At 38.7% G+C, this 72089-nt stretch overlaps 1 protein-coding gene across 2 annotated transcripts; it reads right to left on the reverse strand.

The window, feature by feature from the left end:
* Positions 1-16490: 16490 nt before the first annotated feature.
* Positions 16491-37306, reverse strand: LOC140738025 (uncharacterized). Of its 2 annotated transcripts, none has more exons than XM_073065001.1 (2): positions 37221-37306; positions 16491-24153 (listed from the first exon to the last, which is right to left on the reverse strand). In XM_073065001.1, exon 2 carries the CDS (start codon positions 23833-23835, stop codon positions 18367-18369), a length of 5469 nt encoding a protein of 1822 aa, XP_072921102.1. In that variant the 5' UTR covers positions 23836-24153; positions 37221-37306; the 3' UTR covers positions 16491-18366. The 2 variants fall into 2 exon arrangements, with proteins under 2 accessions (XP_072921102.1, XP_072921101.1); XM_073065000.1 differs by having other exon boundaries at positions 37182-37299.
* Positions 37307-72089: the final 34783 nt, after the last annotated feature.

Consider the following 72089-nt stretch of genomic DNA (forward strand, 5'->3'; position numbering starts at 1 on the left):
AATAGCCAGACAGGTTCAAGCTGGCAGGAAGGTGACAGTAACTCAAATAACTATGTGTTACAACAGTGGTGTGCAGAAGAGCATTTCTTAAAGTCCATGGGCTACAGCAGCAGAAGACCATGAAGATACACAGAGTGGCCACTTTATTAGGTACAGGAGGTAGCTTATTAAGAGGCCATTGAGTGTATCAACCTTCCATCACTATCCCCAAATACAAATACTGAATTCCCCACCAGGAAAACTGCAGGGGTATCTTTATATGAAAAATGACAGCCCTTTGTGACAGCAGCTCACTAACAAATCTATAAAGAAAAATTAAACATGAGCAATAAATGCTGGTTTTGTCAGCAACAAGGTGAATTAATAGCAGAAGGTAGATTGTTTTAATGTTTGTTTTTAGCTATGCCCTGAGGCGAATTCCTGTGACACCAAAGAATGAAGAGGTCAGTTAAGACATACCTTTCCTTCAAACCACAGTTGATATTTTGTCTACTCCTGTAACCAGAGAGGTTGTGGGTGATTATATGTTATTATATGTTATTATTATATATTATATGGTACAGTGATTATATGATTCTGCATCACAGAATATGAGAGAATCTTAGTCAATAATTTTTGAGGATTTATCTTAAACAAATGGACATTCCCATTTGCAGAATAAAGATCAGCAAAGCATTGTGTTTTGTTTTAAATTTTAAATGTATCAACAGATATTATCTTACAACTTATTTATGGGCCTTTGGAATATAGCATTTTGATAGAAACAGTGCATGATTCCTGCACTGATGTTTTTGTCATCATTAAATGTATCCTCCTTCTCCAGACATCCATTTACCAAAGGCAAAGGTCGCTCCACTGGTGAACACAATAGCCATGGTTTCCTCCATGAGAAATGATAGCAGTATCAATAAGCAGATTGATTCCAGAGTCTGTAATATGCTTGTTCCTGCTATGGCCCCAGCAAGTGTATGAAGTGAGCTTGAATGCACAGGGATGGGTAGAAGCATACTGCAATGTGAGGTTTCATTCACATGTGTGTGGGAGAATCCAAAATTTAAGAAATACTTCCTTAATCAGTTAAAATACTTTTTTATATTTTTTAGATGCTGAGGGAAATGCGAATTGCCTCAATGGAGGCCATCTGGTGATCTGAAAAACCTTTCACAACTCTGCAAACACATTTAAAATGTTGGAAATTAAATGTCCAAGTGGCAGCTGTCAAATGAAAACAAAATTAGCATTTCATGTCAATGACTTTTTAATCACTAGGCACCAAAGTCAGTATGGATTGGTTGGGACAAAGGGTGTATATCAGTTTAGTACTTTGTTCAATGACTCGACCAAGCCTGGGAAAAGTTATAACTGAAACAGGTTTTAAGTAGCACGGAGTGGGAGTACTGAAGGGTTTAAAAAGGAATGTTTGTGATAGGGTGGAGATCCAGAGAGATTGAATATCACAGGTAGTGGTGATGATTCCAGCTAAGTAAGGGCAGGAAAGGTGTGGGGGCAGGGGAGGTGGTGGAGGCGGGGGGATGGTACAAACAGGATAAGATAAACAATATCTAAAATAACTGGAAATGGAATAAAAATGGAAATAAGAGAAAGCAGGCTGGAAAGGTATTGAGAAATATACCTGACATAATCATTATATATACCTGAACTATAATCACTATGTATTAGCTATTTACTATACTATGTAATCACTTCTAGGTACCGAATATTAATATGTATTATTTTACTAGGCACATTTTGTTATGTGTTGTTTTCACTAGATACTTTGTACTCTCTTAGCTGCATATTATGGCACTTACAGAACACCTGTTTGTTTTGCAACACTATTAGCTGCGATGTATCCCATGTATTACACTCAGCCTTTGTTTAGTACGAGATAACGGTGGCGGACAGGATGCTGCGAGCAGGAATGTACTGTGAGGGAGGTTGTCTGAAAAACATAATCTTGGCCACGAATAAGGCCCCAATGCGAACGGGTGAAAAACAATGGTGACGTACCGCGGGCTAGGCAAAAGCGATTAATTAATTCATATATAGATGATATGCAACTAAAAATTGATTGGATATGCTAATAAAACCGAAATGTAACTGAGATAAGAAATTACTATAAAGAATGCTGTACACCGGAGCTCGGTGGGCTTTCGGTGACAAGTTCATTGATTGCCTCAGCCTTTGTTTGCAAATAAAGGTTTAATTTTCTTGAAGAATTGTCTGTGTCTCCAAGTCATTTCAAGTAACCACGACAAAGGCACGTGAACTGTAATTGTTAAATTTGGTATTAAGTCATGAGGGCTGTTGGAGCAGCCTAGGAGGTGTTGAGGGACCAGGTGAGATTGTCCATTACATGCAACTGGTGCTCCTAACTCTCTCCATGAAAAAGTTGTTGATTTGCAATGAGGAGTGGTCAACCTGCACCTTGCTAAAGTCCATAATCATCTCTTTGGTCTTGTCCACTTTGAAACTCAATAGAGACACAGAGTGCTCACACCATTCTACCAGCCACTCTACCTCCTTTCTGTATGTTGTCTCGTCATCGTTGTTGATGAGGCCAACTAGTGCAACCACTGTTGTGTCATCTGCAGGTTCTGTTGGATCTGGATCTGGCAGTGGGCTGAGCATGCAGCCCTTGATGGGGGGAGGGGGGAAGAGGTGCCAACGCTCAGTGCAATGGATCTAATGATGTTTCTGCCAATATGGACTGACTCTGGCCTTTCTGCCAAGATGTCCAAGATCCAGTTATAGGGAGAGTTGCTGAGACCCAACAAGAACAGTTTATCACCAGATTCTGAAGGATGAACACATTAACTGCTGAGCTGAAGTCGATAAACAGTATCCTAGCATATGAGGAACCATTTTCAGGTGGGATAAGACAGAGGGGAGTGCAGAGGCTATGGCATCATCAGTGGATTGAGTTGAGCGCTAAGCAAACTGGAAATGGTCCAATGTAGCAGGAAGTTGGAATTTAACACAATCCATAACCAGTTCTGAAAGCACTTCATTATTGTTAGCAAGCTCAGTACTGCTATGAATTTATGGTAAATCTAATTATGCTCAATATATCCTCTGCAACCTTAGTGGGATGGGAAATATCTGTTATATCAATTATTAACATCATGCTGTTGATTAGGAAAATGAATGCACAAAAAATTCTACTAAAATATATCTAATGCTTACGTAATTTCTCACTACATGCATTCTCAAAACATGCTTCCTTCTAAATCCTAACATATGGTATATTTATGCCTGTAAATGCCATGAAGCAGAGGAAGTTTTGAGGATGCAGTATACAAGTTACATTTATAAAACAATAGCCATTTCACTGCATACATTCACATTCTGTTCTCCCTTTTTGTAAGATGTAAAGCATCTCTTCAAATATTTTCAGAAGTTATGATATTTTTCTGCTATGATATTTCATGTTGAAAATAATTTCTATATTTAGTGGATTCCACTTAATTGGGCTATCAGATAATCAGGGCAGCTGCTTATTTGGGACAAAGCTTACAGAACAGAAACTGATCAAGAAAACTGCCTGGATTACTTTCATTTACTGGGACACTAAACTACCCAACTGGGGCAAAAGACTATTGCTGAACAGGTTCTAATTAGCATCAGTCACACACAACACCATGTTTGAGTGCAGATTTTAAATAACCTTGGTTATGTGTTTTTGTATTCAAAAAACAATGATTTTTGTCACTGATAGTTGGCAAGAAATAACCAGTAAGACAAACCTGAACTATTTTGCTCACTGTGGTTTCACAAGCATTCAGGCTTGGTGATTCCAGAACAGCCAGGAGTGAAAGGGAAACCATTTCAATATTTTAACAAATTAGGAATTACAAAGAATTTGAAGATGTCAGCTATTAACTTGGATGTTGCAATAAAAATGAAGATTTGGAGGATGCAATCATCAATAGCATTGCATGAAAGCAGTCCAGTATCTGCTCTAGATGTTTCTGTTGATTTTGTTCATTGGATACACTGGATACACTCTTGCACTGGGAAGAATCATAGTTCTATAAGGAGCTATTATACAATTTTATAGGACTGTGGTACTATTGGTAGTGTTCTAATTTGTTCTGTATTTTATTTAAAGACATCATTTGTTACTCAGTTTGTCTTTAAAAAAACTTAACTATTTCCATGTAACTTCAGCTAATTAGAACAGCCACTTAACTGGGCCAAAATGTACTACTCCTAATGTATCTCCTGATGTAACTGGAATCCTCTGTATTGTTCAAAGTATATTTCTAATTAAGTAATACATACTGTATACCGCCCTGAGATTCTTCTTCTTGCAGGCAGCCACAAAACAAATTAACACAATAGAATTTATTAGCAAACCCCACACATAAGACAGTCAAACACTTCATATGCAAAAAAACAAATAACGCACAAAACATTAACTGCAAAGTACCCGAAGTGAGTCCACAGCCAGGGAACCAGTACAGCACTCAGACAAATGAAACACGCAGGAGCCCAATGGCTGCAGCCTGCAGCCACAATGCCAATTCGCTGAGGCAAGTGCTGATGATTGCAGGCCACAGCTGCAAAGTCAACTCAGCGCTGAAGCGAGTAAACCTCGCGAAGCAGTGAGCTCATCGCCGGTTTGTCCCTCCCCCAGGGCCTTGACACTTAAATCAAATCACACATGTCGCAAAAAATAAATAAAAACACACAGAACATAAACTATTTATAACCAATCATAAGTATATTTTATGTTTTCAAATTTTATTTACTCTTGATTAATTTATTTATTTGATCTGTTTATTTTCTCTTGATTTAGAATGGCACAAGAAATCCTAGTATGTGCTACTGGTGTACAACAACTGTAAAGTTTACCACATTGAAATATGCTACCTAGAGTGTAGCAGAAAGTACACTTTAGGGAGTGGCCTCAGAGGTCATGATATAAGTTTTCTCCCATCACTGTCCTTTTGTCTTCAGTAGTATTTCTCCTCTGCTGTCAAAAAACAACAAAATTAATAAAGTTTTTTGAAGTTATGAGGGACACCTAGAAATTAAGTCCACATGGAAGTTAATTGTAAAGTACATATTTCCCTTGTGAAATGTGACAGAACGCCGGACTTTGTTCACTGTGGGAAATGAATTAAAACTCAAAGGAGATGGTCACACTTCTGTAATGTTGATGTAACCTAGATAGCCAGGCAATTCAGCATATTTAGAAAAATTATGCAACTCAAATGAAGCACATAAACAAATCTGTAAAACGTTGCCTTTACCAACATAAGTCAAGATCCCTTCAATATATTGGTCCATTTCATTTTTAGGTTCAACATTTTTATACCTCCCTCTCCTCTTCCATTCTCCATTTATGTCTGTCTCCATTTCATTCATTGCCTCTCTCTTTCCATTCTCGGATCATCTTTCCTATTTGTCTTTCTTTTCCAGTTTTTCCATTTTGTTTCTCATTGCTTCATGTGCTCAGTTTTGAATCTTGATATTTCACCCTACCCTCACTTGCCTCTCCTTTGCCTTTCTGATTTAAATTCTACATTTTCAATTCTCCAGTAATTTTCTCCAGTAGTTCTCCAGTAATTTATAATCTCACTTCCCTTCCACATCCACCCTCCTCTTTTCTTGTTCTGGAATTTATCTGCACGTGCCTATTGATTTTCTTTTTAAATAAAAATGCCTTATTTGACACATGTATGTTGCAACATCAAAGCATACAATGAAATGCATCATTTGCCCCCGAACTTTTGATTGTTGGCGCTGAAAAGTTCAAAGTAAATTTATTATCAATGTACATATATCTTATGTCACCATATACTATTCTGAGATTATCTATATATTTATTTATTGAGATACAGCGCGGAATAGGCCCTTCCGGGATTCATAGTAAATACAAGAAACACAATAGAATCAATGAAAAACTGCACAGAACCAAGATGGTCAAACAACTAACGTGCAAAAGGCAACAAACTGTAAATACAAAAAAAAAAGAAATACTAAGTATTGAGAACATGGACTGCAGCGTAATATTAACTGCTGCGCTACTATGTATTGTTTACTGTTCTGTTAGCATTCCTCACATTGCTGGCTACCATTTGTCACATTGGATATGACGGAAGATGGCATTATTTGTCATAACTTTGCCAATGAAAGGAACCTATTCTGAATCAGTCCAATGTGGTTAATTTGGGGGGTGGGGAGCGGGGGAAGGACTCTGAAAACATGGTGTTCACATGACTACAAGCATGTAGGGATTGTGGAAAAAATAGCGCGAAGCGCAGAATCAAATATCGCTGTGATGATTGTACGCTCTAGTATCAATTGTTTGGCGACAATAAAGTAATAAGTAATATGTATGCCTTAAAACAATTAGGTTATGTTCTTCTCTCAGAGTTATACATATCGTTGAAAATCAGTATTTTCCCCTAATTGTCTAAGTATCTGAAATATCATAATGCTCAGTTACAGGTAGTGCCTCGTCAAGCTAAAAATTCAATCAAGCATTTTAGGGTGCAAGTCAAACTTGCATAGTTTTTTTTAAACAATTAATTTTACTTTATATTAGCAATACAGCAGAGTAAGCCCTTCGAACCAGCTCCGCCCCACCTCCAGCAACCCCCGCCAACCCCGATTAAACCTAGCCTAATCATGGGACAATTTACAATGACCAATTAACCTACCAGGTACGTCATTGGACTGTGAGATGAAGCCGGAGGATCGAGAGAAAACCCATACATCCCACGGGGAGGAAATACAGAGATTCCTTACAGAACAGCACCGGAATTGAACTCTTTAACTCCAAAAAGCGCCGAACTTTAACAACGACACGCCAGCAGCTATTGGCAACTTTTATTGAACTTGGACCATGTAATTCCAGGAATATCCAATGTTGGGCCCTCGCCGAGCTGGCAATACTGGTATGAAACACTTGCCAAGTAGGCCAATGACAAACTTCATTCCTTAGCTGCATCCCAACATTTCACTAACTCCCTCTGCTCAATTTGTGAAAACCGCCATCTCCCTCCCAATCCAAGTGCCTATCCTGCACTACCAGCTATTTCCTCCATTCACCCCACCCCACCCTCCTCAATAACATCTAAAAATCTACGGTCTCAATTATTCCCCTCCCTAAAATCCAAAACTCTGCCAATTGCCCTTAATGATCATCGGCACTTTTGATTTCCTTTCACAGCCCTCCACTATCCTACTGCACCAACTGTTTGTGCTGGGCACATTCCTCTCGGCCATGACTCAGATGATATGGTCCAAGGGCTTCCAAACATCCAAAACCTGGCATAGGAATAGAGCATCCGGCAACACATTTTTAATCAGAGGAATTGCAGACTGCCAGTGGCAGAGAAATTCAGATAAAGGTTTGCTCAGATACAGTAAAAAAAATGTTGATATCTCATGCAAGAATGGGAGAAGCCAAGTCAAATTAATTGCCTTTAACTACAAGCATGTATATAACGTATAGAACCATATAATGTCTATAGGAACGAGACGAAGTTTCTCCGAATCAGGATGTAAAACACTGTAATACACATAACAAACGATATAGAGATAGATAGATAGATAGATAGATAGATAGATAGATAGATAGATAGATAGATAGATAGATAGATAGATAGATAGATAGATAGATAGATAGATAGATAGATAGATAGATAGATAGATAGATAGATAGATAGATAGATAGATAGATAGATAGATAGATAGATAGATAGATAGATAGATAGATAGATAGATACTTTATTCATCCCCATGGGGAAATTCAATTTTTTCCCCAATGTCCAATATACTTATAAAGGTAGGGATAAAATCTACAGATGAATCACACAGAAATAACAAACTAAAGTGTATTGATATTAAATATTGTACTGGAACATATTAACCAGTCGCACTTCGAGTATGATGCCGCTGGGAGTTCAGAAGCCTGACAGCTTGGGGGAAGAAACTGTTTCTCATCCTGACTGTTCTTGTTTTTATGCATCGTAGTCTCCTGTCTGAAGGTAAGTCAGAGAATGTCACAGTCCTTTGCAGGAACTTCTGGTCCGATGCTCGACTGCTCCCATACCAGATGGCGATGCAACTTGTTAGAACGCTCTCAATGGTACTCCTGTAAAATGTAGTTAAGATGGGGGAGGGGGAGCTCCCTTACATCAGTCTTCTTAAGAGATGGAGGCACTGCTATGCCTTCTTGTTCAGGGAGGTGATATTAAGGGACCAGGTGAGCTCATTCGTGAACTCCCAGGAACTTGGTGCACTTAACTTTCTCTACGGAAGAGCCATGGAGAATGCTTCGTCTGCACCTTCCTGAAGTCCACAACAATTTCCTTTATCTTCTCTACATTCAGGCTTTGGTTGTTCTTCTCACACAAATCCACCAGGCGCTCCACTTCCTTTCTATACTCCGTCTCGTCGTCGATTTTGATGTGACCAACCACTGTCGTGTCATCCGCAAACTTGATGACCCAGCTTGAGCTGGATCCGGCGACACAGTCACGCGTCGGCAGTGTGAACAGCAGCGACTTGAAAATACAGCCTTGAGTCACGCCAGCGTTCAGCTTAATGGGGCTAGAGACGTTGCTGCCCACGAGGGCTGGCTGTGGCCTTACTGTTAAGAAGTCTAGTATTCAGTCACAAAGGGAGGATATGAGACCCAGCGAGGTCAGTTTCCCCACCAATTTCTGGGGTATGATGAGGTCTATAAAAAGCAGTCTGGCATATGAGACCCCATTTTCGAAGTGTGACAGTCAGTGCAGAAGATTGCAGAATAGGGAGGGTTGAGGATTTGAATGCCATTGTAAGGTTTTTCAAATGCAAGTCATTCTGGGGAAGCACAAACAAATGTAATGGATGTAGGGGACTTAGTATGAGTTAGAACATGGGCACCAGAATTTCAGCAGTGGAACATGGTAGATTGAACTATGAACCTGGGCCAAGGTAAAGCAACAAGGATGAAAATATGGGCAACAGCAAATAAGCTCAGCGAGGGTAGACAATAAAGCAGCCCAAGTACAAGCTAGACGAAGTGATGATTCAGCAATAGCATTTTATAGACAATTACACAATTCATATTATATATGTACACTTTTAATTGTTGCTTTTTTATTTATCTCATTGCTTATTATTGTTCATCAAACTACAGCATTTTTGAGTGTTAAAAAGCCAAATGAACCATCAGGCACCGCCTCGAGAAGCCCGATTTGGTGACAGTAGGAGCTTTCAGAGTCAGATTAACTTTCAGCTTTACCACCCTGTCAATTCACTTCATCGACGAAGTTGTATTGCGAACAGGATTTGTCAACATCTGTATGCGAATTTCGAAAAACAAGTATAAACTTTTTAAAGCAGAATAAAAGGTGAAAATTCAGAAATAATCGTCATTGATGTCTTTAAAACTTTTAAAGGCAGAAATTTTTAAAAAGTCAAAAATACCGTATGTGGAACAAGTATCCTAAACTAGATAGCATACTACTGTTTTTACCTTCTTTAAGTATAAGCATCTTTTCATCAGATTGTACTGCTGGCGCAATGGGAAGATTTTAGTGTAAAATCCATTACCTTTTATTGAAAAGAATTCCGCTCTCCAGGATCAAATCACATTACTACTTTTTTGCTTGCTTATGGGGAATTGCGGGCCCACTAAGTGCGTTCTTATATTGTACCATTAGATCATTCCGTTGTTTCTTTCTAAGGCTTCTGTTCTGTTTCACGGTATTTTGACAGCAAGAAAAAAATACATGGTTACATTTTTGTTCTTAAATCAATTTCTTTGAGCATTTAATTGCACGGGCGCCTAGTTTCGTGCTCCATTGTATGAAGCCTGAATTCACCTTGAATCTCATCTCCCTTGATTTGCATTAATTCCCCATCCTTAACCGGCATCAAATGAGTGTGTCAGATCTGCAGATGAAATTCACTCCAATTGCTCTTAAGTAATTTTGAAGAACCAATGTCCAGCTGCCACACATTTGCCACCATACATTGAAATAAAGCTAGAGTGTTGCTAAGGCAACCGGCTATGTGCGACAATGTGCACTGTATCTGTGAGGACTTAAGATTAATAAAAGGCTCCTGAAATCGAGATGCCAATGCAGCTGCTCCGCGTCAGTAATAATGCTCTGTTCGTTTGATGTCCAAATAGAAAGCAGCACGAACGGTGAACAATGTCGCCTCATGGAACTATTTTAACTACAAATAGTTCAATTATTGGAGGTCTTAATGGATATTAGATGCGCCAGTAAACAAAACAATTATTTTGTGCTTAACCTAGATAGGATAATGTTTCTATTGTCAGCGCAACTGATGACCTGGATACAAATTATACCCAAGGTATGCCCGATTTGTTAAGTTTTTTTTATAAGCATTATCTTCCTGTGAAAATCATTAGCATGCCGGTCAATAATAAGAATCTTGTCATGAATCGATGGAAACGAGCAGAATTTTGGAATACACGCCTAGAAATTCACGGCTGGTCAGTACTGTTAAATGGAAATATGTAGCCACTTCAATCCGTTATACTCTGCCTCTATAATTGATTCAATTGACATAATTGAATGAATTTCGACAGTAAGTACATCACACTGATGCCACTGTATCGTGCACTTAGCACTAATAACCAGGTATGATCTTCCCGGCGTTTTAACGTCACGTGATAGAATATACCTTGATACACAGTATTTAAAACCCGTAGCTCGATGGCCTCTGTAAGTATATAGTTCAAATGGGTTTATTGTAAAATACAACCATATCCAGACAACCACGAGTTACCTGATTTTCCACCAACAAAGTGCTGTGTCAACCCAATTAATATTGATTGTAAATTACATTTTAGATTATATGGCTCAAACTCGCCAGAAAATACCTACGAGTACTCTTGCATCACAAAAAAAAATCTTGATTTAAGACTCTTTACCAATCGAGTTACCAGCAAACTGGGGAAAAAAAGATGAAAATCAGCACCTTCGTTATTTTGTGGATAGCTTGTATTCTAGCACAACTCTTTAAAAGCAGAACACACCCAATGTGAAATGTAGCTTGCATTTGAAAATCCAGAACTTTGTGTCGTTTTTCCAGTTTGGGGCATACGTGTTTCAAATACCCATTATCTAGGAAAGAAAGATTTAGTTGGAAAAATACCGTTAAACCCTTGTGTATTATTAAGTCTTATTAACCACCTTCCAGGACATTTTGAAACTATAACGTTCGTTATCTAACCCCTCGGGTGTTTTCTTCAGTGCCTCATAACAGAAGCTCACAAAAATATTCCGTTGCGATTAATCGATGGAAGGGATCAATCAGGAAACCAGATGGAACAATACATCAATACATCTGATATTGCGCTGAGAAACTGATTTTTATCTCTGCATATCTGTATTATGCACCTGTGTTAAAATATTTCAATGTAAAGGAATTCTAAGCTACTTTCTATTGTACTTGTTAACTTCAAAAATTCAGATGTGATGCAACAGGCAATCGTCACGTGAGAAAGTTGCAATGATACAAAAACTGTATTTAAGAGGAAATTAGTTATTTTATATAAAAACTAATAAAATTCATTTATTTCTAGTTTATTTTTTAATCTGGTGTACGTTATCCTCTTTTTCCCAGTGCACAAAATATTTCTTATTCATTAGCAACTGTCAAGAGACTACTTATTCTGTAGGGAAACTTGTGTTAATTCCTCACTGAACGTAATCGCTAAACGTATGGCTTGGAAATAAGCATGCTTCGTCTAACACTGCAAGTGTCGGGATGCGTTTACTTGCAACATCCAGCATTGACCCCACCAAGTTTAATTGGTATAAAGGAACAACTGCATTGCATCTGCGAAACGCATTGAGTTCCACATACAGGCTGGTGGCTTTGTAGATAGGCCATCAATCCTTTGAAATAGGAAAACTGCTATACGAACTCTTTTAACAACATACTATCCTCCAGCTCACCATCATAATTTCATGTACCAACAACCAGTTTGGGGTAACTGGTACCTTTGTACACATGCAATTAAAAGGAAAGAACCAAAACCAAGAACTGATGTAGCCAAATGCTGGACCAACTTCCAACCTTCTTTGCTTACAGTAATTTTATCACTGTAACATATTAGGGAACATTTTAGATTTACAGTTCATCCCATATGAATGGTTATATTCCTTTCTATTAAATACAAGATCTGAGAATGGTGCACAATGATTCATTTACTGGGCTACAAGATTAATGATGCAGAAGATAGAGCTGAAACACTCCACCACGTCAGCTGGGGAATCTAAGCAGATGTTAAGTTTAAACGTTCCTTTAAAACATTAGAACTTATTTGCTCTGTACATTCACCTTTTGAGTGAACTGCAATTTACACATTTCCTTTAACTCCCACCTGAGATTTAGAGACAAGTGCGGTTCCAAGGCATTAAGTGAATGATAACAAATACATATGTATGCAAAGATCAAGGGTATGTCTCCCCAACAGAATTTCATAGCTTGGACCATTGAATTTGCTGTATTAGTGTGATAACTTTCTGAATAATTAACTGGTATTAATTTATTCAGACATATTAAACATTTCACTCAGAAAGTGACATACAGCTTCATCATCAGAGATAACAAACATCCCAGAAATGGTAACAACCAAGAAGGAAAAGAGTGAGGGATCTTACACAAATAATGTCACTCCACAAAAACACCAGAAAACCCAAGTGAATTAAGAGTGTTCAAATCTCATGAACCTAATCCCTCATGTACTAGGGTTCTAAAACTTTTCCATATAACCATATAACAATTACAGCACGGAAACAGGCCATCTCCGCCCTTCTAGTCCGTGCCGAGCACTTACTCTCACCTAATCCCACCAACATGCACTCAGCCCATAACCCTCCATTCCTTTCCTGTCCATATACCTAACCAATTTTTTTAAATGACAATATCGAACCTGCCTCTGCCACTTCTACTGGAAGCTCGTTCCACACAGCTACCACTCTCTGAGTAAAGAAGTTCCCCCTCGTGTTACCCCTAAACTTTTGCCCCCTCTCAACTCATGTCCTCGTTTGAATCTCCCCCTCTCAATGGAAAAAGCCTATACACGTCAACACTATCTATCCCCCTCATAATTTTAAATACCTCTATCAAGACCCCCTTCAACCTTCTACACTCCAAAGAATAAAGACCTAACTTGTTCAACCTTTCTCTGTAACTTAGGTGCTGAAACCCAGGTAACATTCTAGTAAATCTTCTCTGTACTCTCTCTATTTTATTGACATCTTTCCTATAATTTGGTGACTAGAACTGTACACAATACCCCAAATTCGGCCTTACCAATGCCATGTACAATTTTAACATTACATCCCAACTCCTATACTCAATGCTCTGATTTATAAAGGCCAGCATACCAAAAGCTTTCTTAATCACCCTATCCACATGAGATTCCACCTTCAGGGAACTATGCACCATTATTCCTAGATCACTCTGTTCTACTGCATTCTTCAATGCCCTACCATTTACCATGTATATCCTATTTTGATTAGTCCTACCAAAATGTAGCACCTCACACTTATCAGCATTAAACTCCATCTGCCATCCTTCAGCCCACTCTTCTAACTGGCCTAAATCTCTCTGCAAGCTTTGAAAACCTACTTCATTATCCACAACTCCCCCTATCTTAGCAATCTTATCTTACCTGCATACTTACTAATCCAATTTACCACCCCATCATCCAGATCATTAATGTATATGACAAACAACATTGGACCCAGTACAGATCCCTGAGGCACACCACTAGTCACCGGCCTCCAACCTGACAAACAGTTATCCACCACTACTCTCTGGCATCTCCCATCCAACCACTGTTGAATTCATTTTAATACTTCAATATTAATACCTAACAATTGAATCTTCCTAACCTTCCATGTGGAACCTTGTCAAAGGCCTACTGAAGTCCATATAGACAACATCCACTGCTTTATGCTCGTCAACTTTCCTAGTAACCTCTTCAAAAAATTCAATAAGACTTGTCAAACATGACCTTCCACGCACAAATCCATGTTCACTATTCCTAATCAGACCCTGTCTATCCAGATAGTTATATATACCATCTCTAAGAATACTTCCATTAATTTACCCACCACTGATGTCAAACTTACAGGCCTGTAATTGCTAGGTTTACTCTTAGAACCCTTTTTAAACAATGGAAACACATGAGCAATATGCCAATCCTCTGGCACTATCCCCGTTTCTAATGGCATTTGAAATATTTCTGTCAGAGCCCCTGCTATTTCTACACTAACTTCCGTCAAGGTCCAAGGGAATATCCTGTCAGGACCCGGAGTCTTATCCACTTTTATATTCCTAAAAAGCACCGGTACTCCTCTTTAATCATCATAGTTTCCATAACTTCCCTACTTGTTTCCCTTACCTTACACAATTCAATATCCTTCTCCTTGGTGAATACCGAAGAAAAGAAATTGTTCAAAATCTCCCCCATCTCTTTTGGCTCCACACATAGCTGTCCACTCTGATTCTCTAAGGGATCAGTTTTATCCCTCACTATCATTTTGCTATTAATATAACTGTAGAAACACTTTGGATTTATTTTCACCTTACTTGCCAAAGCAACCTCGTATCTTCTTTTAGCTTTTCTAATTTATTGCTTAAGATTCTTTTTACATTCTTTATATTCTTCGAGCACCTCATTTACTCCATGCTGCCTATATTTATTGTAGATATCTCACTTTTTCCAAACCAAGTTTCCAATATCCCTTGAAAACCATGTTTCTCTCAAACTTTTAACCTTTCCTTTAAACCTAACAGGAGCATAAAGATTCTGTACCCTAAAATCTCACCTTTAAATGACCTCCATTTCTCTATTCCATCCTTCCCATAAAACAAATTGTCCCAATCCAGTCCTTCTAAATCCTTTCCCATCTCCTCAAAGTTAGCCTTTCTCCAATCAAAAATCTCAACCCTGAGTCCAGTCCTATCCTTCTCCATAATTATATTGAAACTAATGGCATTGTGATCACTGGACCCGAAGTGCTCCCCAGCACATACCTCCATCACCTGACCTTTAAGAGACTGCATGAAAATGCCAGGGTATCAGCAGTATCTGAGATACTCAACCTCTCCGTCTGGCACCAACAATCATTCCACAAAGTCATTTAGATCACATTTCCTCCTAATTGCGATGTTTGGTTTGAACAAGCTGTCAACTGTGAAATTGCCTATAGCAGGGGTGATTGATAAGCTTGTGGCCTAAGGTAGGAGATGAGTTATACAGCTCTCGTTACATGCACATGCAGTTCAACTCTGAATGATTATGCAGAAAGTTTGAAGTTAATAACTCAACTCCTTCTGCCTTAGGCCATGAACTTATCAATCACCCTGATGAGTTATAAACTAATGAGTTATTAACTTACAAGATCTGTATGCTTCATGACCTCTGGAATAAGTGTCGTGAGGGGACTACGTTGAAAAATAAATGTGCTAGGTTTTCTAAAATTGACTCCTTCTACCTTAGGCCACGAACTTATCAATCACCCTTCATATTGACAAACCCAAATAGAAAATGTACACCACAAATCTATAAAATTCGTTCTATAAAATTTGTTCTTAAATATAAGAACAAAGGTTAAATTTAGTGAAATGAGATTCTATCATGCAACTTTAAAGTTCTACTATTTTAAAATCAAAATATTTCTAAGAGAAATATTAATACATAATTTAAAATGAAAAATTAAATTGACATTTTATTCTGTTTCAATATTATTTAAGTTAATTTCAGACAGATAAATGCATTCACAGAGAGAAAAAAAAAAGACTTAAAATTGTTCTCATTTTTCATTCAGGTTTTCTTCAATGTAATTAGCAGCATGGTCCATAAGATTCCTTTAATATTTCTGTCTATTTTTTGGTCATTTAAAAAGCAGCTAATATTTTTTGAATGAAGTCACAGTTGTTCCCAATTTGAATCTCTGGTATTCTTCTATTGTCTGGGGCTATCTAATTCATTGAAACCAATTTTTTTTTTTAAATTGTCACTTTAAACAGCATTGAGTCACTTACTGTACATGACTTCTGTAATGCAGGCAGTTTTTCAGTTGTTACAGAGTATCTTAACTTAGACTAAACAAGCAAATGTTTAGTCTAAGCAAATGTAATGTTTCAGGAAAAGGAAAGGCATGATCAAACTAGAAATCTCAGTACCTTGTAATTTTACAATGGTTTATAAATATAGACCAAAAACAATTCCACAAATAAGATTCTAATTCAGAATTTATATTGGTAACAGATACAATTAATGGCATGAAATGTAATTTAAATGAAAAAGCAGTATTTTTCCAAAATTAAAAATGAATACAAAAATATTTCATACTGGTAGCACAGGAAATTAAAAGTTTTCAACAAATTTAAGTGTTTGAGCTCCAATCTGTCTGTTCTTTAGAAGCGTTAAAGATATTAAAGTTAAAATATGTCCAGAGTAAAAAGCAAGTGCTCAACAAAAGCAATGTTTTAAAACAAGAACATCTCCCAGTTTTGTTTATTATGCCAAATATAAATTGAACAAATGCAAAAACATCAATTTCTTGTACATATTTAACTGTGGTGTTTAATCTACTCTACAAATTATTGCATTGAAATTCATCCATTTGGGAGCACTAAATTTGCTATATAACTAATGTCAGCACATTGCACACCATCTCCAAACATTTACCGTATTCAATTGAAATCAAATATAATGTTGAAATTAGTCAATCTTACAATAGTACAAAAACTAAAACCCAATGCATGGCATACCAAATCCCTAATTCATTCCAATGGAATGAAACTTGTGAGGTATAGTACACCAGGGGTCACCAACCCTTTTTTGCTCTGTGGACCAGTTTAATATTGACAATTTTCTTGTGGACCGGTCGACGGGGGGGGGCGGAGAGGGAGGGGGGGTGATGGTGTTAATCACGACCGGAATACAGCGATACTCCAATGGGGTTCTTTATGTCCAGTCTATTCCACAATTTAGTTTTCGTGGTTATCAGCACTAGCTTCTGTCCCGCTTGCTCACGTTTTTTTCGCTCAGAGAACTCAATGGGTTTGCTTATAAGTGCAGGGTGCTTGGACTCAAGGTGCCGAAGCAGTTTTGAGGGCTTCATTGCCTCATTATACAGCTTCCGGGCCCGAACGCCAGCCTCCGCCTGCCTGCCGCCAGACACCTTGGCCAGGTGCGGCTGGTCATGGGTGGGGTGAGTGGACAAGGTAAGGGCCAGAGGTCCCCATGCCGGGGTCGCAGTGGTCGCAGTCCAGAGAGAGCGACCGAGCGAGCGAGGAGTGCAACAGGGAGCGTGCCTGCCCTCTTTGTAGGTAGGTAGGATCTATCGGCCGACAAAAATTTCGTTCGAGGGATGACTTTCAGTAGATCGCAGCACGGTAGCTGCTCTGCTACTTACGAAACCCTGGGCCCGAATTAGGTCATCTGCGAATACTTTAGCACTGGGGTCCCCACAAACATTCAGTGTGCTAAACAGGATTAGAGGTGGCACCCAACTGTCTGCGCTGCAGGCCAGTAGCATCAGCACGTCTCGCCGGCCGCGCGAGGCCATGATCCCCGGCATGAGGGTATCATTGCGTTTAGGCAACTGATGACCTCACGTGCACTCAAGTTCAACAGTGGGCGTGACAGGGAATGAGGAAAGGTGCAGCTGACTGATATCGTTTCATATCGACAAATCATATCGTTTCCTCGTGGCCCTGTAGCACATGCTTTGTGGCCCGGTGGTTGGGGACCACTGTAGTACACCACCACTAACACTTAACACTGCTGATGGAGATGAATTTCATGGCATATTTTTCAAAATGGTGCACATAAATACTTCAGACACCACCTGCCCATACATCAGAAATGAACATTCAACATTTCACCAAGTGCACTAATAAAATGCCAAAGTATTTCAAAACTGTGCAAAAAAAGCACTTGTTTCATAAGTTAGTTCACTTCAACTCTACAAAATGTGAAGTATTAAATAAGAGCAAAATGAATACAGAACTTAGAGCAAAATTAAGAATCTCTAAATACAAGTTCCTCATTGTACATTCAGTATTATTTTCTTGTGATGGGTATTACATTAGAACATTCCAATGTCTCTTCCAACTGTAATCCTTCAATGATAAATGATAGAATAGCTTTCCTTTTGAATATTCTGCACTGCACACTTTGCCAAGGGACAGTAAACTACATTACGTAACTTACATTACCAAGGTATAATTTATATCAAAGTTAAAGCAGCATTTAAAGATTTCAAGCCAGTAAGTGAGCCAAGATGTATGATTCTACATTGTGTGTATTCTAGGCTAATACCAACTAGCGTTCTTAAATTTCTGGATCTGTAATTATTGATTAGATTTCCCTTCCACATCCAGTAATTCAGCTCCATTTCCTGTTGTTTCTTGAATGGTGGTAACATCGTTCCAGTCCCGAGTGGCTTCCATTAAATGACGTTGCCCATGAGCAATCCATTCTTCTTGATCACAAAACATGCGTCCACAAAACCAACAGTGGAATTTAAATTGCAAATGCTCATTTTGAGTATTATTCACAATCTGATAATTATTTTTGTGAATCTTTTTGAGTTTCATTTTCAACATAAGCCTTTCCTTTACTGGACTGACTACCTTGCAGTTCTGCCATTTATCATGTAAAATACTTTGATTTGCAATCTCTTGTCTTTGTTGCTTTTTCTTTAAATTGAGAGAAATAACTGTTCTCTCCGATAAAACCACTTTCAGTACATGTCCTCTGTACTTGCCTATAGTTTGCATTACATTTGTTACCTCTTGAATATCTACATCTGGATGGTTTAACACAACTACAGGCTGATTGCGGCGAGGACATTTCACCAACTGACTGTCATTAAATGGCTTGAGTCTCAGCTTGCGGGCAGTCTTTAACAACTCCAACTCACAAATATCAGTAGCAATGGGAACAAGATTGGGTTTTTTCTCTATGTTTTTTAAATGCTGTACTTGATCTGTTTTCCCTTTCCTGGTACACTTCCGTTTCAATGGCAATTCTTCGCTGTCCTTCAGCTGCTGAGATTTCTGATGAGCAACTAAGTTAATTGTAGTAGTATTACATACGTTTGGTTGGTCAATCAAATCAGAAGACATATTACAGCTCCTGTTTGCCTGTTTTGCTTTGGGAGAGTAATTACTTACAGAATTAGGTTCTTTGCGCTTCTTTGTCACTAATGGTGCCTGCATGTCTGACTTTCTTGTTGTGCTTTCCGAAACCAACGAAGAGAATTCACTCAATTTTTGCAACTGGTTGACAACCTCGCATCTTGCCGCAGAGGCTTTTTGTTTGGACTCATCAGCAGCATTTAATACTCTAAGCACAATACCACTTGAAACAACCTTGTAAGTGGCTTCATGTCTTGTGCAGTCAGTGTCTTTTATTTGAGGATGAGGTGGTGGTGCACTTTCAGGATCAATTTGGGGTTCTGTGGAAGGGACTGGAAATGCAGAAGTACATAAAGGAGGAATTTCTGGCATAGATTGAAATTGAGGAATTGGACTTAGCACATTCTGCCCCATGTTTGGTTTATTGTTCCTAATTCCAGGCCCACCTTCCCAAAGACAGTTTGGTTTATTGTTCCTAATTTCATCAGTATTTTGGGAATTAACAAGATGATTAACGCATTTAGTCTGATTAGATGCATCAACTGGTACAGGGAAGCAATGACCATGGTTGATACTTGGAGATAACACAGAATGTGTTCTACTGCTGTTACCAGGTAACTTTAATTGGACTTTTTTATGGTTGCTTTGGTTGCCTGCAGGAAACAAGACTGAGAGTGAAACATTCTGTAGTTTTGTAGGTGGAAGCGTTAACTTTTCTGCAAGCTGTGGCATTTGGCCAAGGTTGTGAGGTAGCTGTTCATGGTTCTCAGCAGCATCAGCAGAGTTCACATTTTTAGAATTTGTGCTTGATGAAAACAAAGAATCTTTGTTATCACCACTAAGCTGATGGCAGAGTTTCACTGAAGGCATTGCAGCACTAGGCACATCTGTTTGTACCTCTTCTGAGAAATGACAAATATTCTGAGAAAAGGAAACACGCTCAGAACTGCTGCCATTTGGTTCACAAACCTTTACAAGTTCAACCTGATCCTGAACTTGTTCTTCAAGAACATTTGTTACCCCTGAAGGAGAAGGTGAAAGTAGGAAGTTGCTAGTAATATTATGCGAAACAGAAGGTTTCCCAAATCTGTCTGACAATGGAATGTTTGGCAGTGATTTGCTTTGGATGGATATACCATCTGGGGATAAATTCCACACATTTAGTTTCGGGGAAGAGACCGATTTAGTTTGGTGGTTCTGTGTCAGAGTTGTTGAATTTTCAGTGGAGCTAGGCGTGCTAATAAATTGGTTTATCTGTACAAAACTATTGACACAGGTGGAATGCTCCACTATTGTGTTATTACAGCTTGTAGGAGACTGTCCTAAACATACATTGGAACTAGTTTGATTTAAAGAAAATTCACCAGAATCCAACCAATCTGCATCTTGGGTCATACGGACATCATCATCAAACTGCTCAAATCTATGTGCAGAAGAACATTCTTCGATCTCAATAGGTGACACAGGCGGTAATAAGGAAAGACACAAACTTTTATCTCTGGATAATTTAAATTGGTTTCGACTTTCCACTGATCGAACCGCAGTGGTACCAAGGCATACATCTTCAGATCTGGATATATGCTCTAGATTCTTATGATGTGACTGTTCACTTTTCTGGCATTCTTTATTTTTCTTTCTTTCTTCAGACATATTTGATGGATTTGTACAATCTGCCTGAATCAGGGGACATAAATCGGGTTTTAGGATCTGTGCAGAAGCAAATAAAGGGCTGTCTTGGATATTGTCCCATTGAATACTCTCTGGTATATCTGTACTGGAGCTAAGAGAAAACACCGAGGAAATTATTGGCCATTGTGTATCAACCAAATGGTCTTCAGTGGACTTGCTGCCTTCCAAATCATGATGGCTATCAAAATCACTTAAGTCTGCATTAACTGTAATGCCTTGTAATGTATCCTGACTATAATGAGCATCTGGGTTAATAGATAAAAATCCTTTTTTACCTAGTTCATTGTCATCATGTACTTTGCTCATGACTGCCAGACTGCTAGTTGACTGAGAAGTAAACATGTTGATAGGAACTCCTGCTGAGCTAGGACAATTAATATTTTTTTGCAAATCCTTATGTGTTTTTGGTTTTGTAACCAATATTTGGTTATTGTGTCCTGACTTGTTGATATCATTGGCAATGGTTTCCCCATGTTCCAATGAATTTAACTGCATGTCTGGCATCTTCCTGTTCTTTTCATACTTTTTCAGTGTATGAAGCGAACTGTCTATGTGGCAGACTTCATTACTACCTGGTGGAAGCATGCATGATGCAGATATGTTTCTAAAATTCTGTACTACAGCACAACACATATCTTGATTTTCAAATCCACTTTTAAAAGCTTCATTAATGGGTTGTTTGTTAACAATTTCAGTTCCCTGACATATCAAATGCTCTGCATGATTTGTATCTTTGGATACAAGTCTGGGTTGCACAGGTGAAAAATTAGAAACAACTTGAAGACCATGGTTTTGGGAAGATGAAGCTGTGACATTCCTCGACGAGGCAGAAGATACCTGCATCTGTGTAGCCGTACTATTATCAGGAGATGTAGAGAATGATTTAATACAAAGCTGTGTACTGGCTTCAGTTCCATTGACTGGCAAAGATTCCACTGACCTGATTGCAGTTTTGCAACCAGAACCCATTAATTGGTTATCACACAAACATACGTCTGGTTTTGGGAGCACTTGCACGACCTTAGGCAGCTGTACAAATGGTTTTTCAGAAGCTTTGTTAATAGAGATGACTTCAAGGCATGTTCTGTTGAATCTTGATGGGAAAGGTTGCTCACAATTTGAAACAGATTCTTGTCCTTTGCCTGTGGCAACTTCATTAGTTAAATATGGGCTCTTACTTTTCTGCATTTCCTTATGTCCGGAGAAAGTTAAGGATTCATTATCAACTTGAGTAATAATCTCTTGGGTATCTAGATTCAAATTAGGTACAATGGTTTTGCCATCTAGAACACAATGCACTGCTTTTCCCAAAATATTTGGTGATAGAAAGCCATTCTGCTGTGAAGCCCAAGTTGAATCAGTTGTGACTGACTCTCCGCCTTGCAGTTGGTCTGTAATTACCTTTTGTTTCCATTTTGGATTACTTTTGTTTCTGAACTCCAATGTGGAAGAGCTTGTTGTTTTATCATCTAAAATATGAGAAGTTGAATAGATTGTCTTAGTATTCATTACCATACCATTCTGATCAGCGTCAAAATCCTCCTTCAGATGATCAAAATGGGGAAATAAATTATGATCAACAATTTTTGGAAGAAATGTAGGTGAATTATTTGACATGCTGCTCTTTTGTCGATTTGCAAGTTTTATGTTCATGTCTTCTTCCATTTCTTGTGAAGAAAAAGGCGCTATTCCTGATGCATCAGAGCCTAGGACAGGGCAAGCACTTGCTGAGGCTTGTGGTATTAGCTTGAACACCAATTGTTGCTTTCCATTAACAGATTTTATTTCTATTAATTGAGCCAAACAATTTGAAGGAATAACTACTTGTGCTGGGGTAACCAAGGTTAAGGGAGTACCAGGCTGAACAACGTGCTTAGAATTTGCAAGTACCTGCAGGCGAATCCTTCTAGCATCTGTGGAAAAACAGTTCGAACGTTTAACATATTGCACAGTTTTATCACTGCACTTATTTTCACCAGAAACTGTGATATCTGCCTGTGGAAGAACAGCAATATCCAAGTCCTGGAGTTGACAGGAAGTCTCCTGGGGATTTGGAGCCATATTCACCAAATCTGTCACTTGATCATTTAAAATCATACTGGCAGAATTTTCATTTTGTGAAGTTGTTGTTTGCTTACCTTTTAAGCCATTATTCGGTTTAGGGAAAGCTTTCTTATGACCTTTCCGCATTGGTAGAACGAGGACAGATCCACCATTTTTTACAATGTCTCTATGCACTCCCTTGGTATGTTTCACAACATAATCCTTTCGTACTGCACCATAATCACAATACCTGCATTTAAAGGGAAACGTTCCAGTATGTTGTACAGAGTGACGTTGGAATTCTCCCCTTGTGTAACAAACATGATCACATCGTCCACATTTATACTGTATTTCATCATGCCTCAGCGTGTGTTTTTGAAACTGAAGTGGATCTTTTGTTGAAAACCTGCATTTATTACAGTACAATGTATCTGGCTTTAAATGTCTGGTTTTATGTTGTTTTCCCTCTACACGTGAGGATTGACCTTCCTTGCCATTACCAGGACCTGTGCTTAAAGGACTGTCCACTTTATGTGAAATTGCATGAACATTCATTCGCTCCACATCATCCACAGTGAAACCACATTTGCTACAAACAAACATGGGTTTATCATCAGGGTGTTTCTGTTGACAATGTTCCTTGAGTTCTGCAAAGCTGAACTTCTGAACATCTTTACACTTAACACAAAACATTAACATTTCAGTAATCTGTTTTCCATATGCTTTCCGATGATCAGAACTTTCTGTTCCCCTTTCACTCATTACAGGGTTCTGTTTAGCCTTCTGCTGTGCAGGATCAAGAAGATTCTTCATTACTACAGCCTTTCTTGCAGTCTGCTTTCTTCCAGTACCACACTTCATTGAGACATCTGTATTACAAGCAACACTCTCCTTCTGTGAAAATCTTTCCATTTTTGGCAGCAGTATTCTTAACCACTTAAATTGCATTTTTTGAGTTTGTTTAAAATTTCAGTATGTTGGTAAAAGTAGATTTCAGAAAGAGCAGAGTGATGCATCAACTCTATAACTCTACGGTAGCAATTCCAAGCAAACATTTGCAGTGCTCCAATTGTGTTCCAAAACATGCAATTTTTTTCCCTTTTAAATCAGCCCAATAAAAAAGTCACTTGCCACGATACAAATGGCGCTGAAATGAAAAATGTGTTTCCTTCTTGCAGGTGTTCTTGGAACTCCTTTTTGTACCATTGCCTGAATTTCGAATCAACCAGGATAGTTAATCTTGAATGGCGTTGGAAAGGTTTCTCTCTAAAGAAAAAAATACACAAACTAAGATAAAATCTTACAAAATCACTGCTGAAGAAATCATCAAGATAAAATCACTGTTTACTGTCAACAATGAAAATAGTGACTTTTCTGAAAACACAATAAAAATGAAATGTACATAACTTTAGAAGGACTTGTATAATAAAAAAATACTAGAAATATCTCCCTCACAGAAATACATACAACAGCATCTTCATGGAGAAAACACAGTAAAGTTAGAGCTTTCAGAATTGAAATCTGAATACTCTCTTAAAAATTTCAGTTATGGTTTTTGGAATCTTTAAAATCAAGGTAATCAGAATGGAGACCCATTGATATCTTGGATATTTTAAGTACTAAAGAGAAGCAGTAGATGAGAACAATAGAAGAGGCAGTCAAGGGATTTGGCAGCAAAGATGAAAATTTGACAAATTCTTAACCTGGAGCCAATATAGATTAATGGCAGGTGATGTGATGGATGGATGGATGGAATTTAGCAGCATTTTGGCTGGCCTAGTCTACTGAAAATGGATTGCAGAGCTAGTAAAAATAGTCATATCAAGAAATAACACAGGCATGGAAGAATGTTTCAAAAGCAGGGGCATAGTAGTGAATGGTTTCACATCTAGAATTAAGGGGTGACAATCCTTTAGGTGGTCCATCCAGCACTGGGATTAAATTGATGAACAAGTTATCCCTTTATCAGTTTATCTCTGTGCTCCTTTGAAAGGAGCACTGAACACATTGGTCAAAGTGTAAATTAGGCCATTGGTAGTGAACTGATGTCATGGAGTGCACTAGATGTCAAATGCAGCATTGAATGGAAGATCAGAAGCTTGATAAATGAGATTTTGAAAAAAACAGTTTTTATGTAAACTGGAAGAAATTTTTCTTCATTACACTTGGATTTTGAGGTGCAAAATGGACAATGGAATAAGGATGAAAAGCAAAACAATGATTTTATCTGTGATTGACACAAGATAGTAACACAATTGAAACAGCAAATGTAAAAGGATTAGAGGCTTTTACTGGAGGAAAAGATTAAAGGTATGAGAAGCTGCAACCGCATAGACCACAACAAACTGAGGCGGAGTTTGAATTTACCAAGAATTAAAAAACTCTGCAGTGTAGCAGCTGAGACACTAAAAGAAAATATATTTCAGTGAGAACATTTTGAACAGCTTAAAGTTTAAACAGGATTTAAAGGCCCAAGAAAAACAGCTGGTGAGAATTAGTAGACCATGAAAACTCAAGTGTGTGAAACTCATGTACTCTTCTCAAAGGAAAAGCAAATGCACCTCAACAATTTATCAACAAGTGTAAAATCACAGACTAACCCCAGTTTCATTACAGGAAAATGGGATCCAAATTCAAAACAACAGCTCTCACAATTAATAAAAGGTCAAGGATTAACCAAGCTGTAGATAACAATTTACATGACTGCAACATAAAGCACTCAACGGCTTCCAACGGTGTCAATTTTCTTCCAAGTATGTTGATTCATAAAGAATGTTTCCAAAATAGAATAAAACTTTCCTTTAAAAGATAAAATGATAGTAATTAACCTACAAATATCTTGCAAAGATAAAGATACATTCTTTTGATATAGAACTTAAAGGTTGTTTAATTTGTCATTTTATAACAATGTGTAACTATTTACATTATTTGAATTAATTTAATAAGATATAGGGAATTTTGATTGGACAGTGTTGAATACAATTACAACATTTCATAGCTTGTTTGGCAGTGGTGAGAGGAGGAGGCTGGCATGTCAAGGAAAACATTTCTTTTAGCACAGTTGCATCAGAAATCTGCCTGAAGGCATATTGCTTTGACCCCTTGGTTTGTAAATTTACAGTTTTTCATTTTTTTGCTGAAGTTACATCTCTAATATATTCTGGAAATAATGAAAGATTTGATACAAGTGCTTTATTTCAACTACTTCAATCAAGCTATAAACAGTTCTTAATGCATTCACATCAGCATCAGTGCTTTAAAACCGACTTTTACTGATCTATTATTTAAATTAGCTGAGCTTTACTTCTATAGATTATAGCACCATACTTTCTTGAACAGCAGTAAAAACTTTCCTGTGCACCTAATCTACTTCTGTCTCATTATTATCACATGCAAATCATTTGAAATTATTTTCTTTAGTCCTTTTAATGTGATGGAGACAGATAGTCTGTTTAACCCAAATGCTAAAATGACTGTATTGCCCAAATATATGAAAACTGAAATAGATTTCAAATAGTTATGAAATTAACTTTGTCTTTCATTCTTTCTACTTTCCCTCAATCAGAATAATTGAATAGTTTCTTTCTTTTTGCAATTAAAACAGTTTATCACCCATGGCATTAAATACAAGTTATCAGAATCAGGATACTAATTCAATCATTTTGAAAATGTCTAATTTTGAATGTAAATTTTAGTTTCTTTCCACTATTAATAGGAAATAAAAGATGCAGGTGAGCACCACGACACTAGTTGCTTAATAACATAGTCACATTAATACACTAATGATGCAGAAAATACATATTCAAATTCCACCAGATTAGTCTGATTATTTAAATCATTGAAATAGAAGTGGTGAAGCTATAACAAACTCAAACGGTTTCAAGAAAACTTACCAATATTACTCAGTTTTGTCTATTTAACTACAATCTTAAACAAACATTTTTTTTTCCCCCTATGAATTATCTTTTCTTCAGAGGTAGCAAGCCAATTAGCTACATCAAAGCACTGCCAATACTTCAAGATGATACTAAAGACATCCCTAGGAATCCAAGGCATTTACCCTTTTTGATAGTGGAGGTACTGTCAAAGCAGCTTTGCCAAGTTCCCATAAGGTCTCTTGAAAGAACTATACAACATTATTACAATGCTCCAGCTAGATGGTAGGCACAAGAGATTCTGCAAATGCTGGAAATCTTGAATAATACACCCAGGCAGCATTTATGGAGAGAAATTGACAGGCTATGTTTCAAGCAAAAACCCTTCAGCGAAACTAGAAAGGGGACAGAATCTGAATAAAAAGGTCAGGAAGGGGGGAAAACAAAAGTTGGTGATAGGTGAGACAAGTTAAGGGGTAAAATGGGTGAGAGGGAGGGGAAGTGATGCAAACCAGGAGGTTATAAGTGGAAGAACTAACGTGGTAATCCAACAGGAGAGAACAATGGACCAAGGAATAAAGGAGGTGATGGGCAAATCTTGAAAACAGGGGAAGAGAATGATTCCCCATTCCAGTTATCCTCTCACCTCTTCTCTTACCCTTCTCTGTCCTCATGATCTATCAGTCTTCTGGTTCCACTCCTTTCCTTTCTTCCATGGTCCACTGTCCTTAGATCCCCTCTTCAGTCCTTTACCTCTTCCCCCATCACTTCCCAGCTTCTTACATCATCCCCCTCCCTCACCTACCCACCTTCCTTTCCCTCACCTTTTTTCAGCTGTCAGCTGGTACTCCCCTACCCCCACTTTCTCCTATCTTCTTATTCTGGCTTCTGCTCCCTTCCTTTCCAGTCCCAATGACTGTTTACTTCCCTCCATAGATGCTACCTGACCTGCTGAGTGCCTCCAACATTTTATGAGTGTTGTTGCGGTTGAATAGGCTGCATATTCTGGGTGATAGCCAGCTCATTTTCCAGGCAAATGCAGCAGACTGCTACTTCTCATTCATGATGCTCTATGTAAATGGTAGAAAGTCTTCATGAATCAGGGATGAGTCAATTGCTGTAGAACACCCAAATCTGCCTTGATTTTTGCACTCACACTATTTAGTTATGTTCCACTGAGTTTCTTGTCAGCAGTGACCATCCAGGACATTGACAGTGAGAGAAATAGACGATGGTCACAGCCATTCCCTGATTTTTTTTTGTTATTGGCACTTAACTTTGCTTCTATAGCAAGAGTATCACATTTATCATCCCACTTGTTGATCAGATATTCCAGAATAAGGGACTACTCTCTCCCCCCCCCCCCCCCCCCCCAAGAGGATGAAACTGTAATTGATGATTTCAGTCCCTTGTGCTCACTGGGTCCCTTATAAATGATGTTCAGGGAAAGTATTAGCCTCCAACGATTATCTGTTCATACATAATATTGAACCCAGCCAATAGATAATTGTCTCCTGATTCCATCAACTAGGACCTCTTACAGCCAAAGATAAGACAAGTCAAATGCTATTTTGATCTTACACAAAACTTAGAAATACAGATAGTTGGTCAATAGAAATAGAACAGTACAACACAATACTGTGATAAACCAATTAAATTAGCAATCAAATGGCCAACTAAATTAATCCCTTATGTCTACACGATGTTCCTATCCTTCCATTTCCATCATATTTCTGACCCTATCTAAACATCCCTTGTAAGTCCCTAACATATCTGCCTGTACCTCACCCCAGGTAATGCTTTGCAGACACCCACCACACTGTGTTAAAAAATTTGCACTTCACATCTCCTTTGAACTTAAATGCATACCCTTTGGCAAAAGACATTTCAACCCTGGGAAAAAGATACTGTCTATCTACTTCATCTGTACTTCTGTTAATCTTATAAACCTCTGTCAGATCTTGCCTCATTCTCTGCCAGTCTCCAGAAACAAGAACAACCCGGTTATCCACATGCCCTCTAATCTAGGTAGCATCCTGGTAAACTTCTTCTGTACCCTCTCCTAAGCCTTGACATCCTTCCAATAATTGGGGGACCAGAAATGTATGCAAAACTCCAGATTGCAACCTAATTAATTTAATAAAGGTGCAACATAACTTCTTGATTTTTGAGTGCAATACCACAAATAACAAAGGCAAGCATGCCATATGCCTTCTTAACCACTCAATCATAAGACCATAAGATACAGGACCAGAATTAGGCCTTTTTGTCTAATCTGCTCTGCCATTTCAGCAGTGGCTGATCCATTTCCCCTCTCAGCCCCAATCCCCATATACCTTCATGCCCTGACTAATCAGGGATCTATCAACCTCTACCTTAAATATTCCCAAAGATTTGGCCTCCACAGATTCACCACTCTCTGGCTAAAGAAATTCCTCCTCATTTCTGTTTTAAACAGATGCCCCTCTATTCCGAGGCTGTCTCCCCTAATCTGAGACTTTCCCACCATAGGAAACATCCTCGCCACACCCCACTCTTTCGAGGTCTTTCACCATTCAATAGGTTTCAATTAAGTCACCCCTCATTCTTCTGTATTGCAGTGTATACAGGCCCAGAGACATCAAATGCTCTTCATGACAAGCCATTCAATCCCAGAATCATTTTCATGAACCTCTTTTGAACCCTCTTCAGTATCAGAAAGTCCTTTCCATGATAAGGGGCTGAAAACTTCTCATAATACTCCAACTGAGCTTTTATAAAGCCTTAACATTATATCCTTGCTTTTATATTCTAGTCCTCTCTAAATGAATGCCAACATTGCACTTGTCTTCCTACCACCAGCTCAACCTACAAATTAACCTTTATGGAATCCTGCACAAGGACTCCAGAGTCTCTTTGCACCCAGATTTTTTAAAATTTTCTCTCCATTTAGAAAATAGTCTACCCTTTTATTTCTTATTCCAAAGTACATGACCATACACTTCCTGACACTGTATTCCATCTGCCACTTCTTTGCCCATTCTCCTAGTAAGTCTTTCTGTAGCCTCTCTACCTCCACAAAACCTGCCTCTCCACCTATCTTTGTATAGTCCACAAACTTTGCAACAAAACCATCAATTCCATCATCCAAGTCATTGACGTAAAATGTAAAAAAAAATTGCAGTCCCCACACAGACCTCTGTGGAACACCACTAGTCACCAGCACCCAACTAGAAAAGGGTTCCTCTCTCTGTCTCTTGCCAATCAGCCATTGTTTTATCCATGCTTGTATCTATCCTGTAATATGTGGGCTCTTAACTTGTTAAGCAGTCTCATGTATGACACCTTGTCAAAGACCTTCTGAAAAAAAGTGAAGTACACAACATCCACACGATTTCTCCTGTGTCTATTCTGCTTGTTACTTCTTCAAAGAATTTCAACATGTTTGTCAGGCAAGATTTTCCCTTGAGGAAACCATGCTATTTTATCAGGTGCCTGCAAGTACCCTGGAACCACATCCTAAATAATCAACTCTAACATCTTCCCAGCCAGAGGTCAGACTAAATAGTCTATAATTTCCTTTCTTCTGCCTCTCTCCCTTCTTGAACAGTGGAGTGACATTTGCAACTTTCCAGTCTTTCAGAACCATTCCAGAATCTAGTGATTCTTGAAAGATCACTACTAATGCTTCATCAATCTCTTCAGCCACCTCTCTCAAAACCCTGGGTGTACACCATCTGGTCCAGGTAACTTAGCTACTTCCAGTTTCTCAAAAACCTTCTCCCTAATTTCACACACTTGACCCCTGTATGTCTTCCACAGTAAAGACTGATGCAAAATACTTATTCAGTTCGTTCACCATTTCTTTGTCCCCCATTACTAATTCTCCAGCATTATTTTCCTGTGGTCCGCTATCCACTCCCACCTCTCTTTTACATTTTATGTAACTGAGAAAACTTTTGATATCCTCTTCAATATTATTGGCCAGCTTATTTTTTATTCCATCTTTTCCTTCTTAATAACTTTTTTTAAAGTTGGATTTTAAAAGTTTCCCAATTCTCTAATTCCCGCTCATTTTTGCTCTATTATATGTCGTCTTTGGCTTTTATGTTGGCTTCAACATAAGACATAGGAGCATAATTAGCCCATTCAGCCCATCGAGTTTGCTCTGCCATTCCTTCATGGCTGATTCTAGATCCAACTCAACCCCGTATACCTGCCTTCTCACCATGTCTTTTGATGCCCTGACCAATCAGGAAATGATCAACTTCTGCCTTAAATATACCCATGGACTTGGCCTCCACAGCAGTCTGTGGCAGAGCATTCCACAGTTTCACTACTCTCTGGCTAAACAGAAATTCCTACTTACCTCCATTCTACAAAGTCACTACTCAATTTTGAGACTGTGCCCTCTAGTTCTGTATACCACCACCACAGGAAACATCCTCTCCACATCCTTTCAATATTCGGTAGGTTTCAATGAGATCCAAATTCCAGTGAGTACAGGCCCAAAGCTGCCAAACACTCCTCATGTGTTAACCCCCTCATTCCCAAAATTATCCTCATAAACATCCTCTGGACCCTCTCCAATGACAACACGTCCTTTCTGAGATATGGGGCCAAAAACTGTTGATAATACTCCAAGTGTGGCCTGACTAGTTTCTTACAAAGGCTTAGCATTATCTCCTTGCTCTTATATTCTATTCCCCTTGAAATAAATGCCAATATTGCATTTGCTTTCTTTACCACAGACTCAACCTGCAAATTAACCTTCTGGGAGCCTTGCACGAGAACTCGCAAGTCCGTTTGCATTTCTGATGTTTGACCCTCCTCCCCATTTAGATAATAATCCGCACTATTGTTCCTTTTTACCAAAAATGTCTTATCAAACATTTCCCAACACTGTATTCCATCTACCTCTTTTGTACCCAATCTTAAAATTTGTCTAAGTCATTCTGCGATCGCATTGCTTCCTCAGCATTACTTACCCCTCCACCTATTTACGTGTCATCTGCAAACTTTGCCACAAAATTGGCAAACAATGTGAAAAGTAATGTTCCCAATACTGACCCCTGACAGACACCAGAAGACACTGGTTGCCAAACAGAAAATACCCCTTTTATTCCCACTCGCTGCCTCCTGCCTGTCAGCCATTCCTCTATCCATGTCAGTATATTTCCTGTAATACATAGGATATTACCTGGTTAAGCAGCCTCATGTGAGGCACCTTATCAAATGCCTCTGAAAATCTAAGTAAATGACATCCACTGTCTCTGGCCACCCTGCTTGTTACTTCCTCAAAGAATTCTAACAGATTTGTCAGGGAGGATTTCCCTTTACAGAAACCTTGCTGAAATTGTCTTATTGTATCATTAGTCTCCAAGCATTCCAAGTATCCCACAACCTCATCTTTAATAATGGACTCCAACACTTTCCCAGCCACTGAGGTTAGGCCACTGCGCTACAATTTCCTCTCTTTCATCTTCCTCCCTTCTTAAAGAGTGGAGTGACATTTGCAATTTTCCAGTTTTCCAGGACCATGCCAAAATCAAGGGATTCTTGAAAGCTCATGACCAGCAACCACTTCAGGAACCTCTTTCAGGACTCTGGGATGTAGTCCATCTGGTCCAGGTGACTCATCCACCTTAAGACCTTTCAGTTTGCCTAGCACTTTTTCCCTTTGTAATAGCAATGGCATTCACTCCTACTCCCTGACACTACTGACCTCTGGCACACTGCTAGTGTCTTCCACATAAAAGACTGAAACAAACTACTTAATAAGTTAATTTGCCATTTCTTTGTCCCGTATTACTACCTCACAAGCATCATTTTTCAGTGGTCCAATATCAATGCTCACCTCCTTTTTATTCTTTGTATAACTGAAAAAAACTTTTAGTATCCTGCTTTATATTATTGGCTAGTTTGTCCTCATATTTCATCTTTTTCCTTCTTATACATTTTTTAGTTGGCATTTGCTGGATTTTAGAAGCTTCCCAATCATCCAAGTTCCCACGCATTTTTGCAACCTCACATGTCTGTTCCCTGGCTTTAATGCAGTCCTTAACTTCCCTTGTCAGCCATGGGTCCTAGCCCTGCCATTTGAGAACAACTTCTTCCGTGGGACATATCTATCCCGCGCCTTTTGAATTATTCCCAGAAACTTCAGCCACCTCTTCTCGATCATCACCCCCGCCAGCAACCCCCTCCAATCCACCTGGGCAAACTCCTCTCTAATGCCTCTGTAATTCCCATTATCCCAAAGTGATAATGATACATGAGATTTATGCTTCTACCTCTCAAATTGCAGTATGAATTCAATCATATTATGGTCACTGCCTCCTAAGAGTTCCTTTACGTTAAGGTGACTAATAAGATCTGGGTTATTACACAACACCTAATCTAACATAGCCTTTCCCCTAGTAGGCTCGAGCACAAGCTGCTCTAAAAACCCAACTCATAGGCATTCAACAAATTCTCTCTCTTGCAAGCTGACTACAACCTGATTTTTCCAATCCCCTTGCATATTGAAGTCTCCCATTACAATTGTGTCATACCCTTATTACATGCCCTTTCCAGCTCCCTTTGCAATCTCAACCCCACATCTTGGCTACTATTTGGAGGCCTATATGTAATTTCCATAATGGTTTTTTTACCATTGCAGTTCCTTGGCTCTACGGACAAAGATTCAACATTCTTTGACCCTAGGTAACCTCTTTCTAAAGATGTTAATTCCAACTCTTACCAATAGAGCCACACCACCAGCTATGCCTTGCTGCCTTTCCTTTTGATACAAAGTATATCCTTTAATGTTAAACTCCCAACTACGACTTTCTTTCAACCATGACTTAGTGATTCCCACGTCATACTGACCGATCCCTAATTGCACCATAAGTTTGTCCACCTTATTCTGAATGCTACACGCATTTAAATACAGCACCTTCAGTTCTACATTCTTCACCCTTATGAATTTTGCCTCTATGGTACAACTCAACTCTTCGCTCTGTCTGCAGTTGTACCCAATCATTGGCTTGCCTTTCCTTACAAACATATTACATCATCTACTTGTAAACCTGCTGGCTCATCCTCAGCTCTATCATACTGGCTTCCATCCCCTTGCCTATTAATTTAAATCACTCCCAACTGCTCTAGCAAACCTGCCTGCAAGGATACTGGTCTTAACATTCGAAAGGTTTGAGATCAGCACTCATTCTTCTAAATTCTAGAGAGTAAAGGCCCAGAGCAATCAATCACTCCTCATACCCAGAATCATTCTCGTTAACCTCCTCTGAACCCTCTCCAATGTCAGCAGATCCTTTCTTATATAAGGGGCCCAAAACTGCTCACAATATTCCAACTGAGGCTTCAGCTGTACCTTATAAAATCTCAACATTACATCCTTGTTTTTATAATCTAGTCCTCTCAAAATGAATGCTTACACTGGAACTGCCTTAATCACAGTTGACTCCACCTGCAAATTAGCCTTTAGGGAATCCTGCATGAGGACTCCCAAGTCCCTTTGGACCTCGGATTTATAAATTCTCTCCCTGTTTAGAAAATAGTCAACCCTTTCATTTCTTCTACCAAAGTGCATGACCATACATTTCCTGACACTGTATTTCATTTACCACTTCTTTGCCCATTCTCCTAATCTGTCCAAGTCCTTCTGCAGCCTCCCTGTTTTCTTAAAACTATCTGCCTCTCTACTTATCTTCATATTATCTGCAAATTTGGCCACAAAATCATCAATTCCATCATCCAAATCATTGACTTACAATACTAAATGCGATCCCAATACCAAACTTGCAGAACACTACTGGTCACTGTCAACTAATCAGAAAAGGCTCCCTTCCCCCCCAACTCTTTGCCTCCTGCCAATCAGCTAATGCTCTTTCCATGCTTGTATCTTTCCTGCAATACCATGCGCTCTTATCTTATTAAGCAGTCTCATGTGTGGCACCTTGCCAAAGGTCTTCTGAAAATCCAAGTACACAACATCTGATGCACCTTTGTCTATCCTGCTTGTTATTTCCTCAAGGAATTCTAACAGATTTTTCAGGCAAGATTAAGTACCCCAAAGCTACATCTCCCCAACCAGTGAGGTCAGACTAAATGGCCTACAATTTTCTTTCTTCTATCTCCCTCCCTTCTTGAAGAATGTACTGTATTTGCAATTTTCTAGTCCTCTAGAACCATTCCACAATCTCATGATTGTTAAAAGATCATTACTCCACAATCTCTTTGAGAACCCTAGGATGTGGTCTATCTGGTCCAGGTGACTTATCTACCTGACCTTTCAGCTTCCCAAGCACCTTCTCCAGAATAATAGCAACTGCGCTCACTTCTGCACCCTGACACCCTCAAACCTTCAGCTTACTGGTAGTATCCTCCATGGTGAAGATTGATGCAAAATACTTATTCAGTCCGTCTGCCATTTCTTTGGCCCCCATCACTACCTCTCGAGTGTCAACTTCCAGCTGTCCAATATCTACCCTCACCTCTATATATCTGAAAAAAAAATGTTTGATATCCTCTTTGACATTCCTGACTGGATTACCTTCATATTTCACCTCCTCTCTCTCCCCCCCCCCACCGCATGGCTTTTTTAGTTATCTTCTGGTGGTTTTTAAAAGCTCCCCAATCGTCGAACTTTACAGTAATTTTTGCTTTTATGTTGGCTTCGACTTCCCTTGTAAGCCGCTGTTGTGTTTCCTGCCTTTCGAATTCTTCTTTGGAATGTACTTATCCTGCACCTTCCAAATTGCTCCCAGAAACTCCAGCCATTGCTGCTCTGCCATCATCCCTTTCAATCAACTTTGGCCAGCTCCTCTCTCACACCTCTATAAATCCCTTTTTCTCCACTGTAACATCTCGTCTGACTTTGGCTTCTCCCTTTCAAATACAGGGTGAATTCAATCATATTATGACCACTGTCTCCAAAGGGTTCCTTTACCTTAAACTCCATAATCAAATCTGGTTAATCGTACAACACCCATTCGAGAACAGCTGATTCCCTAGTGGACTCAATCACAAGCTGCTCTAAAAAGCCATCTTCTAGGCATTGTACAAATTCTCGCACATCAACCTGATTTTTCCAATCTAGCTGTATATTGAAATTCCCCCATGACTGTAACATTGTATCTGGCTCCAGATGATTCAAAATGCATTATATAATCTCTGCCATTGTTGGGGCCTGGAATGTTCAAGCAAAAGCCTTATTTATATAATCCATAAACCTCCCGCACAATTTCTTAATGATATTTCTGAAAGCCAATGTGAATTCAGATTTGAGAAAGTTAGCTCCCTACTTCAGGCTTTCTCTGGAGCTTAACCTGTATGCAATCCAGCAAAGCACTTAATTATAAGTTTTATTTTGCATTTCTCAATGAACTGGCATCAGTCCCCCTCATGCATGACAACTGTAGTGAAATACTATCCAATAACAGGGTGTACCTGTGTACAATTTGCCACCAGCCACAGTAAAGTCCGTTCTAAATCCATTACATTCGGCAGTAACGATATTTTACAATGTTGATTAAGTCCTCTTCAATTGCATCTTCCTCTCAAAGATAGCTAGATAGATAGTAGTACAAATCTTCCTGTCCACAAATGCTTCAGTGACAAATCCACCAGCAAGCACAGATATACAGTCCACCCATCCCCCCCCCCCCCCCCCCACCACCACTTCTTTAGTTCTCCCTTTGGATGAAGAGTAACATAGTCAAATTATACCCCAGTTAAAAGTGAATGAAGTCTTCGGGAAATGTGGAAATAACATCAATATTACAAATCGGAAGTGGTTCACATATTTATGTGGGTAGAAGGGGGTAAAAGAAGTGAATGAAGGGAAAGTGGCAGCTCAGATTCATGAAAAGTATGAGATCAATCATGGGGCCCAGGAAAAGAGCTGTCGTTGCTCAAAAGAAGAAGAATTGAAGATTCAGAGTTTGAGTAAGTGTACGGGGTTGGTGTTATGTGTCATGAGGATAGTTTGGGGTGGAGAGGGAGGAGGTTTGCCGTGTCTCTGGATGAACAATGGTATGTATTACTGTTTGCCGACGGGGTGGGTTGGGGTACTCTGAAGAGGCCAGACAGTAAGATGAGCTAGAATTAAATGAAAGTGCCTGGAGAAATAAAATTAGGTGTATCAAGTGTGATGGGTTGATGTGTGGGAGAGGAAAGTGAGTGGTAAATCTTCAAGGGTATGGAGAGATACCCCGTCAGGTTTGGTTGGGGTACTTAGCACAACTGTCACGGAGTAACACTGCTGGAGCTACAGGGCAAGACCCCTCGCTATGTCAAAAACTCGCTTCCCCTCACCCAACAATCCCGCGCTTTCCCCTTTCCTCTATAGAAATCACCCGAATACATTCCACGTCACCCGGCAACCCCTCCCCAAAACAAAAAAAAATCCCCGTCTACCCCATCCACAACGAGACTCACGATTGCTGGCTCGGCTCTGGCAAATAAAAACGGAAGCACCTTAACCGCGACTCCCATCACCGGCCAGCGCCACCGCCGCTGCCCCCGCCGCCGCCGATGACGGACAAATAGTTCCCGAGGACTACTTAGGAACCGCTTCGCCGCACTCAACGGCCACAGAAGCCTCTCCGCCGCCGGCGACTCGCCTTTACAAGCTGCCATTGTGCACAACCGCCACCGGCGGCTCCTATTGGCTGGGCGCGCGACTATAGAAATCTACTGACGAGCTGTGAGGCGCGAGCGTCTGCTGGAAATAAACAGCAAGCATCCCCCCCCCCCCCCCCCCCCCCCCGCGCGCGCTGCATTCCACATCCAAACTCGCTCATCTTCCAGCCAGCGACCTATTTTCCTGCCGCCACCAACGTTAAAATATGCGATAGGGGAAAAACATTCGTCCCCTTGTAGGAGAAAAAAGGGACGAGTCGTTATCTATTCTGTAAATGTCAAAGTGCCATACAAAGAAAAATAAGCAAATATCTTAAAACCCTATTTTAAGTGTGTTTTTCACCTGATCTGAATATTTCCCCACTGCGTACTTGCATTTGAACAGCATTTTTTAAAAATGCTAGCGGAATTATGAAAACTTGCAAATACTAGCGCTTAGTTTGAAAGAAATCTGGATACATGGACAACACAAAGGTAGACTGGAATTTGTCGGCAACGTTGAGCCTAACAAATAGAGGCTTTCTTTTCGCTCTGAAATCTGCAAGTTGGTTTTCCGCTAGTAACATTCTGAATTTAAATTCACATTCCTTCCATGGCTACTACGGAATTCACTCCAAACAGATTTGGTGGCAATCCACGCGAAAATTGTTCAGAAAATATATTCAACTTCATTGTAAATACCAAAGACTAGAAACAAAATTTACGTCCCTGCAACATGACTGATGATAACTTATTCACGTTTATTTCGACGTGCATGACTCAATGCCCCGATCATCTTATCCTAGAAGCAGTTGTAACTATTTTACGATTCCATATACAGAAATGATTCGCCGGTAAGTTTTCCTTCCGCCTGTACAGATGAATGTGGTTTTAAAGTCCTCTGACGAACAGACAAGGACAAACAAAAACTTCCCACGATTAAAGGCTTCCGCACATCTAAAGAAAAAAATATTCTATGTTGTAATACAAAAAGGGAATCCTGGACATTTTATACCAACCAAGTCGGTTCGGAATTCTGTGCACGCTTCTTTTTAAAAAAAATTATGCCCGTCGATCAAGTGGAATAGCTGAAAATCATTTCGTTTCAGTGTTGATTGAGTGAATAGCCAAGGAGACCAGTAGCCGGAATCTCCACTGGCCTGCGTTCAACCCCATACCTTGTTTAGATCATCTACGCGTTTGACGACCGAGAGTCGGAATCTAACTAATTCACACCATGCTTCCGCCGTCATTTTGATGGGTTAGATCTTCTAATATGCATCAAGTAATATCTTTTAGAAAAAGCAGTGGTTATCTAGCAGAGAACGGGGTTAAAGTTAAAGAGATTTGTAAAGATATTGGGAGTAATTCAATTGTGTAATTTTAAATCTTGAGATAAATTCAAGATTTAGAATAAAAGAACAAAAATTCTACTTTCGAAAAGATTGTGAGGTAGAATGTATTATGAGTGATTATGACTGTAGAAATGAACGTGTCAACATTTAAGGAAGAGTAAACGGATGGTTAATGGAAAGATGAATGAATTGAGAAAAGGGCTTGTTCTCAGATAGAGGATACTTGAGCTGAACAGCTCAATTTTAAGTCCTAATTTCAACAACTAAAATCAAATTAGGTGTTTTGGGGGTTTTTTCATCATCACAAGTATAAATGTTCAGTAAAGGTAAAATCTTACACTGAAACATAAACTTATAATGGCCTCAAACCAAACTCGAGCTTCAGGAATTCTTCAAATTTTAGCCTGTAGATGCCATGAGAATTTTGAAGTCACTACTGTTCTAAAATAGATGCAAAGTATCCTTAGCAAGACAAAAATCACATCTTTATTTAAAAGGAAAAGCACTTAAAATAGAATTAAAATATTTCTAAACCAAAACACCTAGATTAATCAATTGGACCCTTGCTTTAGATTTCACTTAAGATTTTTTAAATGAAAAGTTAATAGCATTAGGATTGCTGTTATAAACACAGTGCACAATATTGCATGCAAGCATTAATCTATGGCTTTAAAATTTTATTTTGTTGAGCATTTTTACCTTCATTTTGGTTAAAACTAAACTGGTCAGTAGGTCTTTTGAAATGTGGAGATCTCCTTATTGATCTCAAAACAAAAATTCCAACCAAATATCTATAAAGTACTTAATTGTGGATATTATAATTGTTTAATCATTCAAAATCAAAATTACAAGAAAATTGTGGTTTCAAATTTCAGAGAGAAGAAGAAAAAAAACAAATCATTGCCAAAATTCAAGTAAACAAAATTAGTGCCAAACTCTATGAACAGGAACAGCATACATTGGACTTCAGAAGAATGAGAGATGACATTATCCAAACATACTATACATTATCCTCAGAGGACTTGACAGGATATATGTTAATTTTTTCATGATGGAAAAAGTCACAAACAAAAAAAAACATAGCTGTAAAATAACAGCCTAGTCACTTAAGACTGAGATTCACTATTTCTTCTCTCAGAGGGTGATGAATCTCTGGAATTCTCTGACCTCATAGGTGGTGACAACATTGTTGGATATATTCAAGACAGAGAGATATAAATACTTGAAACATCAAGAAACTGAGGATTGTAAACAAACGGTATAGAACAGTTAAGGTCAGTATAGATCAGCTATGACCATACAGAATAGAGGGGAAGCATGAGAGGTATGATGCCCACTCCTGCTTCTATTGCATTCTCGTATTATTGTGTTCCAGTTGTTCTATAGTTATCCCTACTAATGTGAAATGAAATAAAATTAATATATTTCGTTCAGTCCAAACATAACAAAAAACATCATTTACAACGATGATTTCATAGGACAAAATTACAACAAAAACATAGATATTCTTTAAAATAAACTGAAAGGGTGCAGGCTGAAGCTACAGCTTATTACACCTACCCTTCCTACTTATACAACAACATATTTGGCGTCAATCATCACATCAAAAACAAAAAATTTCATAATCTTTTAACACAAAATCCAATTCCAAATATAATTTATTTACATTACTCCCATTCATTTTAAATCATGTATTTTATTTTTGTTCATTAAATAATTTTTAAATAATTTGTAAACTTGCTAAGTGTAGTGTATGTTTTTAAATTCTTACTACAACTGTTCTATAGATTCACCCCTCTGACTGAAATGCAATGACTTTTTACATTTGTTCTTATCCTTTGTTTTTGAAATATACATGTTCCTCTTAAATCATTGTTGACTAATGTAAAGGGACAATTTAAATAAAACAAGGAATAATGCGCTTAAAATATTTCTATTTAGTTTAACCTGCTTGATTATAACAAAAATGGCACGGAACAGTTGTTATTGCAAAGACTTTGATTTGTTTGTGCACAGAACACATTTCTACAGTACAAATCAACACTGTATTGACTTAGTAAGTCTTCGGTTTATTCCCTCTATTCCCAATTGTATAATGAATACATCTCCAATGTTTCTTAAAACGCATCAAAATTGAAATATGGAAATTTTATATTACTTCATACTGTTCAGCAGGAAATTCAAAATCATTATGCAAAACATGCAGAGAATAAACTGAATAAAATTACACAAATGGATTTTAATTTTGGGTTTCTTAAATCCATGATTATAGCATACAGTTTTGTATCCAAATTTATTTCTTTAACATCTCTGAAAAAGTTTTACTTTAGAATAATAAGACCATAAGATATAGAAACATAGAAAACCGACAGCACAATACAGGCCCTTCGGCCCACAACGTTGTGCTGAACATGTCCCTACCCTAGAAATTACTAGGCTTACCTATTGCCCTCTATTTTTCTAAGCTCCATGTACCTATCCAAAAGTCTCTTAAAAGACCCTATCGTATCCGCCTCCACCACTGTCGCCAGCAGCCCATTCTCTCCACTCTCATCACTCTCTGCATAAAAAAAACGTACCCCTGACATCACCTCTTTACCAACTTTCAAGCACCTTAAAACTGTGCCCTCTCGTGCTATCCACATGATCAATGCCTCTCATCATCTTGTACACCTCTATTAGGTCACCTCTCATCCTCCATCACTCCAAGGAGAAAAGGCCAAGTTCACTCAACCTATTCTCAAAGGCATGTTCCCCAATCCAGTCAATATCCTTGTAAATCTCCTCTGCACCCTTTCTATGGTTTCTACATCCTTCCTGTAGTGAAGCGATCAGAACTGAGAACGGTACTCCAAGTGGGGTCTGACCAGGTCCTATATAGCTGCAACATTACCTCTCGACTCTTAAACTCAATCCCACAATTGATGAAGGCCAAAGCACCATATACCTTCTTAACCACAGAGTCAACCTGCGCAGCAGTTTTGAGTGTCCTATGGACTCGGACCCCAAGATCCCTCTGATCCTCCACACAGCCAAGAGACTTACCAGTAATGCTATATTCTGCCATCATATTTGACCTACCAAAATGAACCATCTCACACTTACCTGGGTTGAAATCCATCTGCCACTTTTCAGCCCAGTTTTGCATCCTATTGATGTCCTGCTGTAACCTCTGACAGCCCTCCACACTATCCACAACACCCCCAACCTTTGTGTTATTAGCAAACTTACTAACCCATCCCTTCACTTCCTCATCCTAGTCATTTATAAAAATCACAAAGAGTAGGGGTCCCAGAACAGATCCCTGAGGCACTCCACCGGTCACTGACCTCCATGCGGAATATGACCTGTCTACAACCACTCTTTGCCTTCTATGGGCAAGCCAGTTCTGGATCCACAAAGCAATGTCCCCTTGGGTCCCATGCCTCCTTACTTTCCCAATAAGCCTTGCATGGGGTACCTTATCAAGTGCCTTGCTAAAATCCATATACACTACATCTACTGCTCTTCCTTCATCAATGTGTTTAGTCATATCCTCAAAAAATTCAATCAGGCTCGTAAGGCACGACCTGCCTTTGACAAAACTATGTTGACGATTCCTAATCATACTATGCCTCTCCAAATGTTCATAAATCCTGCCTCTCAGGATCTTCTCCATCAACTTACCAACCACTGAACTAAGACTTACTGGTCTATAATTTCCTGAGCTATCTCTACTCCCTTTCTTGAATAAGGGAACAACATCTGCAATCCTCCAATCCTCCAGAACCTCTCCTGTCCTCATTGATGATGCAAATATCATTGCCAGAGGCTCAGCAATCTCCTCCTTCACCTCTCACAGTAGCCTGGGGTATAGCTCATCTGGTCCCAGCAACTTATCCAACTTGATGCTTTCCAAAAGCTCCAGCACATCCTCTTCCTTAATATCTACATGCTCCAGCTTTTCAGTCCACTGTAAGTCATCCCTACAATTGCCAAGATCCTTTTCCTTAGCGAAAACTGAATGAAGTACTCATTAAGTACCTCTGGTATCTCCTCTGATTCCATACACACTTTTCCACTGTCACAATTGATTGGTCCTATTCTCTCACATCTTATCCTCTTGCTCTTCACATACTTGTAGAATGCCGTGGGGTTTTCCTTATTCCTGCTCACCAAGGCCTTCTCATGCCCCATTCTGGCTCTCCTAATTTCATTCTTAAGCTTCTTCCTGCTAGCCTTATAATCTTCTAGATCTCAGATTCAGATTCAGATTATTGTCATTTAGAAACCACAAATGCAATGCAGTTAAAAAATGAGTCAACGTTCCCCCAGAATGATATCACAAAAGCATATGACAAAACAGACTACACCAGAAAATCCACATAACATATGGCAATCCCCAATCCAGAGTCCGGAGAGGCTGCTGCGTATTAATATCGCGCTACCGTCTAGCGCGTTCCCCGGAAAGGAGCTCCAAATCCACCAGACAAAAACAAGACCAAAAACTAAAGCTGTAAGACCTGCACAAAACCACATAATTACAACAGTGCAACTAATAGCATAATTGATAAAAAAAAAAACAGACTATGGGCACAGTAAAAATAGTCCAAGTTGTTAAAGGACTGTAAGGTCAAAAGAAATCACCAGTTTCCACAAGTCCCCAGGGTCCCGACAGACTCACCATCCCACGCCGGCAGCAGAAGGGAGTATCCCTGCTATGGACTTCCAAGGTGCCGCCCGACTCAGCCTCGCAGACGCAGCACACAATGGAAGCTCCGTCGAAACCAGCCTTGCAGACGCAGCACACACCGAAAGCGACCTGAGTCCGTCGAAAGGACTGCAAGTCCGTCGAACCTCCAAGCCAACGACCATCCCCTCCGGCACAGCTTCTCCGAGCACCATCCTCTGCCGAGCATATTAAGATGGCCCGCCAACAGCCATCGGCAACGCAACCCCAAGGACTGGGGGCCTGTTCTTCCCAGCAGAGTCCCGGACCTCACAGCAGCAGCAACAACGAAGAAGGTCTTCCTGGAATTTCCCGATGTTTCTCTATCATTACCTAATTTTTTGAACCTTTCATAAGCTCTTCTTTTCTTCTTGACTAGATTTACAACAGCCTTTGTACACTACGGTTCCTGTACCTTACCATCCTTTCCCTGTCTCATTGGAACGTACCTATGCGAAACGCCACACAAATATCCCCTTAACATTTGCCACATTTCTTCCATATGTTTCCCTGAGAACATCTGTTTCCAATTTATGCTTCCAAGTTCCTGCCTGATAGCCTTATATTTCCCCTTACTTCAATTAAACGCTTTCCTAACTTGTCTGCTCCTATCCCTCTCCAATGCTATGGTAAAGGAGATAGAATTGTGATCACTCTCTCCAAAATGGTCTCCCACTGAGAGACCTGATACCTGACCAGGTTCACTTCCCAACACCAGATCAAGTACAGCCTCTCCTCTTGTAGGCTTATCTACATACTGTGTCAAGAAACCTTTCTGTCTTCCTGAACACACCTAACAAGCTCCATCCCATCTAAATCCCTTGATCTAGGGAGGTGCCAGTCGATATTTGGAAAATTAAAACCTCCCACCACAACAACCTTAGTATTATTATTATACCTTTCTAGAATCTGTCACTCTATTTGCTCCTCGATGTCCCTGTTACTAGACAGAGGGGCAGAATTAGGCCATTTCATCCATCAAGTCTGCCCTGCCATTTCTTCATGGCTGATCCATTTCACTCTCGGCCCCAATCTCCTGCCTTCTCCCCATAACCCTTCATGCCCTGACTAATCAAGAACCTATCAATCTCTGCCTTAAAAAAAAATCCAATGGCTTGTCCTCCACAGCTACCTGTGGCAACGAATTCCACAGACACACCGCTCTCTAGCTAAAGAAACTTCTCCTTATCTCCATTCTAAATAGACGTCCCTCAATTCTGAAGCTGTGCCCTCTGGTCCTAGACTTTCCCACCATAGGAAACATCCTCTCCAGCAAGGCCTTTCAATATTCGATAGATTTCAATGGGATCTCCCGTCATTCTTCTGAATTTCAGTGCTTACAGGCCCAGAGCTATCAAACACTCCTCACATAGTAAGTCTTTCAATCCCAGAATGATTTTCATGAACCTCTTTTGAACTGTCTCCAATGTCAGTGCATTGTTTCTTCGATACGGTGCTCAAACCTGCTCACAGTCTTCCAAGTCAGGCCTCAGCAGTGCCTTATAAAGCTTCAACGTTACATTCTTGCTTTTATATTCTAGTCCAGTTGAAATGAATGCTAACACTGTATTTGCGTATGTCACTACTGACTCAACCTGCAAATTAATCTTTCGGAAATCCTACACAACAACTCACAAGTCCCTTTGCTCTTCAGATTTTTGTATTTCCTCTGTTTAGGAAACAGTCTATGCTTTTATTTCTTCTACCAAAGTGCATGACCATACACTTCCTGCCACTGTATTCTATCTGCCACTTTTTTGCCCATACTCGTAATCTATACATCCTATTGCCGCCTCTCTGCTTCCTCAACACTACTTGCCCTTTCACCCATCTTCATGTCATCCACAAATTTGAGCACAAAGCCATCAATTCCACCATCCAAATCATTGATATATAACATGAAACAAAGTGGCCCTAACACAGACCCCTATGAACACCACTAGTCATCAGTAACCAATCAGAAAAGGCTCCCTTTATTCGTACTTTTTGCATATTAATGTCACACATGCACACTGGCTTCTCTAAAGTTGATAGATTTCAGCCCCAAGTTCATTGAGCATGCATTTTTATTTTTTACATTACAAAAAGAGGATAAAATTTAACTTGTTCATCAAAAATGTTTATGTTTTAAAAACTAGTTGAAATCTACAGAAGCAAACTTTAACAACTTCTCAACATAAAATTTGGTTGAATGTATACATCTGTTTATTTCCTTTTTTCAAATTATTGTTTTTCTTGCACACTGCTTTTATGACTCAAAAGATACAGATCTGTCTACTTACTACCTCTGCTTCAAGTAATTTTTTTCCTCATCTGCTTCAATGCTGTAAATCTCCATTTTGGTCAACTAGCTGTGCCTATTTGTCTTTGGCTGTTACAAACTGCATGTGTTTCCTTCTTTGCTATCTGTTTTTCCGCATTCAAAAGACTCCATTTTCTTGACTACTCATATCTATATTGTTACTTAAGTAAGTTTTTTTGGCATTCTGTTTTTTTTTAAACAGTTGCAGCACTACAGGCATGGCTTTGAACAAAATACTCTAAAATGTCTGGATATTTCTCTCAAAAACCTTGAAATACTTAAGCTTAAGCAGAAGCTCTTACTCCTTAATTAATGTCAAGCCAATTTCAATGGCTTGTATCAAAACAATCTTTCTTATCCTTGGTGCCATAATCATTAAAGCTAGCATAATGTTATCATGATATAAATTACAGTTTGTGGATAATTCATAAATTATTTTCTTTACTTGAGAGCTTAGCTCACTGGCCATTTCAACACAGTATTAAAATTTTCCACAGGAGTGAAATGAAGAAGTTTGCCTTGAGATAGATTAGTATTCTAAAGCTCTATATTACATTGAAGAGATTTAAAATGTTTAGGGAAATAAAAGTCAGTGGTAACTATAAGAAAGAAGATTTTGCCTCTGAGTGAAAAGTCAATACCTGTATAACCACTTATAATCTTTGTAGTAGCCACACTGTAAAAAAAATCAAATGTAATTTCTTGTTGTTTGTTTACCTTTCTCACCCTCACTTCCTCTTCATCCAATTCCTCAGCAGTAGCATCATTGGTCTACTTTAATCAAGCTTAAAGGTCACAAAAATTACTTGTTGGGAAAACAGTCTAGAAACTGATGTGCAGGATATATTAGCCATATTAAGTACTGTAATGGCTGGAAGTTTTGTTCTGTGATATAGTGGATAAAGCACTTTGCCACTGGATCACAAAGCCAAGTAAGAAAATCACTCAGCCCAGCTCTCCACATCCAAATGAGACAAGATGTTTCTACTTTCTTCTCCTATCTCTCCTGCTATGAGAGAATATCTAAAAATTGATTACAAAAAAATCATAAATCCAAGAATACCTTTACTCTATATGGAAATTGACCTTTTTTGAATCTATTGTTACTATACTGTATCAATGATTGTTAGACTTTGATACTTTAATTATATCTACTCTGTACTATAGAGTCTAATATGATTCTTTTTTAAGGCACCACAAAATAATGAGATATTTTCTTCATTCTTCTTTTCAAAAGTTACTGACAGATCTGCTGGACTGAGCTCATCTGTTGTGACAGTTTGAAAATACATCAAAGTAGGAATCTACATCCTGCTGAACGCACCTTCAGAAATAGACTACTCGACATGGTCTCATCTAATTGCAGCTCCAATTCTGTTACAGATATTAGTGGTGCAGAATGATGCTCATTGTCTCATGGCATATGCATGTAATGTTAAGCCATGTTGTTATGGGCTTGGCTTCAGAATAGATTTCATGCCCGTCAGTGATTTAAGTGTAATATACATGATTTATAGAACCTTGCAAATTCTGTCAATATGACAACGTGGTATAGCACAGCATACTATTTTTCCTAGCGTGTCATTTTTTCTGATATGCCCACCTCACTGGAGGATAATATCTCCAATTACTCCAATTAATGTAAATCAATACCTCTGATTTACATTAAATGGCAAAGTAAACTTGCAGATCAGTGGACTTAAATTTGATGTTGCCCCCAAGAGATCCATAGTAAACTATACATTCTTAGGAAACATTGATGTTTTTATTACTATTGAGGAACAGTTAATATTGATGTTAGCAGTTTGTTATTATCTTATTAATTTTATTTATTGTAATTTTATTTAGATATACACCACAGTAATAGGTCCTTCCGGCCAATGAGCCCATGCTGCCAAATTACATCCATGTGACCAATTAACCTACTAACCCATACCATCTAGGGAATTTGGGAGGAAACCGTAGCACCCAGAGAAAACCCACATGGATCACAGAGAGAAGGTACAAACTCTTTACAGACAGAAAAAATATGAAAATAGATCTATGATGCCAAGCTGTCATTATTATCAGCATGCTGTAGCCTAATATAAGGAAACCATACAATGTAACCATCAGAACAAAAGATTTCCAAGTAGCAAAGGAATATTGTCAAATATTCTTTTAAAGTGTTTTGCATAAAACATTTCAAATTATCAAAACAAGTTCAGCAACTTCTGTACACAATTAATCCTTAATATATTCTCAAGACACTCAGAAGGAGCAAATACCCACTCAACAGTTCCATTATATGCAACATGCTTCAGTAAAGTGAGTTGTTATCCAAGACATCGTCTAACCATTTTTTGTTAATAAAGGTTCAATTGTATAATTTGGCAAAACAACAAATACAAACCAAAATTCTGTGGATGTTGGAAATCAGAAATAATCAAATGGAATGCTGGAAACCTTTTACCATTTAGGCCAAATTCCAGAACAAGAGAAACAAAATGGGTCTTACTTTACAGATGTTGCTTGATCTTCTGTGTATATCCCAGTATATTTTGTTCATGTTTTCTTGCACAGAGAAGACAAGGAGAATTCTTGGGCTTAAGTCTTTATGTAACTTGTTTCAGTATTACATAATTTTAATACTCAGACATAGTCAAAAACTCTTATAAAGCGGCACATTACAAACTTGTGTTCAGTGGCATATGAATATCAGCTAGAAAAATTAAATTTTCTACCACAACTGTTTTTAGCAATAAAGCCAGTCATGAGTATGAGAATCCCATTAGTACACAACTTGTAACTATGTACTGGCTATACTATGGAACCAGTAAACAGAGGTCTGGTCTGCTATTCTGAAAATACAAGTATGTATCCCATTATAGAAGATAGGAAATGTACTGTATGTCTAAAATCAAAACACTATTGTGAAAACTCACCACAAACCATGTAAATCCAGATATTTTGAGAAAACAAACTTTTAAACATCCTGTGAAATGGCCCAGTAAATCATTATGTCAGGGGTACTTATGAAATACATAAATATCAGTCTTACCAGTGATCATTTGAATAAAAGTAAGATACTCTAAAAATTGTTAGTTTTGCACTACTTCTAATGGTGAATCAATGGGGGTATTTTAGCATGAATGGCATCACATCAAAAAATTATATAGATTCTGTCCATTTAAAATCTTAAAAGCTACTCTGTACTTAAAATTCAACTACTTTTAAACATAACTGAATGCTTTTATTAGTCTTCTTGCAGATTGCCGTCTTAAATTCAAGTGTTTTATTCAAGATCTGTTAAGCTACTTCAGATCCTTTTTGTTTGGCTGTGTTAATGATTGTGAAGCTGCCCTTCAATTTCATTCAAACCTAACAATAAAATATCCATAATTAAAGCTTTACTTAACATATGCAATGTCAACGGCTGATGAAATCTCAATGGCTCTTCACACAGCTTTAGATCATCTGGACAACACAAACACCTATGTCAGGATGATGTTCGTCGACTATAGCTCAGCATTTATTACCATCATTCCCATGATCCTGATTGAGAAGTTACAGAACCTGGGCCTCTATACCTCCCTCTGCAACTGGATCCTCGACTTCCTAACCAGAAGACCACAATGTGTGCAGATTGGTGATAACATCTCCTCCTCGCTGACGATCAACACCAGTGCACCTCAGGGGTGTGTGCTTAGCCAACTGCTCTACTCTCTCTATACCCATGATTGTGTGGTTAGTCATAGCTCAAATACCATCTATACATCTGCTGATGATACAGCCATTGTTAGTAGAATCTCAGATGGTGATGAGAGTGCATACAGGAGCGAGATACACCAACTAGTGGAATGGTGTTGCAACAAGAACCTGGCACTCAATGTCAGTAAGACAAAAGAGCTGATTGTGGATTTCAGGATGGGTAAGACAAAGGAACACATACCAATTCTCACAGAAAGATCAGAAGTGGAGAGAGTGAGCAGTTTCAAGTTCCTGGGTGTCAAGTTCTCTGTGTACCTAACCTGGTTCCAATATATCGATGCAGTTATAAAGAAGGCAAGGCAGCCACTATACTTCATTAGGAGTTTGAAGAGATTTGGTATGTCAACAAATACACTTTAAAACTTCTATAGATATACAGTGGAGAGTGCTCTGACAGGCTGCATCACTGTCTGGTTTGGGGTGGGGGACTACTGCACAGGACTCAAAAGAAGCTGCAGAGGGTTGTAAATTTAGTCGGCTCCATCTTGGGTACTAGCCTACAAGGTATCCAGGACATCTTCAGGAATGGTGTTTCAGAAAGGCAGCACCCAGGACATGCCCTTTTCTCACTGTTGCCATCAGGTAGGAGGTACAGAAGACTGAAAGCAATTCAGGAACAGCTTCTTCCCCTCTGCCATCTGATTCCTAGATGGACATTAAACCCTTGACCACAACCTCACTTTTTAATATTATTTTTGTTTTCTTGCACAATTTTTTATCTATTCAATATACATATACTGTAATTGATTTTCTTATTTACTATTATTTTTTTCTTCTATATTATGTATTGCATTGAACTGCTGCTGCTAAGTTAACAAATTTCACGACACATGTCATTGATAATAAACCTGTTTCTGATTCTGTATTCAATGTAAATGATAAATTCCATATATAACAACTAAAGGGTAGAAAGGGATATGTAAAACATCAGTTGCCATCAAGTGAAGCAAGATGATCATCAGAAGTAACTAAGTTATGTAAGTTTTAGTCCACTGTACAGTTTCTGTTGTCTTCCCAGTGTATGAAATCAGAAAGCATAGAACCAGGACCTTTGGCGCATTAGCTTACTTTTTAAATGCATAATATTCCAAAGCCACCCCTGTTTAATATTTGCATATCTATAATGTACTGAGTGCCAATATAACAAAGTGTGTCCGATGTTAAGTTTTATCCACTCCATGTAATATCTCTGCACCTCCCCAAAGGCTTTTAAGGTACTTCAAATTGTAATCTAATTTAAAAATGCAAGCAATGTGTTAGAGAGTAAACAGCAATAAAGGAAGGAGCCTAAAATTTATGAATGAAGAAACCCAAAAAAGCTGTTAGGTTGCATAGATATTAATTATTTTTCTGTTATTATTTCTAATTATTTCAGATTATGTGCATTAAAGTTCTGAAATAATTAGAAATAATACAGAAATCAAATTGATTTTGAACATTTCACTGGAAATCAAAGCGGAAATGCACCAAATTTTCATAATCTACATCTTTCATTGTTGAAAGAAATCAGAAAGCAGGTAACTATTGGACTCTGGCTAGATTTCTCTTAATTCATTGTCTTTAATTGTCAACAGTCACAAAGGGAACTGGAGAGAAGTTGGGTCAACAGACTGAGTAATAGACAAATACCCAGTTCATATAATGTGCTATTTCCCAGCTTCCTAACTAACAACAATGGCCACAATGCACACTTCAGTAACTCAACAATTTTGCTGAACTTCCCAACTTCCAAGAGAGCTCTGCAGTCTCTCCCATGCCACTAAACACTTTGACATGTACCAGTGGTCATAAAACCAACACTCAGAGCCATTGATGTTGCCACTATTAACTGCATATCTCCATCAATTTGGTTCTCCAGCTCAACAAGCACAATTCATTAAAGTTTGCTGTTTGTGAAGAATGCAGATAGAAAACTTTCCTCACTGGGATTTCTACCACTGTGTGGTTTTTGGCTCAGAGCTACAAGTGTGTTCTGCAAGCTAAACCATAAACCATAATCCATAGAATAATATGTTGCAGTATTGAACTCAGTGACTTATATTGGTCATATCCTGGTGTGTCATGTGTCATCGGATACCTGAAGACTGCAGACTGTTTTGTTATAGTCGTTGCTGTTTTGTTAATGGCATTCATCTATTTACTGTGTCATGGGAGTTGACAATCCTGCTTTACATCTAGACTGTGTCAAATATAAATGTGCATAGTGTTAATTGATCTGGAATTTAAAATCCATGCAGGGGACTAATGAATCAGATAATTCTCCAAACAAGTACATCTCTTCAACCAATGAAAACATGTTTTATATTTTTAATTAAGGCTTACCTCTACTTTCTGTGATGGATGAGAGATACTAATGTCTAGATTAAGGTTTAGCATTCAACCTGCTATCATTTTATTTAGAGATCACTCCCTGCTAAGTGAACATCAGTATCTAGACCAAAAATATGTCCCTACAGCACCTTTAAGGATGAATATGTAAGTAGATTTTGCTGTTAACTGTAGCTGTTTCTCTTCTACATCTTTGCTTTTCACTACTCACACTTAGGATGAGCTAGAGACCCCATACATTTCTATTGTTTAATTCAACAGAAAACAAAATTGGCTGAGCCACCAAATTTCACCCACCAATGAGAATGCAGGGACATATCATGCTCCCTGTGGCGGAATGAGCCACTCGCAAGTCAGAAGCTTGCCCAAATAAAATAGTGACTCTGTCCATCTGGCCTCCCGCTCTGAAGATATGCTGTAGCAATAATTGCCATTCAGTGATTGAGCATTTTCATAAAATATGACTTTATACAAAATAACTGTGACAGCTGAATAGGAATTTGATTTATTGATGCAAGGTAGAATGATCAGGCCAATGGAAAAGGATTTTTTTATTCTTAAATTCATTTTTGTTTTCACATAACCATATCCATACTGCAGGGAATTTCAAAGAGCATTAGTAACATCACAGAAAAAATTGTGTTCACAAAATACAATGTATAATAAACACAGTGGCCACTGTACACCTTTCCACTAAGCAATAATCTAATCAGCCAATCATGTGGCAGCAACTCAGTACAAAAATCATGAGGTTTAGTTGTTGTTCAGACCAAACATCAGAATGGGGGAAGAAGTGTAATCTAAGGGACCTTGACCATGGTGCCAGAGCGGTGGTTTGAGTAGCTCAGAAACTGCTGATCGCCTGGGATTTTCATGCATAACAGTCTCTAAAGGTTAAAGAGAATGGTACAAGAAACAAAAAAAATCAGTCTGTGTGTGAAAACATTTTGTTAATGAGATAGATCAGCGAAGAATGGGCAGACTGGTCCAAGCGGACAGGAAGGAGAAAGTAACTCAAATAACTATGCATTGTAAAGGTAGTGTACAGCAGAGTATCTCTGAACACACAACACCTTGTACCCTTAAGTGGATGGACTACAACTACAGAAGAATACAAACATACACACAGTGCATTACAGGAGGTAGCTATTTAAAACAGTGAAATACACTATAAAGAAATTCAGAAGGACATTGGCAGATCAAGGCAAAACAGATGTGAGATACAATTTACATAGAATTTGCAAAACAATGTGCTTCAGAGAAAAACAGGGAATAGGTGCAAAAATGAACTCTGTTCAAATGATTAACATCAAGAAAATTGTAAATGAAGATGGGGTAAAGTATTAATAAAGCCAATTTAGTTCATTTCAGAAGGGTGATAAGTGAATGTACAGTGTTAACTGATACGGGAATCTAAGGTTCAAACACATAAACGTAGTGACAAACAAAACACGCTTCAAAAAAGCCAATGTTATTGGGGTTTTACAAAGGCATTTTCTTCGGGGATTCAGAGTGAATAGCGAGATTGCATGACTGATTTAAAATTGCTGCAGTCAAGTGAAACTAAGTAGATTTGGAAATTTGTCTGTTGATTGACTCGCCCTTTCCTGTATCTTATTAAAATAGCTAATTAGAAATGATTTATTAAACCTACAACACTAATATGAGAACAAGGTCAACAGAGAAGATAAATGGATTATAGAAGGCAAAGCAGGAAAGTAAATAATTCTCAAAGCAGCAACATCCTTCAGTGCCAAATGAACGGTAAAATTGCAGGTTGTTAAACAAACAAAAATATTTCTAAAATTTTATAACGCTTAAGTTGATCACTCTTACTCGTTTACGCTGTCAAACAAATACACCTTTCAGTAGAATTGGCAACATTCAGGACAAGTTTGCAGTGGTACCAATGAAAATAAACTGAATTAAGTCGGGCAAATTGGGAACTGAAAGGGTTTATGCATGGAAGAAGTTGATTTAAATGGTTACTTGTATTCGTTCACAAGGTTTAAACATAAGCAACAATTCCAGATAAAAATCACAACGGACGTTCAATCATTGAAAATAAATAGATAACAATTAATAAAAAAAAGTTAATCCTCCAATGTTAAAAATTAATCGTTCATTAAATGAAGTGGTTATCTCTTAAATGATACCAGCCATTAAAATTGATGCTAGTAGCACAATTTGCCCCACATAAAATTAATTGCATTCAATGTGGCCACTATTAATAGACTTTAGAGAACGCGCACGTTTGATGCTATTACAGCTTAATATTTTCCCGGTTTTATGTTTGAATTTTCTATGATCAGAAATAATTAATTTCCAACTTGTTTTAAAAAATTCAACGCCAGAGAGAGAACCACAATCAGAAGAACCCGTTCCCAACCATTATATGCGCCAGTCTTCCTGATATTTCAGATTTTCTCAAACAAAATAAAAATCAAGATTTCAAGAGGAGAAAAAAGACAGAGAAAGTCTTAAGATGTCAGGGGGATAGCCACAACAGAAGATAAGTTGGAACGGAAGCGCGTCTGCACGGAAGCATCCGACGGTATTAAAAAGAGAAATTATTTGCAAAACATCGGGAATACGTTTTACTTCACGGCTTTCAGCCTCACTGAGCGGCACGCGATGTGCGCTCTCCATTTGCGAGCGACGCGTGGGGTGCGGGCTTGTCTGCGGAACGGGGATCCCATTGGCTGCCTCGTGACCGGCGGCCACAACAGTAGATTTCTACTGAGCGGGAGACAGCTGTTAGCAGCAAGTCAACCTCGCTCAGCGTACGTGCCCATACTCACAAATTAAAGGGCGTTTTGAAGTGCAGCCTCTCTGTCAAGCAACCCGAATGAATAAACAAGAGCACGTCTAGGCTCCCGACCAATTACCGTCAAGTTTCTGCAGTTCATCATCCTTCAGTACTCTAACACACGAGCGATTTAGTCAGCGCTCTTTCACTGCTCTTCCCCCCTCACAAACAAAAAAACTCTAGCTGTCCATTTAATGGCGCAAGTCGCGCCATTTCAACTCGCCTGCTTCGCTGGAGGACCTTTGTCTGTCTGTATCTTTCGCTCTCTCTCTCTCTCTCTCGCGTGCTACTCTGGGAATCTAACTGGCAGCGGCAGCGTAGCGTTACTCCATTCCAGATCCAGCATCAAAGCAGTGCGTTGACTTCCCCGCAGTCAGGAAACCGGTTGTATCGGCGTACATGAGGGCCTCGCTGCACTCCCGAACAGGATTTAACCACCACCAAAAGCTCCACCGTCAGCGGGGTTTGCCCTTGAAGGAAATCCACCAACCAGATGCACTATTTGATTAGCGCAAGCTTACCATTCTGCAATCTGAGGCACATTCCTCTACATAATTTCCCAAAGGTGGATGTGTCCGGCTGCGTACGCTGCTCATTTACAAAGTTGCAGGGCGGGTTCTGTTAGTAAACAAGTGCACAAAACGGGGTTAAGAGCAAAATAAATCAGCACCCTGTGTCACAAACAAGTGAAAGGACTCATTATTTCTTCTTCCAAGTAGAGGTTCCACTTCAGTCTGGAAAGTAGCAGTGGGCGGCGTGAAGCGGACGGGGGAATAAATGTTTGGCATTAGCGTTGCAGTTGGAGGCACCATTGGATGCTTGTATGTCCAGCTTATTCAGCCGCGTTTTGGATGACTAACATCCATGTGAAGCTCTATGTAGATTTAAGGAAAATAAAGTGTCAACAAGTAATCGGTTTGAATTCTAACAGTATTAACGTACGCAATGTGCAATGTTAATTGTATTGACGTTGATAGAGGAAAGGAATTGCTTTACACGATTCCCTATCTTTCGAGCTATTTCGATTTGCCCATTACTTTCCATGAACAAAGTACAGTATTGTTTTAAGTAACTGTAAAAACTCAATTTGCAGAAATGCTTCTTTTTGATGACGTGATGTAGTTAGAAAACTTCAGCACGTGGGAAAAGAACGTCAAGTTAATTCCAATCAATTCATCTTCACACCATGATTCAAACTATATTAGATAGCCAATTCTGCTTACCATAATCAAGATGGACACTCAAGAGAATTCAGACACTGGAATCTGGAGCAAAAGAAAACTTCCAGAAAAACTCAGCAGGTCAAGCAGCATCTGTCATGGGAAAAGAATGTTGCGTGGAATTACATTATGAAAGACTTTCAAATCTCTTACTATCTTTCCTTTCGGTTAGTCCTAACGAAGGGTCTCAGCCCGAAACATCGACAGCGCTTCTCCCTATAGATGCTGCCTGGCCTGCTGTGTTCCACCAGCATTTTGTGTGTGTTGCTATTCTAAAGTGAAGGGACTGTTTTAGTTTCACACAGTTATCAGGATTAGTCTAGGCAGTACCCTCTTTCTAAGTATGAGGACTTGATTTTCCTATTCCTGTAAAAATCGATTACATAATTGGAAGAGGTGCAACACTTTCTGAAAATGAAGCTGTAGCATCAATTTACAATCAACACTTTGTTCTAAATGCAAATTATTAGTTAATAATACCAGCTTTTTGCATCCATCCAAATGTCTTGGGAGACTTGTAATGTTTGTTTTATTTCCCTGGCTGTTGAATGTTGAACCAAGATGATATCAACTGTATGAAGCTATTTTAAGAGTGGTTCCCTACCCCCCACCTCAACAATATCCAGGCAGTTCCTGGTGTAACTTTGGGCTTGGACTAAACATGATTTTAAACAAATGTAATAAAGTTGAAATGGTTGCGGAATGTTGTGCAAGGCTAAGGCAAAAAAAACTGTCCTACTGATTTAGTAGGCCTGGCATTAAACAAAAAAGGAAATGGATCACAGATTGACATAATATTTTATATGCCCAGGCATGCTTAATTATTATATAACCATATAACAATTAAAGCACAGAAACAGGCCATCTCGGCCCTTCTAGTCCATGCCGAACACTTACTCTTACCTAGTCCCGCCGACCTGCAATCAACCCATAACCCTCCATTCCTTTCCTGTCCATATACCTATCCAATTATACTTTAAATGACAGTATTGAACCTGCCTCTACCACTTCTACTGGAAGCTCGTTCCAATAGCTACCACTCTCTGAGTAAAGAAGTCCCCCTCGTGTTACCCCTAAACTTTTGCCCCCTCTCAACTCATGTCCTCTTGTGTGAATATCCCCTACTTTCAATGGAAAAAGCCTATCCACATCAATTCCATCTATCCCCCTCAGAATTTTAAATACCTCTATCAAGTCCCCCCTCAACTTTCTATGCTCCAAAGAATAAAGACCTAACTTGTTCAACCTTTCTTTGTAACTTAGGTGCTGAAACCCAGGTAACATTCTAGTAAATCTTCTCTGTACTCTCTCTATTTTATTGACATCTTTCCTATAATTTGGTGACTAGAACTGTACACAATACTCCAAATTCGGCCTTACCAATGCCTTGTACAATTTTAACATTACATCCCAACTCCTATACTCAATGCTCTGATTTATAAAGGCCAGCATACCAAAAGCTTTCTTCACCACCCTATCCACATGAGATTCCACCTTCAGGGAACTATGCACCATTATTCCTAGATCACTCTGTTCTACTGCATTCTTCAATGCCCTACCATTTACTGTGTATATCCTATTTTGATTAGTCCTACCAAAATGTAGCACCTCACACTTATCAGCATTAAACTCCATCTGCCATCTTTCAGCTCACTCTTCTAACTGGCCTAAATCTCTCTGCAAGCTTTGAAAACCTACTTCATTATCCACAACGCCACCTATCTTAGTATCATCTGCATACTTACTATTCCAATTTACCACCCCATCATCCAGATCATTAATGTATATGACAAACAACATTGGACCCAGTACAGATCCCTGAGGCACACCACTAGTCACCGGCCTCCTACCCGACAAACAGTTATCCACCACTACTCTCTGGCATCTCCCATCCAGCCACTGTTGAATCCATTTTACTACTTCAATATTAATACCTAACCATTGAACCTTCCTAACTAACCTTCCATGTGGAACCTTGTCAAAGGCCTTACTGAAGTCCATGTAGACAACATCCACTGCCTTACCGTCATCAACTTTCCTAGTAACCTCTTCAAAAAATTCAATAAGATTTGTCAAACATAACCTTCCACGCACAAATCCATGTTCACTATTCCTAATCAGACCCTGTCTATCCAGATAGTTATATTTACCATCTCTAAGAATACTTCCATTAATTTACCCACCACTGATGTCAAACTTATAGGCCTATAATTGCTAGGTTTACTCTTAGAACCCTTTTTAAAAAATGGAAACACCAATGCTCTGGCACTATCCCCGTTTCTAATGGCATTTGAAATATTTCTGTCAGAGCCCCTGCTATTTCTACACTAACTTCCGTCAAGGTCCTAGGGAATATCCTGTCAGGACCCGGAGTCTTATCCACTTTTATATTCCTAAAAAGCACCAGTACTTCCTCCTCTTTAATCATCATAGCTTCCATAACTTCCCTACTTGTTTCCCTTACCTTACACAATTCAATATCCTCCTTAGTGAATACCGATGAAAAGAAATTGTTCAAAATCTCCCCCATCTCTTTTGGCTCCATACATAGCTGTCCACTCTGATTCTCTAAGGAATCAATTTTATCCCTCACTATCCTTTTGCTATTAATATAACTGTAGAAACCCTTTGGATTTATTTTCACCTTACTTGCCAAAGCAACCTCGTATCTTCTTTTAGCTTTTCTAATTTCTTTAAGATTCTTTTTACATTCTTTATATTCCTCGAGCACCTCATTTACTCCATGCTGCCTATATTTATTGTAGATATCTCACTTTTTCCAAACCAAGTTTCCAGTATCCCTTGAAAACCATGGCTCTCTCAAACTTTTAACCTTTCCTTTCAACCTAACAGGAACATAAGGATTCTGTAGCCTCAAAATTTCACCTTTAAATGACTCAATTTCTCTATTCCATCCTTCCCATAGAACAAATTGTCCCAATCCAGTCTTTCTAAATCCTTTCACATCTCCTCAGAGTTAGCCTATCTCCAATCAAAAATCTCAACCCTGGGTCCAGTCCTATCCTTCTCCATAATTATATTGAAACTAATGGCATTGTGATCACTGGACCCAAAGTGCTCCCCAACACATACCTCCCTCACCTGACCTATCTCATTCCCTAACAGGAGATCCAATACTGCCCCCTCTCTAGTTGGTACCTCTATGTATTGCTGCAAAAAACTATCCTGCACACATTTTACAAACTCCAAACCATCCAGCCCTTGTACAGTATGGGCTTCCCAGTCTATGTGTGGAAAATTAAAATCTCCCACAATCACAACCCTGTGCTTACTACAAATATCTGCTATCTCTTTACAAATTTACTCCTCCAGTTCTTGCTCCCCATTTGGTGGTCTATAATACACCCCTATAAGTGTTACTACACCTTTCCCATTCCTCAATTTCACCCAAATACCCTCTCTAGGCAAGCCCTCTAATCTATCCTGCCAGAGCACCGCTGTAATATTTTCTCTGACAAGCAATGCAACACCTCCCCCTCTTGTCCCTCCAATTCTATCACACCTGAAGCAATGAAATCCAGGTATATTTAGTTGCCAATCACACCCCTCCTGCAAACATGTTTCACTAGTAGCTACAACATCATATTTCCAGGTATCAATCCATGCTCTAAGCTCATCCACCTTTCTTACAATGCTTCTAGCATTAAAACAAATGCACTTAAGAAATTCTCCACCTTTTACTCTCTGTTTATCACTAACGGTGCAAACAACTTTACTATCTTCTTTTTCTTCCTTCTCTCATACATCTGTTCCTACACTTTGGTTCCCCTCCCCCCTTGTATCTAGTTTAAATCCACTGCAGCTTCTCTAGCAAACTTACCTGCAAGAATATTTGTCCCCCTCCAGTTCAGGTGTAAACTGTCCCACTGGAACAGGTCCCACCTTCCCTGGAAAACTGCCCAATTATCCATAAATCTGAAGCCCTCTCTCCTGCACCATGTCTTCAGCCACATGTTGATCTGTGCTATCTTAGTATTTCTAAACCCGCCTGCACGTGGCACTGGTAGCAATCCTGAGATTGCTATCCTGGAGGTCCTGTCCTTTAACTTGTCCTAAACTCACCTTCCAGGACCTCCTCACTCTTCCTACCCACGTCATTGGTCCCTACATGGACCACGACGTCCGGCTGCTCACCCTCCCTCTTGAGAATACTGAGAACTTGATCCAAGATATCACGGACCCTGGCACCAGGGAGGCAACAGGCCATCCGGGATTCTCGATTTCTTCCACAGAACCTCTTATCTGTCCCCCTAACTATCGAATCCCCTATCACTACTGCTCTCCTCTTTTCCCTCCTTCCCTTCTGAGCTGAAGGTCCAGTCTCAGTGCCAGAGATGCAACCACTGCAACTTGTCCCTGGTAGGTCCTCCCCATCAACAGTATCCAAAATGGTATACTTATTGTTGATGGGAACGGCCACAGGGGTGCTCTGCTCATTCTGTCTATTTCCCTTCCCTCTCCTGACAGTCACCCAGCTACCTGTCTCCTGACTCCTAGTGGTGACTATCTCCCTGAAATTCCTGTCTATTTCTGCCTCTGTCTCCTGAATGATCCAAAGTTCATCCAGCTCTAGTTCCAGTTCCCTAACATGGTTTGTCAGGAGCTGCAGCTGGATGCACCTTTTACAGGTGTAGTCATCAGGGACAATTGTGCTCGCCCTGACTTCCCACATACTGCAAACGGAGCACTCAACTGCCCTAAATGCTGCTTCCATTACCTACTCCTAAGGTAATTAAATTAATTAAAGGAACTTACCCAGCCTTACCTTACTTGGAGTGAAGCTCGTCCTCAGCCTCTGCTCGCCAAAGCCTCTTGAGCCAAAGCCTTCCTACTCTGTCTCCCTCTACCCCGTTGCCTGCTACTACGTCGCCCGCTCCATTAATCTGCTTGCTTTTAACTCTCCCGCTGGCTCACAGGCCAACTTTCACGCGCTTGCGTAGTCGTGCCCCGTTCAACTGCCAAAGTAATGATTTTGTCTATGATATATTATTTCATGAACTTGCAATATTTCCAATACATTCTGTATAGGTTTGGGGAAAAAAGCTTTCTTTAAAAACTTTTTTTTTCAACTTGAAACCTAAATGTTGGACATGAATGTTAAGCTTTGGAATGGATTTCACATAATTTCAAAGTATACCGTTTGTACTCTTAAAGTGTTGCTTAAGGTGTCTCAGCCATTATCTTACATTAGAATATTGTAAACATGACAAGGTTATTTTCGAAGTGTGGGAAACTGAGAAACAAAGAGGCCCCTCAGTCTGTTATCTGTTCTGGAGACATTTTTAGTATGTATGACCAAGAGCGTTACTTAGAGAAGAGTGGATTGTAAAGATCTATCATTGATTTGTTAAAAATATTTTCCTGAAGGAATTAAGTTGGAATCTCAACTTATGGTTGGATTATTGAAGAGCCTTGGCCAAAATGTTGATTATTTTCCATTATACTTCCTGCTCTGTTATGCTTCTTCAACACCTGATGTGTTGATTCAGATTGCAGCATCTGCAGAATTCTATATCTCAACTGTGAGAAAATATATTACAAGGAAAGTAAGTAGGGCATGGGAGTGAGGAGCCTACTGACACAGGCGATGAGAAATAAAAGCAGGAACAGTCTGTTTAATCCCTTTTGTGTGTTTCACCATTCATAGTGGCTGATTTTCACCTTAGTATCACTTCCCTGCACCATTCCCAAGCCCTTGGTTTCTTTATTTTCTAAACATCCTATCCCTGAATATACTCAGCTTTTGAGTCTCCAAGACCCACTTAGGTAGAATATTCCAAAATTCTCTACTGTTTGGATGAAAGCATTGCTATCCATTGTTGCCATGAAATGTTGGTTCACTACTTTGAGACTGTGATTCCTCATTGTGGAATCCCAGCAGGATAAACATCATGACTCAGGAAACTGCAGATTCTGGAACCCAAAGCAAAATTTATAACTGCTGGAAGAATTCAGCAGGTTGAGCAGTAGGTTTGGATGGTTAATATCATGTCAAGACCGTGTATTGGCACTAAGAGTAAGAAGGGAAAATAGTCAAAATTGAGTGGGAGTGGTGAGACAGAGGCTGGTAGGTGATACATAGGTGGAGAGTGGCAGGTAGGTGGAGAGGAACAAGTGTCGCCACGAAGGCTAGCAGTTAATAGGGAAAATATGCAGGCAGAGCCAATGAGAGGGGAGATAGGAACTGGTAGGTGATATTTATAACCAGCTAAGGAAGGGATGTTAAGCAGATGTGAACACGTTGGGGTTGGAGGGTTTTGGTGGGGTGTTGATTCTCAGTAGCAAGGTGGAGAAGGGATAGAAAAGATGAACACATGGAAATGGACTGGGGGTGATAGGAAATAAATACAGCAGAAGCAGGTTACCTGAAATTGTGGAATTCACTGTTCCTGCCACTGGGATGCCAAGTGGAATATGGGTTTGTGTTCATCTAGATTGTGGTTCGCCTCACTGCAGCAGAGGAGAAGGTCAAAACCAGACTGATATGTGTGGAAAAAGGGAAGGGGAGTTGTTATGACATGCATTCTGGAAGCTCAAGATGGCCATTGCAGACACAGTGCAGGTACTCTGCAAGACAGTCACCTAGTTAATGCTCGATATTGCCCAAGTAGAGGATGTCATACTGTAAGCAAAAAAAAAATTGCAGCAAATCAGGTTTGATGAGATGCATGTGAAATCTCTGCTTCACTTGCAAAGGCACTTTAGACCCTTGGATGATTCTTTGGAAGGAGTTTAGGAACAGGTTTTGCATTTCATATAGTTACGGGAGAGTGCCAGACAATGGTTGAGCGAGAAGGAATGAGTTGAGCAGGTAGTTACAAAGAGTGGTCTCTGCAGAAGGAGGAAGATGTTGCTGATGTTGGGGTCCCATTGGAGCTGATGGGAGTGGTGAAGGATGATGTACTCTATGTGGAGGATAGTGGGGCTGAAAAGTGAAGATCAAGCAAACTCTATGCCCATTTTGTCTAGGAAAATGAGAACCAGAGTAGATAGGTGAAAACATGGAAGAAATTTGTGTGAGGACTCCATCAACTACAGTGGGGGGCGGGGGGGGGGGACACCAAACGTCCTGATAAAGGAGGACATTGCAGAAGACCTAGAGAGCAGATGCAGTGGAAATGGAGAAAGTGAGAGAAGCGGAATGACATCCTTGTAGGAGAAAGAGTGAGAGAAGTTGTACTTGAGAAGGCCTTGAGACTCAGTAGGTTTATAGTTGATATTGATAGGTAATTTCCCTCTTGAGATGGAGACAGAAAGATCCAGAAAAGGAAAGGATGTGTCAGAAATTGTTCAGGTAAATTGGAGGGTAGGATGGATACTAATGACAAAGTTAACAAAATTGATGAGTTCCATAGAAATGCAGGAAGCAGCACTAATGCAGCTGAAAATGTAGCAAAGCAAGAGCTTGGGAGCAGTGCCTGAGTAGGTTTGGAACAAGAACTGTTCCAAGTAGCTAATAAATAACAGATGTAGATAAGGCCTATGTAAATACATTGGCTAACCTTTAGTTTATAGAAGGTTAGAAGTAACCAAAAGAGAAATTGGTTACGGTGAAGACAAGTTTTGCCAAGTTAATAAAAGTGTTAATGGAGTGATTAGAAAAATATATTTGGAATACATTATGTCAGGAAATGTGACATGCATTTATCAATGGCATATCAAGCTGCATAAGAAGTTTGTCTATCATTCTTCTAAACCTGACAGAATATTGTTCTAATCTATTTAATCTCTTCCAAAAGAATGAAAATTCTCATTCTCGGAATCTATTTGGAATGAAAGGGAGAATGGAAAGAAAGGAAAAAAATGAAAGGTAGAAGAAAAACACGAAAAGCAAAATAAACAAAAAGAAGTGAGTCACAGAGGGAAAAGTAGGGGAATAAAAAAAGCAATGGAAAGAAAAGCGAAGAAGAAAAGAATGAGAAGAAGAAACAGGGGAATTAGGAGAGAACTGATGAGAGCAAAGAAATCGGAATGAAAGAAATAAAAAAATGGACAGGAAATGAGAGGTGAGAAATAAGAGTAAAGGCAAGATAAGAAAAGAGGATAAAAATTTGTAACAAGAGAAGTAAAAGAGGGGGGTAAACTAAAAGGAAAGAAGAAAAAAGGAAATAACATTACATTCAGAGGAAAGAAAGAAAAAGATAGAATGAAGAAAATGCAGAAACTGAAGTAGAAAGAATAGTAGTAAGATACAAGGAGTAGACTGCAGAAGGAAAGAAAAGTAAATAAATGAAAGCATAAGATTATGAAAGGAAAAAGGAAAGAGTAACAGAAAAGAAATAATATAAGCAAATTAATAGATAGTATATATAATGGAAAAGGAGGAAAGGTGGGGAAAGGAACAGGGTCATGAAAAGAAACTGTAAATGAAAGGAAAAGAAAGACATGAATAGGGAAAACGGAGAAAGTGGAAGAGTAAAAAGCAATAGAAAGGGAAGGATTAAAGAAGGGTTGCGAAATGAAATTAATAATAAAACAAAACAGAAAACAATGAGAAATGAAATATCCAACTTACAGAAATTTACATTCTCCATCTGTTTTTCCAGGCCCAAATAATTCAAATGGTGTCCTAATCACCTAAGCAAATCCCCCTGCTTATTTTAATAATTTTTGTAGATGTGCTCCCAGTTCTCTTTACCCATCAGCAATTTTCAAAATATAGTTTGAATTATATAACATAATTCTCTATGGTAATGAACTACAGTAATATTTATTTTTGTTTAACATCACAAAGTCATTATTGTCTTTATCATTTTACAATCAGAATGATATGACAGCATTTCAAATATCAAAAGAAAATAATACAATGGAAAGCTTTGCTATATAATTATCTATTCAATTCTTTGATCGATAGAATTACCAGTTGAACTGTTGCAGTTAGTAAATTGTCAGTGTGCTATCAGAAAATATGACACCACAACACTACAGCTGTGTTTTCCTCCATGATGTCATGTAATTCCATTCTATTCTTATGTCAACTGTACACACCCTTCAGATTTCCACTTTGTTAAGCAGCTATTTAATTCCCATTCAAATGAATATAAATATTCTGATTATGAAGACAGTTAATAATATAAGCTATTAATATAAATTTTCCAAAATTCTTTCAAGGCATGCTCAACATCAATCTTTATGATAAATTCAATGTAATTTTGTTTATAATAGTCTTCCCATCTGGATGAATACATTGTATTGAAATATTTCTTCTTACATTGAAGTTGTGAGATTTTTAATTAACATGTTTTATTTAGATTTAAGCATTACAATAAAATTATATTTTGAAACTTACTTTCTAACATATTTAAAAGTATGTTTCTCAAAAAATTCAAACTCTTTAAAAATACTCACAATCAACAGACTATGAACCCCTCGTGATTTTATATACCTCTGAAAAGTCACTCCTCAGCCTCCTATGCTCCAGTGAAAAAAGTGTCCCAGCCTAACTAGCCTCTTCTTATTACTCAAGTCCTCCAGTCCCAGTAACAGACTTGTGAATAATTTCTTGAAACTTTTCCAGCTTAATGACATTCTTCCTATGGCTAGGGAATCCAGAACTGCACACAATACCCCAAGTGAGATCTCACCAATGATTTATACAACTGCAACATGTTGACCTAATTTCTGTACTCAATGGCTTGAATAATATAGGCAAGCATACCTAACACCTTCTTCATCATCCTGTCCACCTGGATATGTTTCAGTGTAGATGAAGGATCTCAACCCCAAATGTGGACTGTCTTTTCATTTCCATACAGTAGATGCTGCCTTACTCGCTGAGTTCCTCTGGGTTTTATATGTTGCTCCATATTCCAGAATCTGGAGTCTCTTGAGTCTCCATGTAATTGGCCAAGACTGGTTTATACACCCTTAGCCTGTTATTTCATTAGGTCTTCATATAAGAAGGTTGCCAGACTTAGTATCTAAAAAACTGTACAACATGCTAGGTAGTCAATCTGGAAACAGTTATAATAACCAGGTCTTGTAATCCTTGCTGCATCCTGAAATCATCAAATCAGAACAGGAAAGAATGCTGCAAAAAAAATCCTAGCTTTATTACAGTATTTCCAACATGTTAGCTAAACTGATTGAGTTGGCATAAGAACTTGCATGCAAGTCTTCAAATAGAGTAATTTCACCTCAGTACTTCATCACTTAGGATCAAGTCTCTGCAATAGGACTTGAATCCTCATGGTTCTGATTAAACAGTACTTGGAGGCACAAATAAAGATAAAATATCTGTGTTTATTGCAACATCTCTGTTTTCCATACAGTGTATAATGGAGCTTGGTAGAGTCTAATAGCTTGTGCAAAGGACTTTTGAAGGTTCTTTGGAGAGTATATTGCTTCTTGCAGCCTTTTGTCCCGATTTTATTTAATATGTTAATTTGCATTTTAAGGAGAATTACAGTACATTAGATCACTGTCAAACCAATCAAGGTCATTAAATACTTCAGAAAATCTCTGACATTTAGAAAACATACAAAACTACCTCCAAATGATAATGAATCATTACATTAAAAACTTTTTTGAAATAAACTGTTAAAGCATAAAATTCAATTGAAATTGAGTTGTTTCTGTAGTAGGCATAAATTGAGTTTACTTCAGCAAGCACGCTTCCCTGTGTAACTGCTGACAAATTGGAACAAGGAGTGAGGAGTCCTTTGGCAGAGTACAGGTACGGTCAGGAAAACTTCACTTGGAGTGACAAACAGCTTAGGGACTTCTGTGTGCCTCTTCCCAGGGCTGCTAAGGTCATCCCTTGATCATTTCAAGTACTTTGAGTGCACAACATCATGCTGAAAATGAGCAGAACCTACATTGGACCATAAACTATTGTAGGTCTGTAGAATCCAGCTGCCAGCTGGAACCTGGGCATGCTTATAAGGCCAGTAATTGAAGAATATAAAGTTCTCAAAAAGGGAGAAGATTCATGGAAATTGCAGCAGAGGGACTTCTAACATAAAAGAGTAAATTGTAACAATGGAAATTTGTTGGTCAGTAAGTAGCCATGCAAAAGCTGAAAATATTGTGATCATAAAGATAGAACTTAGTTTTCAATTGTAATTTGTCAAAGATATACTTTTATATACAGTACATACTGAAAGAGGTTCTAGATAATGAGATGATGTCCAGAAGGTTCTTTGGAAGGAATGAGGAATAAATCTTATGGCTACAGTCATTTTATTAAATGTTTACCATAGCACAAGTCAGGCTGTATAAGCATACAGGGCTAGTAAAGAAGCAAGAAAGAAACTTGTGCAGACCTTTTCCTTATACTGTAAACTGGTCCAACCTTGTTTTAATAAGAAGCCTGTGAAAAGGTACTGACTGAGTCACACTTCAACTGCAGAAATATAGAAGCAAATTTACTACAAGTCAGGAAGTTTACAATCAGCTGATTATACAAACATATCAGCATGCATAAAGAAAACTAAAACTAAAAGGAAAACACAATAAAAGCATCAGCCTACATCAAATCCAACAAGAACTTCATGCCAAACATGTTTCATTTAGGTCATATTTTAAAACTAAAATCTCAATGCAAAATATGCTATTACCAATAGTTATATAGATCTTAATAAAACAGATTAAAATGCAGAAAACATTCTATTCAATGTTTAATCTTTCTGTCAAAGACCCTAACAAGTTTCAAGCCATGTAATCACCAGATAATGACTAAATAAAATAAAACCACTTACTCCTAAATTTCAATGAACTTGTCAATTCTTTGTATTACACCATCAATCCTCTAGGAATTGTTGTTGACCAGAAACTCAACTTGATCAGCCAAATAAATACCATTGCCTAAGGGCAGTTTGGAAAATCTGCATTGAATTACTCATTTTGTGATACTTCAAAGCTTTCCGCCATCTACAAGTCTTGCCTGGCCCAAATTGGAATTGTCTCTGCTTGTCTGAATGACTAGAACTGCAACAGCTGTCAGAAAGCTTGGCACTATCCTGAAACAGCAACTCACTTGACTAGTGCATCAAGATTCTGAACATTCGTTCTCTCCACTACTGGCTCATGGTGGCTGTTGGCGAGCACCATCTATGAACTATTCTTATTCCCTTAGGTTACTCTGATTGTAGCTCTCAAATCGGTAACATCTACCACCAAAAAGGACAAGGCCAAATGGTATATGTAGGTACAACGAACTGCAGGTGCCCATCCCAGTCACATAATATCCTGATAAGGAAATTCATCACTGCTGGATTCAAATCTGGAAAACCCTACTAAACAGCAATCACAAAATAAGACGGTAATGTTTCAAGAAACTAAATCACCATCACCTTCTCAAAGGTAATAAATTCTGACTATTCCAGAGAACCCCAGATCCCCCCAAAATGGAATACTGTGTGTACATGTGCTTCATTATTAATGTATTCATAAGAGTATTTATTTTTCAAGTTTAGTTGAAATGGACATTTCTTTAGACATGTACTTTTCTCAGTTTTCTGAGTGAAAATGCACTCATGCTATTAGCAACCATGATATTTAATCAAAATATAGTTTTAAAGTTTGCATATGATATTTACTACTTTGCATATGATGGTTTTCTTCAGTTCTTTAACTACAGCAAGATACACCCTTGTCTTGGGTAAGTTCCATTTTTACCTGTCTCCAATCTGGCAGCTGACATCAGTGATTTAAGTTAAAAATACTGCTTAAAGATAAAATCTTCAAATAACATGTCCTTTGATAACCATTAAGTTGAAGAAACAGTATCTCATTCATAAAATAAAGGTACCACAGTTCTGAAAGGAGTTTAACCAGGGAATCTATTTTTCCATAAGATGGCTTTTGCATTTACTGTAGAATTCAGACTTTAAAAGGGCATATGTATTAAAGATATATCAGCAAGGACCATGCAAAAGGAATAAAAATGGCTGTGAGGTCTGTTCACCAGTGCTCAAGGTTGACCTTGCACTAGGACCAGCCAATTCCAAACTGTATTACAGCTTTAGCACAAATGTGGACAGAATACTTTTATATATGAGGGTAAAATGGCTAACTTTGTCATCAAGGCAGTATTTGATTGAATGAGGAATCGAGGTGACAGTAAAGATGAAGTCAATAGAAATAAAGAACAAAATGTTCATCTGGCTGAAGTTATAATTGGAACAACCGAAGATATTTATGGTACTGGTAAGACAATGTTCACTTCTAATTCAAATTCCTTAATATACATGGAATTCGGTAGCAATTGATAGTTGGTAAATAACATTACTGCTAACTAACCATGTGCTCTGCTTTGAATATTTTCAACAAGAGAGAGTCTAACCATTACCCTTTGACAGTTTATGTGTCACAATGTGCATGGGCAATATCAGAACCCATTTGTGGAGGAACAACAGACCCCAAGGTTGAGACAGCAATGAGAGTTTATTCATAATAATTTCAAAAGATCATTGGTAACTCGATCAACTGAGACTGCAGGAAGTAACATTCTCAAAACTAGGACCATGTGGTTAACACTAATCGGGTGTCCGTTTAAGTAATACAAGTAACACGGAAACCTGGGCCTATCAGAATAAACTTAACAAGCTTAAACAGAAAGCATCAGGAGACTGCATTACAAAGAGCAAATCACTCGAGAAAAACACAAGAAACACTAAACGATTAATGACTTGTTAAACAATAATTAACCAAGTCAGGTGCTCTAAACTCTTTGGGGCCCATTGCTCTCTGGTGCCCCAAACAGGCCCAAAGAGCTCATTGCACAATTGCATAAGCATTGCTAGTAATCTGACTGTGAACATCCCACTAACTAGAAATTTAATTGGACCACTACTTAAATACTCTGGCTACAAGAGCAAATCAGAAACTGTGTATCCTCCAAAAATTGGCTCATCCCTTGCTTCTCCTAAACCTTAAAAACCCCTCCAAGACACATGTGACAAATCAGGACCGTAGTGGAAGCCTTTCTACTTGATTGGATTAGTGCCCCTTCAGCAATGCTCAAGAAACCCGACACCATTCAGGAGGAAAAAGCCTACTTGAATGTCTCCAAATCTACATTAATAATCCCCCACCAAAAGCACAACATGATTACAATTGGCATAAATCTGTAAAATGCACTGTAACAGCTTGCCAAAACTTTTTCAAACTCTCCATCAAAGAGCTTGACAACTCAGGTAGATGAACTGAAGGTGTTGGTTATTTGATACATGATTGGAAATTTTATGTGGTTGTTATCATGGCGATGTGTTGCAGCAGGGGCAGGACTAACAACATCGCAAGTACAGAATCTTCAAACATTACAAGGGATGTAACAGAGAATGTGGTATTGCGATATTAATCATGAGTCCATAATTGCCGTAAGGTGAGGATATCATTGAAGCTCCTTCAACTGAGTAGAAAAAAAAGGGGACTAATCACATTGCTGGGGCTGCACCTAAGATCTCCCAGTTCAGGAGACAGAGGAGCAGATGTGAAGGTAACTCACAGAAAAAAATACAAAATAATAGATTATTAATGTTAGGGGATTTCACTTTTCTCAATATTACTTCAGAGTCCTTAAGTGTGAAAGGATTAGAGGGAGCTTTTTGTGCCAGTATGTGGATAGTCCAAACAGAGATGGGTTAGTACTGGATCTAATAATTGACAGCATTTTGAAAGCAGATGATGGGAGATTATAGTGGAGATAATTACTTTAACTTGAAGGTAGAAGACAGTTATGACAATTGACAAGAGTGGACCAGAAATTAAGTATTGAATAGGAGGAGGGCAGATTAAAAGAAAAGACCTGTCAAAATGGACAGAAAACAGCTATTTGACGGCAAGTCAACTTGAAACCAGTAGAAGTATTTTAGGGACAACATGCTCCCGTATGGTTGAGAGAGAAGACCAACAAGACCAAAGGAATATTGGCTGTAGAAGGATATCAAAGAATAAAGGGGGGAAAAAAGCTATTTTAAGGAATCCTAGAGAATTGAAAATAGAAGTGACCCTATGGGTGTGTAGAAAGCACAAGGGATTATGTAAAAATAATTAAGTGAAGCAGGTGGATGACAATCAATGCATGGAACTGGAGGCTAAGGTGAGGTTTCAAATGAATATTTCTCATTTACATAAGCAATGGAGAAGTACGTTGTAATTGTTGACCAGGCACTAGAATTTTTGAACAAATTATCATTGTAAAGGAAAACTTGGATAAAACAGGCTACTATAGGAAGCAAGTGAGATCATTGCAGGGACTATCATAAAAATATTCTGATCTTCACTGGCCATGGGAAGAAGTGTAGGTTCACTCTAATAAACACATGTATTAATTGTGAAATGTTCAAATGATTTGATTATTGTTGATGAGATAACATTGCTCCTTAACTTGGCAAACTTCACTCTTCTCCAGACCATTTGGAGAAAAGGAATTCGTACATCAGGCTGTTGTTTGACTGTAACTCAGCATTCAAAACAATGATCCAATCCAAACACATAATCAATCTTCAAGACCTGAGCCTCCATACCTCCCTCTGCAACTGATACTCAGTTTCCTCATTGACAGATGTTAATCAGTGAAGATTGGTAACAACATCACTGAGCATCAATACAGGTGCACTTCAAGGCTGTCTGCTTAGTTCCTCCACTCTGCTGTCTATATACACATGATTGTGTGGCTAAGCACAGCTCTACTGGCATCTTTAAATTTCCTGATGACACCACAGTGGCTGGAGGAAGCATGGGTGGTGATGAGTGAGCTCATCCGAATGAGATACGTAGTATACTTGGCTTGTGATGGAATTGAGCTTGCTGACCTCAAAGTTCTAAAGTCAAATGAAGAACTTAAGCCCTATCAGATATAAATAGCACAAGCACTCTCACTGAAGGGATATTATACTGTAACTACCTGATCTTCAAAGACCAGTTCTCTGTATATTCTGTTTATTCTCCACAGAAAGTCTAACTGCCAGTACCTACTATTTGTCCAGTGGCTCCCTCCTCCCTACAAAGAAGATACTCCCAGCTAACAAAGTATTTTAAAACAAAGTTGATTTATTTTCAGCGAAACAAATTTACATCCCATCAACATTCTTAAAACACTTTTTAAGCTCACAATTGATTTCCAAACCACAGACCATTTCCAAAGTGCAAACCATTTCCAAAACACATGTACAATTCCTATAAACTAAAAAAGACATTTTAACAATACAAACAAATTGCCTGTTGCAAAAAAATATGCCTGAGGAATGCATTCCAGTTCACTTTTTGTTTCATCATGCTTCTTGATG

The sequence above is a fragment of the Hemitrygon akajei genome, chromosome 13 (genome assembly GCF_048418815.1).
Source record: "Hemitrygon akajei chromosome 13, sHemAka1.3, whole genome shotgun sequence".
Lineage (NCBI taxonomy): Eukaryota > Metazoa > Chordata > Chondrichthyes > Myliobatiformes > Dasyatidae > Hemitrygon > Hemitrygon akajei.

Coding starts and splice junctions, on each gene's coding strand:
- LOC140738025 (XM_073065001.1), bottom strand. CDS start 23,835: ATGCAATTTAAGTGGTTAAGAATACTGCTGCCAAAAATGGAAAGATTT.